At 45.2% G+C, this 72089-nt stretch overlaps 2 protein-coding genes and 1 pseudogene across 2 annotated transcripts; 2 read left to right on the forward strand and 1 right to left on the reverse strand.

Annotated features, from left to right (window-relative positions):
- The first annotated feature begins 13564 nt into the window (after positions 1 to 13564).
- On the forward strand, positions 13565 to 16159 carry LOC123431502 (annotated as a pseudogene).
- Positions 16160 to 20996: 4837 nt separating this feature from the next.
- LOC123431500 (cytochrome P450 85A1-like) lies at positions 20997 to 24664 on the forward strand. Its single transcript, XM_045115320.1, has 8 exons — positions 20997 to 21365; positions 22175 to 22493; positions 22860 to 23261; positions 23364 to 23450; positions 23548 to 23626; positions 23719 to 23825; positions 23940 to 24064; positions 24156 to 24664. Exons 1-8 carry the CDS (start codon positions 21154 to 21156, stop codon positions 24241 to 24243), a joined length of 1419 nt encoding a protein of 472 aa, XP_044971255.1. The 5' UTR covers positions 20997 to 21153; the 3' UTR covers positions 24244 to 24664.
- Positions 24665 to 27714: 3050 nt separating this feature from the next.
- LOC123431503 (cytochrome P450 85A1-like) lies at positions 27715 to 30866 on the reverse strand. The gene is made up of 8 exons (XM_045115321.1): positions 30370 to 30866; positions 29943 to 30267; positions 28978 to 29379; positions 28745 to 28831; positions 28593 to 28671; positions 28396 to 28502; positions 28192 to 28316; positions 27715 to 28081 (listed from the first exon to the last, which is right to left on the reverse strand). Exons 1-8 carry the CDS (start codon positions 30576 to 30578, stop codon positions 27994 to 27996), a joined length of 1422 nt encoding a protein of 473 aa, XP_044971256.1. The 5' UTR covers positions 30579 to 30866; the 3' UTR covers positions 27715 to 27993.
- Between the last annotated feature and the right edge of the window lie 41223 nt (positions 30867 to 72089).

The raw sequence follows: 72089 nt of genomic DNA on the forward strand, positions 1-72089 counted from the left end.
ACTCGAGAAGACATCTACACATGAACCTAGCTCATGATGCCACTGTTGGGGAACGTGGCATGGGAAACAAAAAATTTCCTACGCGCACGAAGACCTATCATGGTGATGTCCATCTACTAGAGGGGATTTCCGATCTACGTACCCTTGTAGATCGCACAGCAGAAGCGTTAGTGAACGCGGTTTATGTAGTGGAACGTCCTCACGTCCCTCGATCCGCCCCACGAACCGTCCCACGAACCGTCCCGCGATCCGTCCCACGATCTAGTGCCGAACGGACGGCACCTCCGCGTTCAGCACACGTACAACTCGACGATGATCTCGGCCTTCTTTATCCAGCAAGAGAGACGGAGAGGTAGATGAGTTCTCCGGCAGCGTGACAACGCTCCGGAGGTTGGTGGTGATCTGATCTCGGCAGGGCTCCGCCCGAGCTCCGCAGAAACGCGATCTAGAGGTAAAACCGTGGAGGTATCTGGTCGGGCTGCCTTTGAAAAGTTGTCTCAAATCAGCCCTAATTGCTCCATATATATAAGAGGAGGGAGGGGAGGCTTGCCTTGAGGCTCAAGGAGCCCCAAGGGCTGCGCACCAAGGGGAGGACGAGTCCTCCTCCAATCCTAGTCCAACTAGGATTGGAAAGTGGAGTCGTTCTCTCCTTTCCCACCTCTTTTTTTTTTCTTTTCTCTTTGATTTTCTATCCTTGGCACATAGGCCCCTCTTGGGCTGTCCCACCAGCCCACCAAGGGCTGGTGCGCCACCCCCAAGGCCTATGGGCTTCCCCGGGGTGGGTTGCCCCCCCCCCCCCGGTGAACACCCGAAACCCATTCGTCATTCCCCGTACATTCCGGTAACTCCGAAAACCTTCCGGTAATCAAATGAGGTCATCCTATATATCAATCTTCATTTCCGGACCATTCCGGAAACCCTCGTGACGTCCGTGATCTCATCCGGGACTCCGAACAACATTCGGTAACCAACCATATAACTCAAATGCGCATAAAACAACGTCGAACCTTAAGTGTGCAGACCCTGCGGGTTCGAGAACTATGTAGACATGACCCGAGTGAGTCCTCGGTCAATATCCAATAGCGGGACCTGGATGCCCATATTGGATCCCACATATTCTACGAAGATCTTATCGTTTGAACCTCAGTGCCAAGGATTCATATAATCCAGTATGTCATTCCCTTTGTCCTTCGGTATGTTACTTGCCCGAGATTCGATCGTCAGTATCCGCATACCTATTTCAATCTCATTTGCCGGCAAGTCTCTTTACTCGTTCCGTAATACAAGATCCCGCAACTTACACTAAGTCACATTGCTTGCAAGGCTTGTGTGTGATGTTGTATTACCGAGTGGGCCCCGAGATACCTCTCCGTCACACGGAGTGACAAATCCGAGTCTCGATCCATACTAACTCAACGAACACCTTCGGAGATACCTTTAGAGCATCTTTATAGTCACCCAGTTATGTTGCGACGTTTGATACACACAAAGCATTCCTCCCGTGTCAGTGAGTTATATGATCTCATGATCATAGAAACAAATACTTGACATGCAGAAAACAGTAGCAACAAAATGACACGATCAACATGCTACGTCTATTAGTTTGGGTCTAGTCCATCACGTGATTCTCCTAATGAGGTGATCCAGTTATCAAGCAACAACACCTTGTATATAATCAGAAGACCCTGACTATCTTTGATCAACTGGCTAGCCAACTAGAGGCTTGCTAGGGACAGTGTTTTGTCTATGTATCCACACATGTATATAAGTCTTCATTCAATATAATTATAGCATGGATAATAAACGATTATCTTGATACAGGAATTATAATAATAACTATATTTATTATTGCCTCTAGGGCATAATTCCAACAGATTGGGCCTGATCGGGATCGTGCTTGTGTTTTATAGCACAATCTTTTTTAGCCCGGCCCGAGGCCGGAGTTTCGGCCAGGAGTATATACTACCCCATCTTACAAAGCTCCCGTACCTGCTTAGTGCTAATTCTCTTGATTCAATGATGACGACCACATTATGTTCACATATCATCATTTGATTTTGAAATTTTGTTCACAAATGCAAGAAAATGTTTCTTCTTTTAAATATATTCACAAGTTGAAGCAATTTTTACATTTTCAAAAAATATATATCATGGTTGTCAAAAATCTTGGTAACTCAAAGATTTATTATGAATTACAATTTTTTTTTCAAAAACATACAATAATAATCCGATCTATCCAACAGTTAATTCTTCAAAATTCATACAGGTATATTGTCACAAAGACTCAGAAGCATTAATGTCTAACTACATATATTAGATCTTTCATTAACAATCTTACAAATATGCGAACATTTTTAAAATCGAGAACATTCTTTACAATTTACAAACATTTACTAAAAATTGGGAATATTTTTTATATTTCGAACGGGTTTAAATATTTTCTTTTGAATTGGCAACCAATTCAAGAAAAGACGAACATAATTTTTTATGTTGGAGGATTTTATTTTAAATTCACAAACATTTTTTGAAACACATGAAGTTTTTCTGAATAAACAAACATTTTTATAAATCAGTAATATATTTATTAAATTCATGGACATTGTTTTGGAATTTGCAAAAAAAATATAAAAATCCGTCGTTTTTTTTGAATCCACAAACATTTTATGTTTTCGTCAGCATTTTAATTCAAAATTCCTATTTTTTCATATGCAAGAGTTTTTGTCACTCTAAATTATTTAAATTAGAAATAAAAAAAATGGAACGGAAAATTTTAAATAAAAAAAGAAACTATCAAAACAGGCATTAGCTATTTTTAAAATTTTAGGACATTTTTTAAATGCATTAACATATCTTGAAATAGAAAGCCTTTTCTTAAATGCCTTTAATAATTTTTAATACATGGAATTTTATTTGAAATTATGGACTTTTTTTATTGTATAAATATTTTTCTAAAATTGCAAACATTTTATTGTATATGCGAGCATTTTTTTACCAAACTCCGAGCAGTTTTTAAAGTCACAAGCATTTTATTTTTTAAAATATGTTGATTTATAATTTTCGGTTTATTAAAATTTTAAAGATTATTTGAAGTTCTAAATTATTTAAAATAAAAAAATAGAACGGAACAATAAATAAATAAACAGAACTAAAAGCAAGCGCATGTGCATGGGCCGGCCCATACGGTGTGCTGCATATTCTCCAAGCATGCGGAGCGTAATATAGGAGGTTTTTACATGGGCCGGTCCAGTCAAAGGTTTTTCGCTCTGTGAAACGTTTTCTATTACTTACCAATGGCATGGTGGGTAATTTATGCAAACTTTAGGGGTAATTTCCATGACGGAGGACCAGAAACCGTATTTGCTTTATTATTAGGAATAGATTACCAGCCACCTATCCATCCATGCTTGATGTACAGTATATATTTACCTAATAATAAAGAGGCTATCGCTTCCGTCGGAAAACCCACCGAAATGATTTTACAAAAAAGCCCTTACTGTTTATGACATTAAACTCGTAGTATATATTAAATGTTTTTTTAAAATACTCATATCTTTTAAACCGTAACTCCAAATTTAACATATTATATATGGAATTTGATTAGAAAAATATGTAGAATTTAAATATGATATTATTTTATCTGTTAAACGTCTAATAAAAATACTATCTAGGGTGCAATCTTATAAATAAGTCATTATTCGTCTTTCTTTTATATCGGTACTCATCCGGTTTGGGGATGAACACGTCAACAAAATCATGATTAGAGATGAAACTGAAGGTCACTTGACTAATTATTTGTACGTATTAAATCTAGATGCAAGCCGTGTTAAAATAGAAGACCTGTGAAATTTTAAACTGCATTTTTGTAGGATAAGACCATCTTTATTTGTGTCGTAACTACAAATTCTCAGATTATAGACCGTTTTTTATAAATTAAGAGCGTGTGGTATTTTTTTCTCCCGTTGCAACGCATGGACCCTTTTGCTATATATATATATATATATATATATATATATATATATATATATATATATTGCGGCTATTGCTTCCGTCGGAAAACCCACCGCGGTATTTTTATAAAAAACCCTGTAATTTTTGTTATTCAACATGTGCTCCATCATTTATCTGCAACGCAAAAGGAAAAAACGATTCGTTGCAAAATTATACCGGTGCGCATCGCCTCCTCCCGTCGATCCTCGGCCACCCTGGCCTGTGCCCAGGCCGCCGCGGCCGACCTCAACCGCCACAGCTGCCGATCTCAATCCACCCGCCTCCGCGGCCGTACCAATCCCCGCTCACTGCCCCTGTTGTGGCGCTCAAGCGCATCGCGTCGACCCTGGTCCACCCTGGCCTGTGCTCAGGCCGCTGCCACACCACTCGCCGCCGCGGCCGACCTCAACAACCATTGCTGTCGATCTCAACCCACCCGCCTCCGTGACCGTACCTCTGCCCGCTTGCTGCCCCGCGGCTATTGCTTCCGTCGGAAAACCCACCGCGGCATTTTTATAAAAAAACCTGTAATTTTTGTTATTTAACCCGCGCTCCATCATTTATCTGCAACGCAAAAGAAAAAAAGGATTCGCTGCAAAAATTATACCCGTACGCATCGCCTCCTCCCGTCGACCCTCGGCCACCCTGGCCTGTGCCCAGGCCGCCGCGGCCGACCTCAACCGCCACCGCTGCCGATCTCAACCCACCCGCCTCTGCGGTCGTACCTCTCCCCGCTCACCGCCCCCGTTGCGGCGCTCGAGCGCATCGCGTCGACCCTGGTCCACCCTGGCCTGTGCCCAGGCCGCTGCCACACCACTCGCCGCCACGGCCGACCTCAACCACCACTGCTGTCGATCTCAGCCCACCCGCCTCTGCGGCCGTACCTCTGCCCGCTTGTTGCCCCCGTTTCGGCGCTCGAGCACAGCTTCTGGATCAAATCAACGCGACAACTACAGTGACTGGGGATGATGCGTCTGCTCGATGCAGAACGGCGGCGGCGTGCGGATAAGGCGCGGTGGAGCGAAGTACTTACAGGTGGAGGCGGGCCTCCATGGCTCACACGGGGAACTCCGAGGTTATGGCGCGGCAACGACGACTCCTTATGGACAGATAAAGGCGCCTAACCCTTGCTCCCCTCATCGTATCCCCTCCTCCGACAGGAACTCATCATTTGGTGAGATCCCCTCCCCATGCCTCCAACTGTGTGCCAAGCACCGGCAAGAAATTTTGTTTTGTAAGAATTTGTTTGCTGATGAATGAATGTATTGAATGTAAGATTGCATTGTTGTAGAGACAGAGAATGGAACACCACCTTCAATTTGTCATCTGATCCCACATTCTCTACCCCATGAGTGAAATAAGATAACAGTCAATTGATCAATTCACGTAGCCTCTTTGTTTTTCTTTGCTTGTTCCGCTCAATTTCTCATCATGGTGGAATTAACAATGGATGAGTTGATTTCTCAACAAAATATGATAGGACTGACTACATTAGTTAGTTAGCTTATTATTTTAATAAATCAAAATGATTATAAAAAGATTAAAAGCGTGTGGTATTTTTTTTCTCACATTGCAACGCACGGGCCCTTTTGCTAGTACTTACCTATTGACCGATTGACTAAGGCCATAATTTATTTTTCAACAAAGAAGCGGGACGAGGAAGCAACGAGATAGCAAGGTAGGTAGATAGATGCACCCAATTAATTTTCTACTGGGTGGATCAACTCAACTCTGTTCCATTGCATTCCATTGACCAAGCTAGCTAGCTGCCCTTGATTTCCTTATACTCAAGTCGTTTCTTAATATAAGACCTTTCAGCTATTCCAAAATGAAGACTGCATACGTACCAAAATAAGCGAATGTGCATACTAAAATGTGTCTAGAAAAATACCAATCAAGAAAAAACTAAAAAAAATTGTATACTCCCTTCTGTTCCCAAATACATGACATTTTGGAGAGGGAGTATTAGGGGACAGAGGGAGTAACTAGCTAGCTAGCTCGTGCCGGTGCCATGGTCAGTTGATGGATCCATGGACCGGACCCTCAACACGAACGCTCGTCTCTTGTCCTCTTTAGATAGTAGATAGATACATAGATAGATAGCTAGCTAGATAGATAGATCATGAATTAATGCATGTATTAGAGGAGCAATGATGGGTTGGAGTGGTGAGGACTACAAAGAGCCTACAAAGGAATCCGCATGAAGTTAGGCTTTTACATAAGAGCCCATTCCTCTTACTTTTTTATGTCTTTTTCTTTCACATAAGCAAAATTACCATATAGGCAGGTTTATAGCCTATTATTATACTTGCTACTAGTGTATACAATGGTCATTGTGTCTTTATCTTCACTGGAGTAACCAAGTACTCCCATGCATCTCCACTCGCTACCACGAGTAAATTGTTGGCTCTTTGTAGACCTATGTACGTACTAGTAAATTGTTTATCTCCACTCGAGTAACCAAGTACTCCCATACATCTTCACTGGCTATCACGAGTAAATTGTTGGCTCTTTGTAGACCTATGTACGTACTAGTAAATTGTTTATCTCCACTCGAGTAACCAAGTACTCCCATACATCTCCACTGACTACCACGAGTAAATTGTTGGCTCTTTGTAGACCTATGTACGTACTAGTAAATTGTTTATCTCCACTCGAGTAACCAAGTACTCCCATACATCTCCACTAGCTACCACGAGTAAATTGTTGGCTCTTTGTAGACCTATGTACATACTAGTAAATTGTTTATCTCCATTCGAGTAACCAAGTACTCCCATGCATCTCCGGATGGCGAGGAGGTGGTGGTGGGACCACTTGGCTCCGGGTTGGTGCGGCGGTTGGTGGCGCCCTCTCGGCCCAGATCTAGGCCCTTTGGCACGCCATATGGGTATGGGCAGGCTTGGCTCGACTCCACCTACAACGACTACGGCGGACGGAGGGGTGGCTCGTCTGAGGGGTTGCGGAGACGTTGACGCGCCCACTGTAACGCAGCAACAAGAGCTTCACGAGCCGTTAAGGGCTTTGTCGGGCTTACATGTCTGGTGTCCTCCCCTTGATTCGTCCACTTGGTAACCGCCGAGGTCGGTGGAGGTTGTCCCCTCTCGTGTTGTTGCTAACTCCGTCGCTCCTCTTTCCCGTCTCCTCCCTCTTGGGCCCGTCGATCCCGCTTCATTCTCAATGACAAGATGGCGGTGGTGTCTCCAAGATCGTGCTGTGCATGTTGATGGGCGGCAATTTTGGTGGAGCGTGACTGATTGGTCGGGGGCGGGGTTTGTGGTGGACGGGAGAAATCCTTGTCGGTGTGGCTGGCACTGACGCGGCGACGCCCGTGGTAATCCCACTCACCCACGCCACTCCGCGTACGGGGGAAACCCTAGGATTAATCCGGGTAGCAGCGTCGTTACCGTCACATTCCTTCCTGAAGGTGCTGCTTGTTATGCAATGGTCCGAAGTTCTAGGAGCATGGTGGATATCTTTGGAGGGTGCAACGGTTTGGGATCATCATTGTTTTCGTTGAGCCGACTCTGTTGTCGAAAAGAAAAGAATGACAAACTTGCCGCCCACCAACATGCGCTACCACGATCTTGGAGACACCATCGCCGTCTCGCCATCGAGAGCTAAGCGGGACCGACGGGCCCGAGAAGGAGAAGCTGGGAAAGAGGAGCGGCAGAGTCGGCAGCCACACGGGAGGGGACAACCTCCACCATCCTCGGCGGTCACCGACCGGAAGCAACAGAGGGAGCACAATAGGCAAGTAGGCCCGGCCGAGCCCTTAACGACTCGTGAAGCTCCCGTTGCCGAGCTGCAATGGGCGCGTCACCATCTCCGCAACCCCTCGCACCAGCCACCTCTCCGTCCGCCGGAGCCATCGCGGGTGGAGCCAAGCCAGGCCCACCTAGCCCTAGATGGGGCCCAAAAGGGCCCAGATCTGGGCCAAGAGGGCGCAGCCGCCAACCGCCGCAACCCATAGCCAAGTGGCTGTGCCACCTCCTTGTCACCATCTGGAGTTGCGCCGTGCGAGGTCGTGCCGTCGCCCGAACAACCGTAACCCGAGGAGCACAGCCACGCGCCCGCAACGGGAAGACCACGTACAACTATCGGGAGCCCCAAGCTGGACCCCAGCAGCCGCCCACAACCCGTGCTGCCTGGATCCAGATCCAGCCGTCGACCGACCGCGATCTGCGCGAGTCGCACCCCTTCGTAGTTGCCATCGCGCCGCCACAAGAGCTCACGGAATCGGCAGGCCGCCGCCACCCCGAGGGCTCGGATCTGCGGCGTCGAGCCCCGCCAAAGCCGGGCGCCTCTGGCAGCAAGCCACCTCGCATCGTCCGGGGGGTCCGCGAGGAGGGGATGGAGCGACCCTGCCGCCGCCCATGCTGGTCGGGCTCTGCCCGGCAGGGACTCGAGGCATCGGCGGGGTAGGGAGAGGCCGGAGGAGGGGGGAGTTAGGGGCCGGCGGCTAGGGTTCCTCCCCGTCGCCTCAACGTGGGAGGATGAGGTTTGAATCTATGATTCGAGCCTTCATTTCTAATTTTCTACCTTGCATGCATGTTCTATTAGGCTCTGACATGCTCGTTGTCATGGCGGCATGGGCGGCATGGGGGCGGGCCTTCGACGATCTACGGTGGTGGTGCGGCCGGCGATCTCCTGCCGTGTCGTACCACGGGCGGAGGCAGAGGGTGGTGGCCAAGGTGAAAACCTCGTCTGGTTTGGATCGGACCAAACCGATGGCGGCGGTGCCCATGCGTCGTTCCCTTCCTGAAGGCTCCGTCGCGGTAGTCCTGCGTACTTCCCCGTACTCCGGGTGAAAACCTCGATTCAGTGGATCGGGCGGTGGCGGCTCTCCGGTGTCGTTTCTTTCTTGGAAGCACCACTTTGGAGTCGTCGAGTTTTGGTGTTGCTGATCATCAACCCCTTGTATCTGTTTTGGATGTGTGTGGTGCTTGTTGTATGTGGATCGTTGCTTTATTTATAATAAAGCGGGACAAAAGACTTTTTTGGTAAAGTATGTGTCCCTATTGCACTTGCTTTCTCTATGTAAGGCTGCGGCTTGTTCGAATTCCCCCTGAATACAACATGCGCCTTTGCAGAGAGAGCAAATTAAGTTTAGGTGACCCTCGTGCCATGGAGCCATCCCTTGGGCCTTGGATGCATGCGTGCCAAGGTGACAAGGTCAGCGGGTGGTGGGCACTAGAATATATCCGATCAATATATATGATTGGCAAAATCGCTAGTCGAGCGACCATTAATTGGTGAGAAAAACCGATCAAAGATTGGAAAAAATACTCTACATGATAGACGATCAATGGGCAGATAAACCTTAGCTACGGCCTACGGGTGGGTTGCCCAGCCCTCGGCGGAGATCATTTTGTAGATTAATCTCCCTAGGGCGGGACCACGCCAAAGCTGTGATGGAGAGCTAGGTCTAGGAAATTGTGGTTGATAAGTACTCCCTCTGTCTCAAATTAGTTGTCTTAGATTTCTCTAGATAAGCATGTATTTAGATATGTTTTTTGTGTTAGATACATCCGTATCTAGACAGATCTAAAACAACTAATTTGGGACGGGGGTAGTACCATTTAAGAAGATTACGGACGGGGAATTTTTGTAATTCCGTGTGTTGTATTGAGCCTCTTAGGCATATTATATAGAGTGCAAAGCTTGAAGGGAAAGAAGTTGTGTCCTAGGGATAAGTAGGAACCATATAGAAGAGATTACTATCGAATCCTTACCTATCATTACCAATACTCTAACATGTTGGCTCGTAGTTTGATTTAATTTATTTCAATGTTTATACTTCCTTCGTCACGGTTTAGAAGGAGGAATTCTGTTTACATGCATTTTCAGAATGAAAGAGGATTAAGACGCGTGCCATTTACTACTTGATTAATTAAGAATAACTAGTAGTTCTCGTTTAATGGCTGTGTGCATTCTCTTCTTATAAATAATTAGGCGTCGTGCAGTTATTTTATGAGCACTTGTAAAATAAATAAATAAAAGTCAATCAAGATTCACCTTGGTTTCAGAGGTCGCTCAAACGCGTATTCTAAACTGTGATGAAGGGAGTATAACATATCCTAAAAGATTGTTATTAGTATTACATAAATAATGACCGGATTAATTAGGATGTTAGAGAGAGTAAGAAGCTCCTTGTTATGTTCCAAAAAAAAGAGGATTAATTAGGATGTTAGAGAGAGTAAGAAGCTCCTTGTTATGTTCCAAAAAAAAAGTTTTCCAATATGTATGTAATAACCATGCAAGTTGGACACACACACGCAAAGGTGCACTACTGAAAGCCTCCAGCTAGCCGTCGAGAAGAAGCACGTGAGGCAACAAAGTACACCCACATTCATTAACGACATCACAAGAGGTTCACAACGCAAATCCCGCGTCACGGTGGTGCCTGCCCAACCGGACAAAGGTTTTCATCCTAAGAGCATCTCCAACAGGCGCGCTTCGCGCCGCGCCTAAAAAACTAGTTTGCCGCGCGCTGGTCGCCTGGTTTGGCGCGTCGCGCAGCGCTAGCTCCAGCAGTAGCTGTAAAATGCAGCGCGCGCTTCGCTCCAGCAGCGCGCTAATGCAGCGCGCGCCGCTGTAGCAGCGCCCAAATATATGGCATTTGGACAAAAAATAGTTTGAAACATTCATCAAAATGCAATGAACATGTGAAATTTAACACAAACAAGTTGATTAATAAAAGTCATGCCCACAAGTTCATCCAACCAAGTTCAAAATACAAGTTCATCCAACAAAGTTGAAGACATATAACACATCAATCATCTTCCTCGTCGTCTTCCTCTTCTTCCGAAGACGATTCTTCCGCCTTCGAAGATGAATCTTCCTTCCTAACCTCATCACGTGTAGCTCCGACGGTCTTGGCAAGATCTTCAATGGCATTTTCATGGGTATGTGTGTGAGGCACATCGAAAGGCATTCCACCCATGGCCGGAGGTGCACCCATGCCTCCCATGAGAGAAGCAAAACTCATGCCACCCATGCCTCCCATAGCGTTGGAGGGTGCTCCAAAGCCACCCATGCCTCCCATAACGTTGGAGGGGGCTCCAAAGCCACCCATGCCTCCCATGGCGGCCGGAGGTGCACCCATGCCTCCCATGGCTCCGAAGCCACCCAAGCCTCCCATGGCGCCGAGGCCAGCGCGACCTATGCCGCCAAGGCCACCGCCACCCATTGTGCGGATCATGGCTCTTTTCTGAATCAACACTTCTTCACGGGCAAGGTTGACATATTCCTTTTGCGCATCATTAAACAAAGATGTGTCCAAGAAGAACAAGTGATTTTCCCATTCCAACAACTTAGCTCGCTCCTCCATGCCCACCTTCCTCTCCTCCAATGCCACTTTCCTCTCCTCGGCGGCCACCCTCCTCTCCTCGGCCGCCAACCTCCTCTCCTCGGCCGCGGCATCTTGGTTCCTTGCCATTTTCCTCACCTCGTTCGCTTCTTTTCTTGCCTTCACAATAGCTTCCATAGCATTTGTGAGCTCATCATCTCCTTTCCTCTTCTTCTTTTCGGTTTTGTCCTTCTTGCACCCATCCGGTCATTTTGGTTTCGAGTATGAAACCGAGTTGGGTGTGGGGCTTCTCTTGCCGTCATCACTTGATGCATCATCCTCCTCCTCATCATCATTCAACTCAATTGTGCGCTTGCGTTTGTTGCTCAAATGCAAATCATCGAAATCTTCACGCTTCTTCCATTTCTCATCATCCTTCAACACTTTGTAGCAATGAGGCAAGGTAAAGATTTTTCCTTTCTTGATCTTCCCCTTCTTGGTTGTCCTCGTCTCTTCTTTGAACAAGTTTTGTGCAATGTTGTACTACAAGAAAAACAAAACAAGTTAGCACTTCGGACACCAAAAACAAGTATGATGAACATGTATGAGATGCCACTTACTCTATCATCCTCATTTGTGCCACTTGGGTTAAGCTTGTCAACTGCCTTTTGTGCGGCCGCCCACTTTTGACAATCCGAGTTGATTGTCGACCATCGGGACCGAAGCGATCTCTCGAAGCGGTCAATTCCACTCACGTTCTGAGCATCAAAGTGTTCTTTCATTCGCCCCCAATAAGCATCTCTACTTTGATCACCTCCAACGGATGGATCCCTCGACAGTTGCAACCAAGTATTGCATAGTAATTTGTCATCGTTGGTGGTGTAATTGCCCGCTCTTCCTTTCGGCGCCTCGACAATGCCCTCACCCTCCTCGTCCACCTCAAACTCATGCTCGTCCAAATGGATGTCATTGGTTTGAGACCAATACGAATTGTTGGACCCAACACCCATAGTTGACATGTATGCATCATCGTTGAGACTACAAAGTTTTTGAACAATGCAAATATAAGCTATCTATATGATGATGCATTAAAAAAATAACAAGAAAATAAAAGTTGGAATTTTTTTCACCTTGGGGGCATTTCGTCGAACGCGTGGTGCGCGTCGGCCGCCGGCTCAACGAGTGAGCTCGCCGGCGCTTCGGTAGACGCCGCGCCGGTCCGCCGCCCTGCAAGCTTCTTCTTCGTCTTCGAGCTGCCGGAGCCGTCCGTCGTCTTCTTCTTCGCGGATGTTTTTTCCTTTCTTCCACTCCGACAGGGCGGCGGCGGCACGGGACGGCGCCGGCGCGACGCCACCCGTCGGCGTGGTCATCCACGGCGGCAAGAAGAGGCTGCGCGCGAGGCCGACGGTAGGCGGAGCTCCGGCGGCGGCGACGGCGCCAGCGCCAACGCCCGCCGCGCTAGGGTTTTCGGCGGCGGCGGCGACGGGGGGGTCGCGGCTGTACAGCGGGGTCAGCGGGGTGCCGGTGTGCGCGTCCATGGTGGCAGGGGCGCTGGCGTCGGCGCGCGCGGGAGCAAAGGAGGAAGAAAAGGGGAGAGTTCGCGCGCAGCGCTCGAGTCTGCCGCGCGCGGAAGTGGACGCCCGAAATACACAGCGCGGGATGGGGCTATGGCCAGCGCGCCCAACTCGTTTTAGCGCGCGCGGTTTTAGCGCGCCCGCTAGAGCTGTCCCTCGCGTTGCGCGCGCGCTATATTTACCTTTTTTGCGACACGACGCTAGTATAGCGCGGCTGTTGGAGATGCTCTAAATGTCGGAGGGCAGGAAGAGGGCCACAACGGCACCCGGCCCAAGAGGAAAGCGACGCCTGCAGGCATCACTTCGGGGAGGAGGGGAAAGAGGAGACTTTTGACCGGTCACTACTCCTGGATGGTCTTTAATTGGCCCATGGCTAACTAAAAAAGAAATGGGCTAAAAATGTTGTTTGAAAAACAATTAATAATTAATTAATGTATCAGGAGCATAGTGCATACGTTCCAAAAAAAATTGTATGATCTACGTACATTCCATTTGCTTGCTTGCTTGCCATAATCATGGCATAAGCTTAAAATATCGAGGAATTTTAGTCCTTGTTCGGCTACGTTCCTGGAGCGGAGCACGCAGAGCTCACTTTGACCAACTCCATTAATTGTAACTGAACGCCACTTTGCTCCGGTGCGGAGTCACGGAACGGAGGGAATCCAAACGCGGCCTTAGTCCCATCAAGAGCTTTGCTTCGGAATCGTTGCATAGACATTTTGAAAATGCTAGTACTAGGAATTAACATGTGTGTGCGCTTATTCAGGTATGGGCGGCTGTTCAGGACGCACATTCTGGGATGCCCGACGGTGGTGTGCATGAACCCGGAGGTCAACCGCCGGATGCTGCTGCAGGGCGAGGCCGGCGGCCTGGTGCCCGGCTACCCGCAGTCCATGCTCGACATCCTCGGCCGCAACAACATCGCCGCCGTCCACGGCCCGCTCCACCGCGTCATGCGCGGCGCCATGCTCGGCCTCGTCCGCCCCACCGCGCTGCGGCAAAGCCTCCTCCCCGAGATGGACGCCTTCATGCGCCACCACCTCGCCGGCTGGGCCGGCACCGTCGTCGACGTCCAGGCCAAGACCAAGGAGGTCGGTCAGTCAGTCAGTCACAACAAAAATGCTAGCTTTTCTTGCTGCTCTGCTCTGAAAATAAAATGGGTAACCAAGCTCATAACAGCATGTCACAGAATGTTGATACATCACATTTAGGAACAAATAAACAATCGGCACGCTTTGGAAAAACATACCTAAAGTGGTTGTTGCGGAGTTTTATAGTAGTATCTCCTTGAATAAACGGAGTATCATTTGCAAAAAAAATAAAATAAATCCAAAGTGGTTGTTGCAGAGTTTCATAGAAGCATCATATGTAACTGACTTACCCATTTCAGATGGCCTTGCTATCCGCACTCGGGCAAATCGCCGGCATCACCGCCGGCCTGTTGGCCCAGACCGCGTCGAATACTAGAAGATCAACCTTGTTCTAGATACCAATTGTTGGCCCAGACCGCGCCGAATACTTCCGACGACAGCTATACGACCGACGATGAACAACGACAAGAATAGAAGCTTGCTGACGAACTTGGTTTCAGCCCCAAGCCGGCAAAACGTGCACGCACCGAGCTAGCACACAAGCTGATTACTTCCAGATGTGTACTACCTGCGTTTAGCCGAAGCTAAGCTAGCAACCAGAACGATTCCTCCACTTGATCGATTCTAGCCAATGCACACGCACACACACGAAACCAATATTGATTGCCAAAAGGGGCTTGTCGCTCCTGGCCTTTTCTTTATTGCTTTCGATTACTCACAATCTGGTTACAAGGGGTGAGCTGCACGCGTATATATATTAGCTAGCCTGTTAATACTACTTCTATACGGTCATTGTTTCGAAACCTAGCCGGATACGTACATGCATGTATTGAATCCGACATGGCCACGTTCTTTCGTGTTTAATTTCAACACGGCCCACTCTCCGACGCCCTGCAGACAGAGCTGTACACCCTTGTGCTCGGCATCATCTCCTTGCCCATCAACCTCCCAGGGACCAGTTACTACCAAGGCTTCCAGGCAAGGAAGAAACTTGTGTCCATTGACTTGCTGGATCCTCTGGTGAATTGGATGATGACATGCTGGATGCTCTCTTGAGAAGCGGCGATGACGGGACCAGGGAAAAGCTAAGTGACGAGCAGATCATTGACTTGCTCATCGCCCTCATTTACTCTGGATACGAAACCATGTCGACGACTTCTATGATGGCCGTCAAGTACTTGTCAGACCACCCGCAAGCTCTCCAAGAACTCAGGGTATGTAGTACAGACATACTTTGCAAATTGATTTTGATTCCAGAGAAAAATCCGCGTGTTTCTGTCTGCGAATCAATTTTGAATCCAGAGAAAAGTCCATGTGTTTCTTTAATTTATTGATGACATTCTCACTTCTAAATGCAGAGAGAGCATCTTGATATCAGAAAGGGGAAATCGCCGGAAGAAGCCATCAGCTATGAAGATTTTAAGTCAATGGCCTTCACTCGAGCTGTAAGTAGGAGCTAAAAGTAAAACGGAGTAGGAATTCAGTATAAACAAGATCGTAATGAACTGATGGATACTTTTGTGCAGGTCATCTTTGAGACACTAAGATTAGCTACAGTCGTCAATTGGCTCCTGAGGAAAACAACTCAGGATGTAGAAATGAATGGTGAGATATGCTTGGAAATTAATCCTACCACCAATTTAGCATTTTCTAGGAAAAATGTTAAGTTAGTTCTAAAGCAGTCTTATTGATTTCTTCAAGGGTATGTCATTCCAAAAGGGTGGAGAATCTATGTTTACACGAGGGAGATAAACTACGATCCATTCATGTATCCTGACCCAATGACATTCAATCCGTGGAGGTGGCTGGTAAGTAAAAGAGCGAACAAATATGACCATCAAAACATCACACCAACTAGGGCCTAGCAGAAGAAGTTCTAACCTTTTGTTGCCTACTGAAAATGTACAGAAGAAGAACATGGAATCACACCCGCACTTCATGTTATTCGGAGGAGGTGGCCGGATGTGCCCCGGGAAGGAGGTCGGCACGGCGGAGATCGCCACTTCTCTCCACTACTTTGTGACCCGATACAGGTCTGTTCAACCTCTTCTTAGTCTATTCCATCTCTATGAACAGCTCCAGCGTTGCATTATTAACTGACAGATACATGGCATTGCCTTTGATGTTTCAGATGGGAGGAAGAAGGCAAGAACACAATCTTGAAATTCCCCCGTGTGGAAGCTCCCAACGGGCTACATATCCGAGTTCAAGATTATTGATCGTGCAACATACATTTTGCAGAGTTTAGGTAGATATACTGAGGTGACGAATGTACAATTCCGCGCCGGTGGAAAGATTAGATCAGCCTTGTAAGAATTAGTAAACAAAACATAGGTATTATAGATTTAGGAGGCAACTGACGTAGAAGGCCACTAGAGGCAACAATGTTCTTTGTGATCAATTACATATGCATGATATGCAGCAATACATATACTCCCTCCGTTCCAAAATTCTTGTCATAGATTTATCCAGATTTCATTATTGGAAACGGTGAGGGTACGAGATTCTGGGAGGATGCATGGTTGGGGGAGACGCCCCTGGCTGTTCAATATCCAGCTCTCTATAATATTGTGCAACGCAAGGAGACGTATGTAGCCACAATACTTCAGTCAAATCCTCTAAATATCCAATTCAGACGGTCATTGATAGGCCATCGCTGGGCGGATTGGCTACACCTTGTTAGGAGGCTCATGGATATCGAGTTATCAGAGGAACCTGATAGGGTGCATTGGAAGCTTACAAATAACGGAATATTTACGGTAAAATCGATGTATCTGAATCTTATTGATTCGACTAATATCCCTAAATCCATTAATATTTGGAGAGTCAAGGTACCCTTAAGGATCATGGTCTTCATGTGGTTTGTGCACAAGAAGGTGATTCTAACTAAGGATAATTTGGTTAAACGTAATTGAGGGGGAAGTACTCGAGGTAGCTTTTGTGATAACGAAGAGAACATTACACACCTCTTTCTCCAATGCCCACTTGCGAGAGTTCTTTGGCACACAGTGTTGGGGAACGTTGCATGGGAAACAAAAAATTTCCTACGCACACGCAATACCTATCATGGTGATGTTCATCTACGAGAGGAGATTTCCGATCTACGTACCCTTGTAGATCGCACAAAGGTAAGCGTTAAGAAACGCGGATGATGTAGTGGAACAACTTGCGTGATTCAAATCACCGTAGTCGTACTCTTCGTCCCTCGATCCGATCTAGCGCCGAACTGACTACACCTCCGTGTTCAGCACACGTACAGCGCGACGATGATCTCGGCCTTTTTGATCCAGCAAGAGAGACGGAGAGGTAGATGACTTCCCCGACAGCGTGACTTGATACATGGTCTCTTCCATCTCTATGAACAGATCCAGGTCTGTGACCCGATACAGGTCTGTTGGCATTGCCTTTGATGTTTGAGATGGGAGGAAGAAGGCAAGAACACAATCTTGAAATTCCCCCGTGTGGAAGCTCCCAACGGGCTACATATCCGAGTTCAAGATTATTGATCGTGCAACATACATTTTGCAGAGTTTAGGTAGATACGGACCATACTGAGATGACGAATGTACAATTCCGCTCCGATGGAAAGATTAGATCAGCCTTGTAAGAATTAGTAAACATAGGTATAGTGTAGGTACTTTAGATTTAGGAGGCAACCGACGTAGAAGGTCACTAGAGTCAACAATGTTCTTTGTGATCAATTACATATGCATGATATGCAGCAATACATCTATTTCCTCCGTTCTAAAATTCTTGTCACAGATTTATCCAGATATGAATGTATCTAGTCACGTTTTAGTATTTCGATACATCCATTTCTCGACAAACATAAGACAAGAATTTTAGAATGGAGAGAGTATGTGATATGTCCGGCGACTTGAAACCATAAGCAACACCACATATATGTAATATGTCAGCTGACTTATACCTGATAAGTTGTATTACATGTTTGCTTACTGGGCTGGATTGCAGAGAAGCGAAGGGCGACTAGCAAACATTGCTAGTTAATATAGCAAATGGATTCTTGAACAAGAAACTAGGATGTGCACCATTCCAATGATGAAAAGACTTGGAGTATGGTAATTCATGAAACAGGCTTTTGCCCTCCTTTCTAGATAAAGGCACAAACGGCTGAACCCAACACCAAACATGAAAAGCAGAGATGTCACCCCTAACACACTACCTCTAGTAGAAAAGAGCCTTTTGTCCCGATTCGTAAGGGCCTTCTGTCCCGGTTTTGGAACCGGGACTAAAAGGTCGTTACTAATGCCCTCGGCCTTTAGTCCCGGTTCTTACATCAATCGGGACAGATGGCCCTCCACGTGGTCGCTGCAGCTAGGCCAGGACCAACAGGCATCCATGCGTCAGCACCTGGCTGAAGCTGAGGTTTTTTTAAAGGGCTGGTTTAGGGGTTAATTTAGGTTGTTATATACACCAACCAAGGAGCATCCATGAGCAAGCACAAAAAGAAATAATTTTATCCTTCATCCATGAGCATCCATGAGCATGCACAAAATTTCATCAGGCACACCACCATCATACTTAAAAGTGCAGTAGCAGTTCAACACTATCGTACTTAAAAGGTGCTGACTACAAGGAGAGGATTTGGAAGAGACTACAAGGGTGGAGGGAGAAGTGTCTATCGAAGGCCGGTAAGGAGATTTTGCTTAAAGCAGTAGCACAGGCGATACCGACTTATGCTATGGCGTGCTTTGATTTAACAAAGGGCCTATGTGATAGTATTAGTCAGATGATATGCCGGTATTGGTGGTCACAGAATGATAAAGATCGTGCTATAAATTGGGTCTCTTGGGAGAAAATGATGAAACATAAGGAGGAAGGGGGGCTAGGCTTTCGCGATCTGCATATCTTCAATCTTGCTATGTTAGCGAAGCAAGTTTGGCGTCTCATTCAAGCGCCGGAATCCCTTTGTGCTACAGTTCTCCGGGCTCTGTATTTTCCAGATGGGAATGTCTTGAAGGCTTCTCGGGTGAAAGGTATGAGCTATGTGTGGCGTAGTATTTTACAGGGTCAAGGTGGTCAAACAAGGAATGGTTTAGCGGGTTGGAGATGGCACCCATATCAAAATCTGGGAGGATCCGTGGCTTCCTAGAGGCACTACAAGGCGCCCAATTTCTCATAGAGGTACTCACGATGTACAAACTGTATCAGAGTTGATCGATCATGATAGTATGTGTTGGAATGAAAACCTTGTTTGATCCACTTTTTGCGTGGAGGATGTCCACGAGATTTTTTCCATTCCTTTGTGTGCATATACAGAGGACTAGATTGCATGGCATTTTGATGCAAAAGGGGAATTCTCTGTTAAATCGGCTTACCGTGTGTATTTAGCGACCAAGCTACTCAATTCTGGTAGCAATGAAGGATGGCCTTCGGTTGGTGATTCATGGAAGAATAAAGTCTGGAGGGATTTATGGAAATTGCATTGCCCGGCAAAAATACATCATTTTCTTTGGAGGTTCGGCCATAATAGCCATCCTTTGCATATGAATATTGCCCGGAGAGGAGTGGTCCTAGACACATCTTGTGTTGTCTGTCATAGGCTCTTTGAGGATGATGGTCATTTATTTTTCCGATGCAAGGGTGTTAAACCGCTCTGGCGGGGTCTCCAGATTGAGGATATTCGTATGCAACTGATGGAATGTCAAGGCCCGATCCATGTGCTGGAATGTATTCTGAAACTCCCGTATGAGAAGAAGATGATGACCGTCGCACTTTTGTGGGCTTGGTGGTCAGAGAGGAACAAAACTAATCATAATGAGTCCAGGCTATCCACTGGTGAATTTATTTTCTTGATCAAGCGAAGCACGGATGAGTGGCTGCGTTTTTTCAAACCGTCGACTAAATCAAGTACTACTTCAACCCCAAGATGGACATGTCCACCGGCTGAGATTATTAAAATTAACACCGATGGTGCTTTTCTGGAAGAGACTAGAGATGGTGGTTGGGGAGCACTTGCACGTGATAGCAATGGATCTATTATTTTTGCAGCTGATGGAAGGATTACACATGCCTATGATGCTTTGCATGCGGAAACAATTGCGATTCAGCATGCCATCGGTTTGGCTAATCAGCTGGGCATGGGGCGCATAATCCTTGAGACTGATTCTCAGATATTGAAGCAGGCTTTGTTGTCCCCATCTTTAGATCAGTCAAGGTTGGGTCATCTGTTTCTTGATATTAAGTACCAGCTTATTACCGAGTTTATTGATTATGCTGTTGAGTTTTGCCCGAGGGCATGTAATAAGCCTGCTCATTCTTTAGCAGCGTTGGGTATGAGGAATTGACAGTCTGATCAATCTTTGTGGCTGTCGGATTTCCTGAACTTTGTAACTAGTCTTGTGACCAGCGATATTGCTGTGTCTTAATGGAATGCTCGCGTTCCCGTAAAAAAAACTACTCCCTCAGTCCCAAAATAACTGTCTCAACTTTGTACTAGAGCTATTACAAAGTTATACTAAGCTTAAGACACTTATTTTGAGACGGAGGGAGTATATGTTAGTTTAAGTAGGTCTAGCATTACTATTATTATTTTGTGTAATAGGGAGCATCATATATTAGTATCATGTATTATAGTATCATATATCATATAATAATTTTTATTATTATCATGCATGAAACATAATAACACAATATTTAATATGATAGGATCATGCATGAAACATAATAACACAATATTTAATACGATACGGAGTATCGTGATATGATGCAATCCACTTTTTCTTCATTTAATTTCTTAAAATTGTCTAGTTGGCGCGTATGATACTATCTACTCCTTGCGTTTTAAAATTATTATTTTGAATTTATCTAGATATGAATGTATCTAGTCATACCTTTAGAAAAAATTAAGGGACAGAGGGAGGGAGTATTAGACCCTCGTCTTCTCCATGGCCATGGTCAATACCTTGGAATGGGGACCCTCATCGGGAAAAGAAAATTTTCAAAAGGGGTGGATGGATAATATAATTAGGTCCTCCTCCTCTGGTGTGGAGTGTGGCCTCCCCCGTCCCTGTATAAAAAGGGGCATCCTTCTCTGCCCAACTCCTCCAGTACATACAGATACAGGGGCAAGAGCAGAGGGAGCAACACAGACGCCACCAGCTCTGCTCTTCTCTTCTCTTCTCTGCCTCTTGAAACAGAGAAGAGCATCCAAGAGGAGAGTGACAGAGAGGAGGAGGAGAGGAAGAAGAAGATGGCGTTCCTCCTTGTGCTGGTCGGCGTCGTGGTCGGCGTGGTGCTGGCTAGCAGCCTGCTGCTGCGGTGGAACGAGGTGAGGTACGGCAACGGCAGGAGGAAGCATGGCGATGGCTGCCTGCCGCCGGGGACAATGGGGTGGCCGCTCTTTGGCGAGACCACCGAGTTCCTCAAGCAAGGCCCCTCCTTCATGAAGCAGAGGAGGCTCAGGTATGCATGCATGCTTTGCTTTGCTTTGCTCAATGATGGTGATGCATTCTTGCTTGCTTGCGTCTTCTTCCTCGGATTGCTACTAGTGTGTGGACTTCACCGAGATTTTGGGTGATCTCGTTGGTTGGTTTGTGTTGTGTCGCGGAAAACTCAGCTGAAGATGGACGCAAGCTATTGGTCCAATAATGGAGAACCATTCACTCCTGTTTTTGCCTTTTGCTTGGGCAGCAGTAACAAAAGTGTATTCTTTTCTTTTCTTTTTTTGAACAAGAACAAAAGTGTATCCTAAAAGTTACTCCGGCCTACATATAATGGAGTAGTAGTAGTATTAAACAGAAGAGCTAGCCTTCCTTTTCAAGAGATTTTTTTAGTAATTATACTAGTCCTAAAAGTTACTCCGGCCTACATGTGTGTGCCTAGGTTTTTATACGGAAATGTGCCGGTTTGGCAGCTGCTTTCCGGCTGTGTCCCCCAAAAGCTCACAGACCCACTCATCACTGCTCCAGCTCCCAAAGTAGCATTTGTAAATTATGATACTCCACTACAGATCAAAAGATAACCATCCTCTCTGCTCAACATGCTTCTTTTCTAAAAAAGAAAACTGAAATATTATTGCATGTCATAATAAATGAAGAAGAAGAGCATAATCCCCATGCATAATCATCAGTGCTTGCCATCGAAAACCACATAAAATGTGCTATGTGCTTCTGCTTCCTAAATAGTTGTTGTTGGGCAGAACTAGATTAGTTTTCCCTAACAGCAAATATTATGGTAGTAGAAGGAATTCACATGTGTGTGCGCTGCTGCAGGTACGGGCGGCTGTTCAGAACCCACATCCTGGGCTGCCCCACGGTGGTGTGCATGGACCCGGAGCTCAACCGGCGCATGCTGCTGCTGCAGGGCGGTCTCGTCCCCGGCTATCCGCAGTCCATGCTCGACATCCTCGGCCGCAACAACATCGCCGCCGTCCACGGCCCGCTCCACCGCGTCATGCGCGGCGCCATGCTCGGCCTCGTCTGCCCCACCATGCTCCGGCAAAGCCTCCTCCCCAAGATCGACGCCTTCATGCGCGATCACCTCCATGGATGGGCCGGCAACATCGTCGACGTCCAGGCCAAGACCAAGGAGGTAGAGCATACTACTCCTACATCGATCTAGAGCCATTTGTTTTTTTTCTTCTTTAAAAAAAAAGAAAAAAAGAGTATAGTAATAGTTGTTACTCCAAAATACTTGTCATGGTTTTAGTTTGTGAAATACTTGTCGTGGTTTTAGTTCAAATTTAAACTTGCAACCGAGGGAGTAATTATTTTGCACAAGCCGGTTTCTTTAAGCTGGTGGACGGCCAGATGTATCAGTGATAAAATAGCACAGTGTTTGGGAACATCATCATTATATTGCAGAGTTTCATAGAAGCATCTATTCTCCTTTCATGGGCATGGCAACAACATATCACAGAATATCATGTCCTCATATCTAACTGACTTTCCCTTTCAGATGGCCTTGCTGTCTGCACTCAGGCAGATCGCCGGCATCACCGCCGGCCCGCTCTCCGACGCCCTCAAGACGGAGCTATACACCCTTGTGCTCGGCACCATCTCCTTGCCCATCAACCTTCCGGGGACCAGCTACCACCAGGGCTTCCAGGCAAGGACGAAGCTTGTGTCCATGCTAGAGCAGATGATCGCGCAGCGGCGGTCGTCTGCTCAAGCCCACGATGACATGTTGGATGCTCTCTTGAGAAGCGGCGATGACGGGACCAGGGAAAAGCTTAGCGACGAGCAGATCATTGACTTGCTCATCGCCCTCATCTACTCTGGGTACGAGACAATGTCGACGACTTCGATGATGGCCGTCAAGTACCTATCAGACCATCCGCGGGCCCTCGAGGAACTAAGGGTATGTACACATGCTCTGAAAATTAATTCTGGTTCACAGCAAGCAAATGGCCAAGTTCTTTTGCAGTTTACTCAAGACATTTTCACTTTGGAATGAATGCAGAGAGAGCATCTTGATATCAGAAAGGGGAAATCTCCAGAGGAAGCCATCAGCTACCAAGATTTTAAATCCATGTCCTTCACCCGAGCTGTAAGTAGGAGCTGGCTCAAACACACCCACAAAAATGGAGTCAGAGTAAGGATTTACTATGAGCATGATCTGACAGATACTTCTACTTACCATGCAGATCATCTTTGAAACTCTCAGGTTAGCTACAGTCGTTAATGGACTGCTCAGGAAAACTACTCGGGATGTAGAAATGAATGGTGAGATCTGCTCTGAAAATGTCCTACTAATTTAGCATTTTCTAGGCAAACTTTAAGTTAGTTCTAAAGCGGTGTTATCGATTTTGTTCCAGGGTATGTCATTCCAAAAGGCTGGAGAATCTATGTTTACACGAGGGAGATAAACTATGATCCGTTCATGTATCCTGACCCAATGACCTTCAATCCATGGAGATGGCTGGTAAGCAAAAAGAGCAAACAGTCATTATATTATACCATAAAAACACCAGTAAATAAATCATATCATCATGGCAGAGAAAGTTGTAATCTTGTGTTGCCAACTTAAAATGTACAGGAGAAGAACATGGAATCACACCCGCACTTCATGTTGTTCGGAGGAGGCAGCCGGATGTGCCCTGGAAAGGAAGTGGGCATGGCGGAGATCGCGACATTCCTCCACCGTTTCGTGACCCGATACAGGTAATGTTGAATTTCTTGTTAATCCGTTCCAGCCCAATTGCTAGAAACACCTCAGGGTTATTTACTGACAACATCTGGTCTTATGATGCAGATGGGAGGAAGAAGGCAAGAACACGATCTTGAAATTCCCCCGGGTGGAAGCTCCCAACGGGCTGCACATCCGAGTTCAGGATTACTGATTTCTTGCAGCGTACATTTTGCAGAGTTTAGATAGATAGGAACGATGAGAGCGATGAAAATTCTAGATCAGCCTTGTAAGAAATAGCAAACATAAGCACATAGGGATAGAATGCAGAGGCCGGGGGCTCGTTTCCTCCTTTTCAAAAAAAAGCACATAGGGATAGAAGTAGGTATACAGCTCTGCTAGGTAATTGACGCGGAAGAAAAGCCACGAGATGCAACTGATGTTCTTCCATGTGATGAGTGAATTCTTGAACCCAGATAGGGGCGTCATCTCGCTGCCTTGTATGCTCTCGGGCGTGATTCAGGCACCAACTGCCTGTTTTCAGATACAAGAAAATGTACAAAGAAGAATTTATGCATGACAATGAATGAAGAAGTAACAGTCTCGGATGGAATCTGAGATTGACAATGCATGTTCTTCCTCACCTGCATGTCCAGGGATGGATTTTGGACAATGTCCGGTGTCCAGAGCAGCCGCCAGTAAACTTTTTTGAAGCCAAAGATGTAAGATGAGCAGAGATCAGGGAGGAGGACGTGGTTCGGCCTGAAATCGCCCACCCATCGTCTCCGTGGCGCCCTCCCTCTGCTCTGCCCTAGTCCTCCTCCACTTCAACCATGGCTTCCTCCTCCCACTCGATTACATTCTTTGCATGTGACAATCCATATTCATCTAGTTATGCACTCTCTCTAATCACCAAAATAGGGCACATAATCCTCAGAGCGGCCATTAAGAAGAGAATAGCATGGAGATTGGTGATTATCATCCATTTAATACTTGATAATTAAGGAGTGAATCACATGAAGATTTGTACTCCCTCCGTCTCAATTTATAAAGTCATCTTAGATTGTGCACCATGACCAAGACGGATAAAAAACAAGAGAAGTTAATGTTAATTTGCTAATTAATATCATTACATGCAATGCATTGACCACTGCATATCCTGCTAGCTAGTCTCAAGTCATTAAAAACACTCACGTCTCTTATTGTTTGATTCCTTTATTAATGTCAAAAAACAAGAAACGAGGTGGAAGTTAATGCATCGTGCCTTAGTGTTTTGGGATTATTTAGTTTCTTAAGATGACATATAAACCGAGACGGAGGGAGCAATTCGCGTCCACTACGCTGGATTATCATTAACAACAATGCCATAATCCTAACTATTCATTCTCTTCATCTGATGACCTATATTCATCCAATGATGTACTTACTCTAATCACTAAAACAGGCACATAATCGTTGGAGAGGCCATTAAGAAAAAGAATCACATGAAGTTTGGTACTCCCTCCGTCATGGTTTAGAAGACGCGATTTCGTTACATGCATTTTCAGAATAGAAAGGGATTAAGGCGCGTGACATTTATTGCTTTGTTAATTAGAAGTACTAGTAGGCTGCATGCACTCTTGTTTAGAGGGTGCTTGGATCCAAGAGACTAAAACTAGTCTGACTAAAACTAGTCTCTTTAAGAGGCTAAAGTTCCAAGCACCCCTGACTAAAGAGAGGCTAAAACTAGTCTTGAGGCTAAAATCTTTTAGTCAAGGGTACCCCTACTAAAATGTGCATTAGTCCTCTCTCTCCTCATTTAACTCCTCATGCAAGTTCTGGATTGGAGGGTTTGGAGGATAATAGATGCTCATTAACTTGATTTTAGTCTCTCTAGTACTTGGATCCAAGCATGGGTGAGGCTAGCAAGTTTTAGTCTCACTACTTTTAGTCATGGGACTAAAACGTATCCAAGCACCCTCTTAGTGGTTGTGTGGGTTAATATGCATTATCTTTTCAAATAATTAGGCGTCATGCGGTTATTATGTAAGCACTGGTAAAAAATTTAGAGCCCTTGGTTCTAGAGATTGTTCATGCGTGTCTTCTAAACCGTAACGGAGGAAGTAATTATCATTCATTTAATACTCAACAATTAAGGAGTGAATCACATGCAGATTTGCAATTAGCATCTATTTAATACTGGTGATTAAGGAGAGAACCGCATGCACATTGGTTATCTCCATCTTCATCTTCACTAATATTAAATGCTTCAAATAATTTCGATGATCCAGATTTGTGTAACGTTGTATTGTCAATACCAACAATGCCTTAATCCTCACCATTAATCTGGAGCAGAGGCCTCCCAGTCAATGGCTGGCCTTTCTTATGCCATGGTAGGCGACAAGGCCACCAGCCACGTCCAACGTTTCGGATGTGGCATTTTTCTCTTTTTGATAATTGTTTTTAGGTTTTGCTTGAAATCTTATGTAAAGTATTACATTTTATTTTCAACTATTTTTGTTTAATAAAATGACAGCATGCATCATGCTGATGTTTTTTTTTTGAAAAGGAGGAAACGAGTCCCCGGCCTCTACATCAATCAATCGACGCATACAGCCATACTATTTATAATAGTTTAAAAACGTGTCTGAGGTCCACAAAGCTCTGCAGCTTGAGATAAAAATAAAACAAAGATGATATGAAAAAAGCCACATCCGACGTAACTAACAGCAGACTACGATGCCTATACATCTAGCTTATTATTAGCTCGTCATCCAAACCGGTTGAAGATAACCCGAGCGGCCGTCTTCCATCGATTGCACCCAATATCCATAAGCTCCCTGAAGTCCATATGGCTGAGTAACGACCACGTACGGATTCAGGACGTCGCTCGGAAGACATGCTGATGTAGAGTCCGGGATATCTTTTTTTGAAAAAAATATATGCACCCAACGCATTCAACACTTTGGACCTCTGGGTACAAGACTCACGGGTAAGATCTGGCTAGAAGATGGATGCCGGTATATTTGCATATAAAACATCACACTTTAGGTGATGTTTGGTTCCAAATAAGTCATCAACTTATAAGTTGAAAAGTGTAACAAGTGATTTATTTTACCAAATAGACCTAACTTATAAGTCATCCCAACTTATAAGTCATAAGTTGCTCCACCCCAACTTAAAACTTATAAGTCACCCACTTTTACATGAAAAGGTGACTTATAAGTCAGATGACAACCAAACATGCATGACTTATAAGTTATAAGTCACTGGTTTTAAGTCACGTGACTTATTGAAACCAAACAGGGCCTTACTATAACCAAACCGCACTCCACCTTTGCCTCTCAACCATTAAATGCATGTTTTTTATTTCTTTCTTCAAACATAAAATGGCACATATGTTGTGAATTATTCTTTTCTCAAAGATCTCCTTTTTTTTATTTTTGCGAGGATCTCGTCAAGGCAAAGATGTGAGTCAAAACAGATACAAGAAATCCAATCATTTGGTTGCAAATATATGCCTCTTTTTTGTTAATTACGCATTTTTATTGATGGTCTGAGATCCAACAGCCGAGCTCGCTCAGTCCCAACTCATTCAGAACTAGCATCACAGCCTTTACTTCTTCATAGTGCTGTGTATTTGCTCTCAACATAACTATAACTATTCCGTTATCTGAAAGTAGAAGCTGGCCACATGATACATCTGTTTCCGTCCAAGAATTCCTTTATCTGAAAGTAGAAGCTGGCCACATGATACATCTGTTTCGGTCCAAGAATCGTTGGAAACAAAAGAAAAGAAAAATGCAGCATCTTGTAACCTTCTATACCTCAACTCCCTAATTAGTTCATAAGATCCATACTATCCCTATGTTTCCTATTTCTTACAAGGCTGTTCTAATATGTTCATCGGCGCAGCAGAGCAGAATGACGCTCTCTATCTGGGTCCCTATCTATCTAAACCCTGCAAAATGTATCTCCCAAGAGATCAGCAATCTCGAACTCGGATAAGTAGCCCGTTGGGAGCTTCCACCCGGGGGAATTTCAAGATGGTGTTCTTCCCTTCTTCCTCCCATCTGCAAGACCATACCAAATAAAAAGCAGCTGTCGTCAGTAAATAATACTCATTGCTGAAGCTGCTCTTGGCAGTTGCCAGGCGTGGATAAACAAAAGAGGTTGAACAAACCTGTATCGGGTCACAAAATAGTGGAGGAAAGTCGCGATCTCTGCCGTGCCCACCTCCTTCCCGGGGCACATCCGGGCGCCTCCTCCGAACAACATGAAGTGTGGATGTGATTCCATGTTCTTCTCCTGTATAGTATATTCAACAAGAAATATTACAACTTCCTCTGCTTTTGCAGTATGCATTACTGGTGTCTTGGGTACTTACCAGCCATCTCCATGGATTGAAAGTCATCGGGTCAGGATACATGAACGGGTCGTAGTTTATCTCCCTCGTGTAAACATAGATTCTCCAGCCTTTTGGAATGACATACCCTGGAAGAAATTGGTAATGCAACATAAGAACAAACTTAATATTTAATAGAAAATGCTCAAGTGGTAGCCTAATTTCCAAACACAACTCACCATTCATTTCTACATCCTGAGTAGTTTTCCTCAGCAGACCATTGACGACAGTAGCTAATCTTAGCGTCTCAAAGATGACCTGCATGATACAAGTATCCATGAGTTCATACTCATACTATACCCTGACTTCATTTTATTGTTCTCTTACTTACAGCTCGAGTGAAGGACATGGACTTGAAATCGTCGTAGCCGATTGCCTCCTCCGGCAATTTCCCCTTCCTGATATCCAGATGTTCTCTCTACATTCAAAGGTGAAACCATCATCAGTAAACTCTACCTACCTTTTTCTAGTCTAGAAAAAAAAAGAAGAAATCATCAGTAAACTGTAGAAGCACATGGTCTTTGCCATGAAACCAAAATAAATTTGCAGAGTACGTGTACCTACCCTGAGTTCTTGGAGCGCCCGCGGATGTTCTGATAGGTACTTGACGGCCATCATCGAAGTCGTGGACATGGTTTCGTATCCGGAGTAGATGAGGGCGATGAGCAAGTCAATGATCTGCTCGTCGCTAATCTTTTCCCTGGTCCCGTCATCACCGCTTCTCAAGAGAGCATCCAGCATGTCATCGTGGGCTTCACCAGACGACCGCCGCTCGGCGATCATCTGCTCTAGCATGGACACAAGCTTCGTCCTCGCCTGAAAGCCCTGGTAGTAGCTGGTCCCGGGAAGGTTGATGGGCAAGGAGATGGTGCCGAGCACAAGGGTGTACAGCTCTGTCTGCAGGGCGTCGGAGAGCGGGCCGGCGGTGATGCCGGCGATCTGCCTGAGTGCAGACAGCAATGCCATCTGAAAGGGAAAGTCAGTTAGATATGCCATCTGAGGACATAAGGTTGTGTGATACAGTAATATACGTTTTTGCCATGCTCATCCAAGTAGATAAAACTCTGCATCAAGTAGAAAAGCGGCAAACGGGTGATGATGATGATGTCCCTAAATGTGATGCTGTGTTTTTGCAACAACCACTTTGGAATGTGTATGTATGATGGTGCTGTCACTGACTACAACAAGGCTAATTATTATTATTATTTTTTAATCACTGATACATCTGGCCTCCACCAGCCAGTATTGACGAAGCAAATAACAAAGGGAATGTAGTACAGTACGTATTTGAAGAAAATTTTCTCCCAAAATTCAAGCTTCCAGATACCAACGAGTAGAGAATTATTCAGAGCAGAGCAAAGCAGTGAGTGAAGTAATCTTTGGGAGACAGATAAATTATGCAGAGTAAGGAGGTGGTTGTTGGCATTAACGTACCCCCCGACCGACATTCCACCCAACTGTCCATGCTTTCTTTTTCTTTCTTTTTTTTTAAAAAAAGAAGAAGAAGAAAAATGTCGTGTGAAGTGTACCTCCTTGGTCTTGGCCTGGACGTCGACGACGGTGCCGGCCCAGCCGGCGAGGTGGTGGCGCATGAAGGCGTCCATCTTGGGGAGGAGGCTTTGCCGGAGCGCGGCGGGGCGGACGAGGCCGAGCATGGCGCCGCGCATGACGCGGTGGAGCGGGCCGTGGACGGCGGCGATGTTGTTGCGGCCGAGGATGTCGAGCATGGACTGCGGGTAGCCGGGCACCATGCCGCCGGCCTCGCCCTGCAGCAGCATCCGGCGGTTGAGCTCCGGGTCCATGCACACCACCGTCGGGCATCCCAGGATGTGCGTCCTGAACAGCCGCCCGTACCTGCGGCAGACGCACCTCCATTTCATTTCATTTCCTCGTTTAGAAAAGAAGAAGCAAGCAAAGCAAGAAGGGATGAAAATCTCATCATCGCCGGCCACGTACCTGAGCCTCCTCTGCTTCATGAAGGAGGGGCCCTGCTTGAGGAACTCGGTGGTCTCGCCGAAGAGCGGCCACCCCATTGTGCCCGGCGGCAGGCAGGCATCGCCATGCTTCCTCCTGCCGTTGCCGTACCTCACCTCGTTCCACCTCAGAAGCAGGCTGCTCGCCACCACCACGCCGACGACGACCAGCGCCAAGAGGAGGAGCGCCATCTTCTTCCTCTCCTCCTACCTTGCCTCTTGGATGCTCTCTTCTGGCTCAAGAGGCAGAGCAGAGGAGAGCAGAGCTGGTGGCAACAAGTGTGTGTACTGGATGGAGGTGGTAGGCAGGGGAGGGGAGGAGCTCCTTTTATATAGGCCAGGCCACACTCCTCCTCAGCCCTGGACCCCATTCCAAGGTGCGGTCTTGACCATGGATGGATGGAGGGAGGGAGGAGGGGATGAAGACGATGGTGAGATGGGATTGCAACTGCGACACCAGAGAAAATTGTAACTAGTACAGCGCTGGACTGGATGGCGCAGAGATAGATAGGAATAGGAATAGGATAGAGAGGGATGAGGCGCATGCTTGGCCTCGGGAGCGGCGCCGCGCCGTGCGTGTGCCTGTCGGTTTGCGGTCAAAAGGGAATCCCGACCGAGGCCATGGGATGGGATGGGATGGGATGGGATCCCATGCAATGCAATGCAATGTCTGTGCTTCTTTCGTTTTCCTTTTCGTTTTCGTTTTCGTTTTCGTTTTCGTTTTACAGCATCTCTGTCAAAGGAAATATCTTTACAAGAATATTACTCCTATCTAGTGTATTTCACTTCAAATGTGCATTTTCTACATGCTTAATGAACGAAGAATGATGAGAGGTCCACTTGTCAACCTAGAAGGGCTCCATACGAGAGATTCTACTGAAAACGACGATTCATCCAGGATACTAGCTAGTATATGTAGGTGTGATCATCCCTCCACAATCAAAATACGAGCATCGATCGTTGATCTTGATCGGAGATATGCTTGTGAATAGTGGATCCGATCAATCATGAGGGAGTTGTTGCGTTGCATGGGTGCCATGTGCGAGATACATGCTTGTGTCCGCCTACTGATTGCTCACGCACAGTGCTAGCTAGCATGATTAAAAGAGATTTATTATTTATGTTTAGTGGTTTTGTGTATGTGTGTGTGGCTGGGGCGGTGTAGGTTAAACTTAATTGCATGCATTTTTTAGGTGGCACACACATGGGGTGGGGTGGTTTGCATTGGACTTGTTTTTACTCTATTGTTCCGGCACTTGATCAGACTGTGGGCACGTAAATAAATAAAGACGATCAAAGGCCTATTTGTGGTTGTAAGAAATGTGAGAATGAAGAGGCGGATCACGGATGGTCCTGCACCTCACATGCATGGAAGTGATCGTGTGGGCTCTATTTCGATGCGAGGTTAATCATACTTGGATCTGTTATTTAACAAGCTAATAATGCAACAGAGCAGCATGCCTTTGCTTAGTGCATCTCCCGAAATCGTTCGTCCGCATTCATTTGGGTTAATAATATAAACCGCGGTCTCGATACGCCGTAACAAACCGACAGATGTATATTTTCGGTTTGTTTTTAACTCATTTCCGCCTCAAGTTTGGACCGCGTTTACGGTCAAACGCACAGTGCGCGGGTGGGCAGGATGCGCGCTCTTTTCCTCTCGTGGCCCGTTTGTCGGTGACACATCCACCCCACTTTCCCTCCCGTTCGCCCAAACGTTCCCGTGTGCCCCCTCCCCTCCCTCCTCCATGGACAGCGAGTCGACGAACCCCGACGATGTTTCCGCGGCGAAGAAGATGGGTCCCAGGAAGCCTCGATCCAAGTGTATGCCGGAGGAGATCGCCAGACTCGACATCGGAGCGGGAGCGGCAAAGAAGAGGGCTCGACGGCTAAAGGCGAAGGAGATGAAGGCGTCCGCGGTCTACGCCGTCGAGGTCGGATTTGATGTATCTACTGTAGATGTTGATAGAAGGTGAATATGATGTTGATAGAAGGTGAAGATGATGAAAGATTCCTTTGGACGGATGGATGGATGGATTATTGGTGTGGACGATGGTAGTACACGGATGGAATTGCTGGCCAAGGGGCAAGAGCCAAGAGGGTGTGTGTACACGTTGCTGCAGGGTGCATGTGGGTGTGTGCAGCAGCCCACCACACGACAGTCAATAAATCAGGTCGGGCCCTACCGCATGCGGGGCTGGTTTCAGTGGCTCTAGATCCCCCACTCGTGCGCCCTCTGTCCTCTGTCCTGTCCCTCGAATTATTGACCCCCTTGAGTACTCTACTGTACACTACGAGTGTGAAAATCCTGATTTTGCCACAAAGTTACGGTTAGTAAATCTTTATGCGATATTCATCATACAAATTGTGCATACATTCATTCATCTTTATAAAAGCATACACGCACATCTTATTCTATGCACGTCCGTTAAACTGAATGACCATATGTATATATATATTTTAAGATTTACGAAGTCGCCGCAAGCAACTCGTCGTCGACGAAAACGCCTCCTCCCATCCAATGCATATCGCAGAAAAATCTTCAAAAATAAATACGAGCACTAAGACTTGGGTCGTGATGGGATAGAAAAACCATTATCCCCCTAACCATCCAACCACATATTGATTCACGGAAATGGTCTTGTTCCAGTACTACTACCGGTACCTCCTTTCTCTCCCCTTGTCTCCGGACCCTCAAAAACCTTTTAGCGGCCATGAAATTACCACGTCTTTTTCAGCATGCATGATTAACTAGTAGCTGATTCATCTCCACTTAACCCTACCGTGACCCGACTTAAAAACCTTGTTGTAGTACGTACGTTGCGTTGTATAATTGATTGACGAATCCATGTTGGCCCGGTGGTTCAAAGAGGTTGGCGAGATCTCGGGTCGATTGCTGGATTAATTGATACGATCGATACGGCACACCGCCCTCTCAAAAAGAAGTAGAGGCTAGTTGGTTCACAGCCTAAGGTTATCACGCCTAACCTTAATCATGCCATGAAATAAATACATTAGACATGTGTTTGGTTCATTGTGATACTTGTGACTTGCTAAACTTTTCTAGTTATATGATCCATATGGCATATACTTAATTTTTTGCGAAATCTTGTCACACTTGTGGTGTTTATTTTATTAGTCACATTTTTTATGACAGACACACTTTGCCTAAGGTTAGTTGTGATAAAGTTAGTCATGAACTAAACATGCACGAACAAGAGTAGAAAAGATCGACACGGCCCCATTTTGTTGAACAGTGTTGACTTACACTATCCATTGTGTGTCCGTACGTGTATAAGTGTATTGGGTGTGGCCAGGACATCTATTATAATCTATTTGTGTCGGAGCATGTGCTCTTCTTTGGGCTTTATGGAATAGCAGAAATGATTTGGTTTTTAACAGAACTCGTGATATCCAATTCTTGCAGGTTATCTACCGAATTACCGCACTTATCCGCACATGGTCGTTACTAACTCCTGTGGCAGCCAGGGAGCTTATGGTTACTGGGTGTGCCCGCTGGGAGATGGTAGCACAGGGTATCTTCAACCGGTTTGGATGGCGACATATTAATAGGATAGGTGTTTAGTCATCTTAATCTTTTAGCCACTCCAGGCTGCGGCGCGATGTTCGCCATTATCTTTTTTTTTCCTTTTTATATACTCTGTACTTTCTGAATACTCAGTTTGATTAATATATGGCTATATGCATCACTCGATGCAGAGGCCGGTGCAAGGCCTCCTTTTCAAAAAAATCATAATCTTTTTTCGTGCAACAAACTAATGGTTGGATGGTTAGAAAAATGATGGTATTTTTTATTCATAAAGTTAATTGACGGAAAGGATGAAGATGATTTCGTCGACTACAAAGGCATAATGACATTATTTATTTCAAGATGATGGATCAGCTCGGTCCTCGAAGGTGTTTATAATGGTAGAATGTGGGTGCGTTCATATAATAAGTGTTATGTATACGATCGATTTTGATTGTATTGTGATAAAAAAAAACTCGTTTGCGTGCTTTAAACTTGTGTGAACCAAATTAGAAAAAGTGCCTTTCGTTTGGTGTTTAGCACGTAGTGTGCGTACGGTACGGAGCACAGTGTTGTAGGTCGTGAGTGCGTGCATCCCAACTCATCATCTGGCCATGCGTCCATCTGCCTGTTTGACCCGAGAGTGATGTGCCGCATAGTAGATGGGACCGGCGGATACGATAGTGATACACGGACACATTGTTGTGTCCTACGTGGGGAGGGAGGAATCTCGACTTCAACGCACGACTTTAAATCATTCCACGATAAACGGCCATAAAAATTGGTTTAATGAAGGGAAACGTCTCTCTTTAACGCGCCGGCGGAAGCAACGCGTCCGTCCTTCGCTCCCCACGCATCTCGTGCGCGATCCGCGCGTACGGATACAACATTTGTTCTTATGATGATCGTTTAAATTTGCTACGATCGATGTCTAAATCTGTTACATTTGTCCATTAAAAAAGCTGCATATATGTTTGGTTACAACCTTCTTTTGTTATACTCGGTGTTTTTTTGTTACAACCGTGTTCATTTTTGCTACAACCGGTATCATTTTTTGCTGCAAGCGTTCACTAAAAAAGTTGCATACACGTTCGTCAGAGTTGCAATTCGAGTTCACCAGATTGTTTTGCTACAACCCTTATTTTGTTTTGCTACAACGCATCATCAGCTTCGTTTTTTTTGTTACGACCACGTTGATATTTTTTTTGCTACAACTATATATTTTGTTGCAACCGTGGACGAAAATTGCTGCATCGTGAATAAAATTTGTTGCATCGAGAAATTTTGCTGCATGGAGATCTAACGGTGCGGCCCGCGTGCAGCGGGCGGAACAGGCGGCCCGCGCGCGACCGGCCGAAAGTTTGGACCGACACGCCGGCGCACATCACTGTCCTTTAATGAACGGGAGCAAACAGACATGTATCCGTTTTCTGTTTACTTTTGCCCCCATTCCGGTTTAAGTTTGAACCTTATTTGCGTCCAAACAAATACGTGTGAACGAGCAACGACGCGTGTCCTTATCCTTCCCTGACCCGCTCGTCGGGGATATAACCGCTCTTTTCTCTATCCCTGCTCCCTCCCTCCCGCCTTGTCATCGACGTCGTCGTTGCCGCAACCCGTTTTCCCCTGCTATCTTCCTCGCTAAACTAGTCAGGACGCCCACACCACAATCACCCAATGCAATAGCCGCCCCCATGCAAGCGTTTCGAAAGAAGTTTTTCGGTGTTTGTGGCTCTTTCGATGCACACAGAAGCAACGGGTGACGACGACGCCCATAGACCTCAATTACCTTTGGCAGTCGTTGCATGGCCGCAGGTATACCTGGGCATTTTTCGGGCCGGGCCGGGTCAAAAAAAGCCTGGTACTAAAAACCCAGGCCCGAGCCTGGCCCGGCCAGACCGTCGGGCCTGAATTTTGGGCCCAAGCCCGACCCAAGACGGAAAAAGCTTGACTCGGCCCAACCGATCCGGCCCGACTACGGCTTAATGTTATTTTTCAATAGGGAGCCCGGCCCGACATGACTAACGGGGTCAACTTTTCGGCCCGAACCCGGCCCGATGGGACAAATAGGCCCGGCCCGGCCCGGGATTTTCGGCCCGGATAGGGTTGGGCTGGCCGGGCCGGGCTGCCCATCCCCACGTACAGCGGTAGGGCACTGACCACCAACGCCACCCTTGTCCGACTGCTTGCGAGGGGCACGCCAACTACAACCGCATGCAATCGCAAGCCGTGCCCACTGCCACGGCTATAAGATGTTTGACACTTTGCTTGCAAGGTATCATGAACAGCAAAAATGTGTATTTTTTTTCACAGATTCATTTGTTCATCTGATGGTGTGTCCTCGGATGACAGAGACATTGTGGTGCTGCATTGGTCGTCAATGACCACATGATAGGCAGTTGCCTTGGTTTAGGGGCTCAGTCTCGGGTCATGCTCCGTTCTTGAACCGCAATAGGGAGAGCAACCACACCTTGCTCTATGTCGATTACTTTGTGAATGGCCCGCTCTACAAACCAAATCAATTTCGTCGTTGATTCCATATGACGAGGCAGGTGTTAAACCGTATTAGAGACGGAGTGGTAGTATATGACCCATACTCTCGGTGCAAACTGGATTCCCTATCTTGGGTTCACCTCTTATTAGAAATTTACTACGGTTATCCGTATGCTTGCGTACAGAATTCCAGGTTATCTTGTGGATGACTACGTGCTTATGAGTGAGTCCACATGTCTTCTATCAAATATACAATTTTTGCAAGGCTGCGGTGGTAGTGTTTAGTCTTGAATACTTGAGACAACCTAAGGTCGTTGATACAGAAAGGTTAGAAATCAATACCGAGAGGGGATGGGCGGGCATGCTTGGTAGTATAAATTGTATGTATTGGAAGTGAAAGAACCGTTCATTTGCTTGCCACCGCAGTACAATGGGCATGTGAAATGTGTCATTGTCGTACTAGAAGCGGTGATTTCTCAAGATCTTTGGATCTGACATTCTTTTTTTTTTTGCATGGCTGGTTCTAACAATGACATCACCATGTTTTAGCGTTCATTGGTGTTTGCAATGCTTATAGAAGGCGACTCTTCAGATGCCAACTTTCAGATCAATGACCACCACTACATCGAAAGTTATTACTTAGCTGATGGTATCTATCCTCATTGACAACTGTTTTGAAGAAAGTACCAAGACCATAATGAGAAAAGGAGACAGAGATTTTCCCAAATATGGTAGACTGCTAGGAAGGATGCGGAGCATGCTTTTGACGTTCTCCAATCACGATGGGGTACCGTTTGAAACCCTGCACTGACATGGAGCACCAAAAAACTTTGAGAGATGATGACCGTTTATATGATCATGCACAACATGATCGTGGAATATGAACGTGATGACAACACCTGCGACTAATGATTTGATTTTCAGGATGAAAATGTCGAGCCCATGCACCAAGAACCAACAATCATTGAACTGATTACTCGGTTTCATCGTGAAATGCGTGATTGGCACGGAGTTCCAGGATGACTTGGTTGTGCATATCTGGACTCACATTGGCAACGAGTAAATATATGGGTTCGCTTGATTTTCATATATTCAAGACAATTTTGATTCGGTTGTATTAAACTATTGCATTGTGTTTTGTATTCAAACATGAAACTAAAGTTATTTCGGTTTGGTTGTGAAAATATCTAAAAAAAACGTTTTGCAATGTTTTATTTATTGCATCGTCCTAGAGTTTCAAACCGTTCAGATGCGTCCGCGCGTTGGACGCACAACCTTACGCATTCACGACCCAGACGAGGCGTCAGTTTTGTTGCCATATCCAAACGAACAAAATACAGATGAAACGAACGTGTGCTTGCGATAGTGGCGTTGGAATGTTGGCTTGTATCAAAAGCTGCCCATTCATGTGGGTCGTGCATCATCGTCATGGCCGTAGGTGAAGCCGGAGAGCATGGAGAGTTGGAGACGACGCGCTCTACGCAAAGTAACAAGGAACTAGAACAAAGACGGTGTAATTGTAGTGGCGTGGCTGTGTAGGTGCACTAGTGCTGCTCTGCTCTGCTCTGGCTGGGCTGCTGCTGCTGCTGACCGCGCGTGCGCGTGCGGGGAGCAGAGCAGGACGTACGTGCTACTCCTAGTCTCCTCCTCCTACGGAGGCGGATCAGTAGTTGGGAGCAATGAAGGCGGCATGCAAATGCAAGCAGGAGATGGATGGATGCATCGGCCGGGCCGGGTTCGGTGCGGCAACAGTGAGTGCTCCAGGAACTCGAGCAGACGCATAGTGTGTGTGGCGTTGTACTACTGTTTGACATTTGCACCGGCTAGGGTACGTAGCTATCTGTAGCTGGGTGTGCTGTGCTGTGCTGTGCTGGGCCAAGGGCACGCATGGCATGGCATTGGCATTGGCATTGGCATGGACCTGGCTATAGGTGTAGGCGACGTGATGGGCATGGATGCATGGTCCATGCATGCACGCTCATCAATGCGTCTATTCATTTCTGCATGTGCGCGTGGCCCTTGATTTCTTTCTTCAAGGCAGAATGCCGAGCCGAGCCGAGCAGAGCAGAGGGGTCGATCGGCGCAACGCAGGAAGCTTCCTTCCTTCCTTCGTTGCCGATCATGGAGATGGAGATGGAGATGGAGATGGAGATTGAGATGGAGATGGAGATGGACGGACGGCGACGTGCGCGCGTGCGGCACATTGATTGATTGATTGATTGATGGGCATTTGTTGCGCACAGGTCAGCTAAGCAGCAACCTGTCGGCGTCGCCCGTACGTGCACACCATCCTCTTCTTGCCGCATCTACGGCCGGACCCTATATGACCTCTTCAAACCGTTTGTAACCTCTTTCCCAAACGATCAGAATTGTACCACATTTCTCATATCTATCTTCAATTTCAAAAAGTATACGAGGACGTCCATTATATGCATTTTTAGGACAAGTATTTTCGGACGGAAGGAGTATCCGCTAAGGCCAGCCTTATATATGCTCTCGCTCTCCTCTCCACGTGCTCCCTCACATGCATGCATGCGTGCACTGCCCATGTCCAACCATCTATACCTCTGGCTTCTCGAGTACTACCACTAGTTCTCGGCCGGGTGAGAGGTCATTCTTGTGTGAAAGTACTACACTAGTACTACTACTCCACACGAAGAAGGAGCGAGTGCGAGTGCGTGCGTGTGCGTTGGATCTTTGTTTTTCGTTTTGGACGTACGTAACATGAAGAAGGTAGTACTTACAAACATGTGGCTGGCTGGGCAAACAATCTGTCAAATCACGGTTGCACGAGCGCCTCTGGCTTGTCCTCTTCCCCGCCGGTGGATGGATACGTCTCCTTTTTCTCTTCCTGCGCGCACTGTCACCGATGTGCACATGTGTGCATGTGGTACTACTCCTACTAGCTTGACGATGACTCTGAGCCCGCGAGTGGTAACAATTTTCCGGTCAAAGTAATATACACTACTCCTACTAGCACTACAGCCACCCTAGTGCATCAATATCTTAACACCGTCTCTTGGTACTCGTATTGCATGTCTAATGCAAAAAGAAATTATATGAGCAGCTTGTACTATGGGTCTGATTGATACTCTGATTCGGTTAGAGGTTAGAGCATCTCCAACAGTCTATATGTTCAATCGTTGGTCTAAGTGTCCACGTCAGCTGTCAACAACATATCATACAAGCTCTTCAATGGAGTGTATGTTAACCGTATGTAAAATAACTAAGCGGGTCCACTAAATGTTGAAAAAAATGACCATGCTTGCCTCGAAGCTTGTGCCAGAACCGTTGCTTCAAGTTCATACGATTTCATTATCTCTTTTCTATTATGCGCCATGTCATCAAATTCGTCTATGTAGCAATTTTACCGACGATGATCATACGACTATTGGAGATGCCCTTAAAGTTAGATTCTAACCTTCAACTAATCTTAAACTAACTATAACCAAAGAGGTGTTTGGATGACAGGGTTAGATTGCCAATAAAAATACTTTTTCCAATCATTTGACTCCTTTAACCAGGATTTGGTGTGGTGAAGGTAGAAGGGGAAAGTAACTTTTTATGGGCCCCACCCAACTCTAACCCAAATAAGAACCTCTTGGGTGGGTTAGTTTTTTTGGATGAGTTAGATGTATCTAATCAACTCCAATCCTCTTGTTTGGATGTTTTATGTTTAGTTTGGTCTAATCTAACCAACTATAACTCTAACCCATGGATCCAAACAGGGCCTATATGTGTAGATGTAGAGTACTATCTCCAACAACGATGAGTGGATCATATGTCGTCTAGATCCACTTTCTTCGAAAAGGGAATAACTCCGGCCTCTGCATCATGTGACGCACACACATAGTTATATGTCATCTAGATTCACTTTCTTCGAAAAGGGATAACTCCAGCCTCCGCATCATGTGACGCATACGCATAGTTATATGTCATCTAGATTCACGAGAGTGCTCTTCAGAAATCCGATGGTGTTTCCGAAAACGCGTGCTCCTGTATGTGCAAATATTCTCGAGATGTCAAATTTTTTTAACAAAAATTCTATGTGTTTGTTATCGCATACAAATTTATAAGCAAAAAGGTTAAACATTTGATTTTGTACAAAAAAAACAGCAAATGTTATTTCAAAATGTCATCCTAAATTTGTTTTTTTACAAAGGTGAAACACCGCTGCTCCGTTTCCTATGAATTTTTTTAAGGATGCTTCCGACACTAACACAAACATTAACAAAGATAATTTATTTGCAAAAATTTACTATATATTTTTTGTTTATTATTCACGCCCGCGTGCACTCCCGGAAACCAAAACGCCATTCTCAAGTGCACTCTTACTTTTGCAAGGAAAGTATGATATCTAGTGCGTGCCGCTCGAGGTCTTTCTTTTGCAACGAAACCTTCCATTGTCAAAAAGCAGGAGCGTACTTTCTTGAAATGAGGAAAAGTTATTGGCCTAATGGAATTTTGTTTAACAATTCCTTTGGTGCAGATATGTACCATTAAGGCTGACCATAGTGGAAGTAACCAAGATAGTATCATGTATTATGGACTAGCAAATGACAGACAATTAGAAAAAAAGAGGGTTAAAGTAACATAGGTAGATACCGTAACATGTTAAATGATATGCTACTATGTGTCATACATGTCAATAAATAAGATCATCTATAATACTACTTTATAATACTATGTACTATGAAGGTAGTATCATATGCATGATACTACTGTATGATACTCTCACTATCTTCAGCCTTAGGATTTTTTGTTTTGTTTTGTTTTGCGGGTGATGTACCATTAGGACTTTTGAACACATGCATGCGCAAAGCACTAGTAGTAGAGCTGATTGCACGACGTTTTGAGCGAGAGGTGGCACTGATAAAGTAAAAAATGGACGTCCCACTAGCCACATAGCACCGGCAGAAACGACCAAAAAAAACAAAGGTGTTCAAAGATCCGATCGACTGGGGAGAAAGAACAAGTGCCTCCATGTTCATGAGAATGACGTGCTGATAGATGCAAATTTGTCACTAGACTCCGGTACTCCGTTTGACTATCAAGTAGAAACGCATGAAACTATGGGTGACATGTGTCGCCGTTTAACCATGCCATGAATCTTGTATACATACGCAAGGCATGCCAAGGGGCGTATTCCTATCAATCAAGGTCAAGGTTGGGGCGCCATTCCTATCAAAGTAGGAGTACCAGTAGAGGTATTTCATCCTTAAATACACGAAATAAGGTGCAAATAAATCAACATGTCAAGGAGTAACCATCGATGCATTGATTTTGAAAGGTGGGAATGATGCTCTCGATGACCAGCACACAGTTCCCGTACTAATCTCCAGATTGGCTCGTCCCTCCTGTTACAAAGACACCATGTGTGACAAAGATGTCTGTCAATGGGGGCACCTTTAACCTGTGGATGTACTCGCGGTGCATTGCATAAGTTGTACTCCCTCAATTCCTAAATATAAGTTTTTTACACGATTGAAATATGGAATACAATAGAGATGCATGTGTCTAGAGTGTAGATTCAGATGTAGTCCATATATATGGTCCTGTTTGGAACCACCCAGATTATATAATCTGGTTTTATAATCTCTTATGTTTCCAAACAGAACAGTTTATATTGTAGATTTTAAAAACTAGATGATCAGATTATTAAAAACTCATAATCTATTCTACCCAGCTAAAATCAAATTATGGATTGAAATTTGGAGATAATTACCTACCGCCACCGTCACCGTCCTATTTTTATAAACAGGACAGACATGTCATTGTACAATGTAAACATGAATTACAATTTATATAATCTGGCCTCCAAACATGTCCATCTGAATTATTTTTATAAACCAGATTATATACTCTATCTTTATAATTCAGATTATTATAATCTATTATGGTTCCAAACAGGGCCTATGATGAGATCAAAAGATCGATGCCAAACAAAATGTGTTTTACATGTATATGGATCCAGTAGTGATATTGATCTGGTACTGGTCCCTGGTATCCACCGGCAGCAGTTAATCGCTGTGGCCTGTGGCCTCCTGTTTGGTCTGCTGCTGCCCGTGGGCGTGCGGGGCTTTGGCACGGCCGCACAGCAACAGTAGGACTGCAGAAGGCGATGTGCAAGCAACAAAACAATTCGAGGCAGATTCATGAATCATTTCATTTTTCCATGTGTGCTGCCTGTGCTTGTTGGATCTTTGTTATGGTGACTTTGCGATCGATGTGCAGATGCAGGGAGGTACATGTGGCTGGCTAATCAAATCAACCAATCAATCAATCAATGAAATCAAATCAGGGTTGCACGGGCGCCTGTCGCTTGTCCTCTTCTTCTAGACCGCGGTGGGTGTGGATGGATGGATGGATGGATGGATACCTCTCCTTTTTTCCGACCTGTGCTTGGATAATGCACATCGATGTGGGCCCTGTTTGGATCCATATGCTGAAGTTAGTTTGTGCTAGTTGGGGCTCAAATGGCTCTAAAGTATTCAAACATAAAGGTTAGATTGAAGCTAGTTGCATCTAACCCATCCAAAAAAACTAGCCCATCCAAGAGGTGCTAATTGGAGCTAGTTTTCATGGCCCCTACTAAAAAGTCACTTTTCTCTCTATATCCACTAAGTAATAGTGTTAGATTGATCTCTTTCTCAATGGGCCCAACGGCCCATTGGACCTTGACTCATGCCCTGATCGGGGGCGTCCAGTCCAAGTAAGGCTGGTGGGCCCCTATCGCGCAGTGCTATATATAGAGGAGGTGAGGACCATGGCACGGGTTACGAGGTTCGCCGTCGCCACTGGTTCCCCACTCATAACCCTAATCCGATCCAGAGGGTAGCACTGAAGCGATGGGAAGTCCACCGCCGCCGCTACCGCATCTCTCTCTGCTTCCCCACCGTCGCCACTACGTCACGACGGTCACCGGAGGGAACTCATCGAGCACGGGATAAGGTAACATACAACTACTCTCACCGAACACATCTAGCCTTGTTGATCCACGGGATCTATCAAATAGGTGTTAATTGAAGCTAGTTCTCAAGGGACCCACTAAAAATCACTTTTCTCTCTCCATCAAATACAACTATTGTCAATCTAACTCTATCATCCAAACACCTTTTTGGCTAGAGTTAGTTTAGAGCTAGTCATGAGCTAGAAACTAACTCTAACCTCTAGCTAAGTTAGAGTATCCAATTAGGACCGATGCTGTGCACATGCGGCAGCTTCACGGGTGTAACAAATCACGCGGTCAATCGGATCCTCAGGTAGGAGTAGTAGGAATAGGATCATGTAGTGGTGGATTTCACTGTCCAAATCATATGTGCCCCTTTTTCAAATCGTAAGAAACGATAAGGCAAGAACAGCTCTCGTGTCGTGCATGCTCCTATTTCTTCTGCGCATGCACATATTACGGTATGATGTATGTACCACATTTGTCCTGGTTCATTACTTTGTTTTGTACTATTCTGGATCAAACTTTGCTCTTTAATTTGACTATCAGAAAATGAGTTATATTCATAAAAAATAGTATCATCGAGTACCTCTTTTAAATATGAATCCAGCAATATATATAAGTTTGTCTCGTATGACTTATATTTTGTTAATCAATTCTTTGATTAAATTTTGACGTAAAATACGAACGGGCCAATAAAGCGATACTGAGGTGGTATACTAGAATGTGGATTTGCTAGTACACTGGTCTCTCTCTCTTAGCACTAAAAAAGTTGGATGACCTGTAGTTGATTACCACACTATGTATCGGTGTTCTTAATTTCTACCAAATGGATCGTGTTTGATCTACCTTCGTATAAAATAATGCACTTCTCCTTCCACGACAAAATATGTTAATATAGTGTTGTGCCGCTCGAGGTTTTGTCTAACAACTTTTCAATTGTCAAAAGGAAGGACTGAACTTTCTTGAAATGAGGAAAAGTTGTCCTTGATAAGTGTCAAAAATAAGAAGAATCCACTCGCATATCTAGAGCACACCACACGTCAAGGATTTTGGGCACACATGCATGCTTAGACCACTACATCTATAAAGTACATATTGGATAGATATACTTCCTCCGTCCTAAAATAATTGTGTCAACTTTGTATTAGCTCTAATACAAAATTATACTAAGCTTAAGACACATATTTTCAAACAGAAAAAGTAATATATAATATATATCTGCCTACATGCATAATTGAGATGCAGAGGCAGGGAGTAATCCTTTTTTTTAATGTGGCATATAGGAAATGGAAACAGATGTCCCATTGATCAAATAATTAACTTTGCACGTAAATTAATCACCAAACACATATACTCCTAGCTGTTTGATGATCATATGGCACGAGAAGAATAACAAAACCCCGTTCTGCTCACACCAAGTGATGTGTCGATATATGCTTTGTCATTGGACTGCATATGAAATCAGTGGGCCTACCTTAGGGTGAAACGCCGGTGCGTGTACATCATCGTCAAGGTAGAGGCGCCGTTCCTATCAAACTACTCCTATAGGTATTTCAGCCTTAAATACCAAATAGGTTGCAAATGAAGCAACAGATAAATTGTCCCTGTCGCGAATTAATGGTGTGCATCAGTGCATTGATTTTGAAAGGTACGTGGCAATTGAACCTCCAAATGATCAAGTCATGATTGGGTTCTCTTCTCCCTCGTGTGACAGAGACCCATAGGTGACGAAGACGCTGGTTAATTAACAGGATTTGTAAACTTAGATGTACGACATGGGCTAAACTGAAATTATATATTGCATGTGCCGGCTAAATTGCAGACTGGCATAAAAAAGTGAAATTATTGTACATGCTAATTTCCTTTGGATGAGATCGTCCTTTGTTAAAATGACACGTACCCTTTACGAATATATGAAAGGAGAATGCTCACTTCAAAGCGATAGTAGTATGTAGAATCGCGTCTCCTTTCAACCTTGCATGGCTGCGTTTGCTTTGCAGAAATGGAGCTGAGAAAGTTGAGGATGCGAGTATCCCACGTAGACATTTCCAGGCCAGTGTCACGTCGCACTAACTCGTACTACAACGACGAGCCATGATGATCATGCAATGATGTGCTCGAGAGAGGTAGCTGCTCAGCTGGTCAACCTCAGAGGCGTGTGACTGGGAAATGAACACGACCGGGTAATTCGCGTCCACGCACGTAGACGGATGAGTAGATGCCACACCAAGCGGTCGACAGCATAAAAAGTCGGAACCCCATCGCTTGCATCATGCGGCGCCGCTATGTGTGCCGTCGTCCTCGTCTTCTTCTTATCTTCTTTCATGTTCAGAGTACCGGTGTATGTGTAACACGTCTTAAACTTACCTGGGTGCGGCTGCAGAATGAGCCACGTCGCCATACACTATATATCCATGCATCCTCCATTAATCCCTAAAGAGAAGGCCTCTGTACGCCCTAATTAATCCCTAACCTGTCATTGCTAGCCGGAGTGGGTTTAATGTATGTGCAACGCACTAGTTATCGGGCTTGCACTCGTGTGAGAGCGACCCAGGACATGAATTTGCCTTCTTTAAGCTTGGTAACACGTAGTACCTCCGTCACAGTTTATAAGACACGCACGTGTACCTAGATCGTTAATTTAACTTATATAAAATATATTATTTAATATAAAAATTAAATCATCAAAAAATAAAACATCTAAAGTTTTTAATGATATTTTTTTTATAATATATGATTATCATTAAGTGGGTCAAATTGACGACCTAGATACTCAGTAGTCGCTCCTTCCAAAAATGTAATAAGGCACGCTAGACTTGGCATGGCCTTTGATGCACAACTTTGACCATTAATACATATTAAAAATGCATGGATTGAATATGTATATCTTGTAACGTCATATTTATCTGGCAAAATAGGTTTATCTAAAGGATATTTACGTCAATTTAGTGGACATACGACAAATAAAAATCATAGTCAAAGTTTTACGATGAAGAACAAAAAAGTCAAAGTGTGCCTTAGTTTTTAGGAAGGAGGAAGTACTGTTGTAAGGACATGTACAATGGTTGATAAGACAATATTATCTTAAGGCTTGCATTTAATTTAAAGATGACGAAAAAACATGTCTATAATAAGTCCTTTTTTTGTTTTATCTTCAACAACTAGCTATTTCTAAAACATGATGAGACATATTTTGCTAAGAGGTCATCTCTTAAATAAAAGAAGACAAATATTTTTTTTATGATTTCTCTCTCATCCACATCAACGTTTATCCTATATGACACTCCTAAGATAACACAATTGTACATACCCTAAGAGCGTCTATAGCCACAACCGGCAAATCTGGCCCCTCAAACCGCGATTGTCACCGGGCGCGTCCGGAGACACTGACTGGTCATCCCTTAATTTTTTTTTGTTTTCACAACCATGTCTCTTATTTTTCCCTATACTACTGGTCACATGCACGTGATTGGTGAAGATAAAGTAAAAAAAAGAATAAACAAAGAGAAAAGGAGGGCCAAATCCTATGTGTCGGATGCAGGACGACTCACCGGACACGCCCGAGCGCAACCCATACTCATCTCCTATATGAAGGCAATATGAGGGGTGTCGGACAGCCTGGACATTTAAAGGGGCTATGAGGGGTCCGGTTGGGTCAACTTTTCTTCTTTTTCATGTCCGGTAGTAGCCCCACGCCCGACCGATGATACGAGGAGTCCGACTATAGATGCTCTAGCACCTAACGACTAGACAACAATAAGTCAAACATCCAAACGACTGGAAAACAACTACAATGCTCCTAACAAATACACATTTTCTCCTCACGAAGATCTTGCTACCCCAAGAGCTCAAGTGGTAGTACATACTCCATTGAATACCCCCTATCTGTGCGTTTCATTATCCACAATAGCTACATGTTAGCCGATTGAATTTCAAAGTTGGGCCAGTCTATTTTGGTTGAAGGGAGAAACAACTGGAGGGGAGGAAGAAGCTCGCAAAGGGAGGCTACCTTATCATCTATCTTCGGGTTGGGGCGGGGGGTGGGGGTGGGGGGGAGGCAGCACGACGATGGTCCAAGTTTGCCCGGGGATGATCTCGTCAGCATCGTGGCTAGATGGATGACCGGGGGCGAGGATAACGCGGTGATGGGAGGAGGTTCCGGGGAGGGTGGGACGGCGAGGCTGCGAGGGAGCACCGTCGGTTCGGGCGGTTGTCCGTGGCAGCGGTTGGAAGAACTTCCGCCGGGAGGTGAAAGGTAAAAGGTGATTTGGCAACCGTTGGATCACATATCGAGGGTGAAGATCATCGACTCACCCAATTTGGTATTTTAGTCGACTCACACATAGCTAGTCCATTCCTTCTTTATCTGCGAGTAGAGGATCTCAAATGGTCTGCCATTGCCCGTGAGCTCTAAATTTTCAAATGCTTGCCCTTGATTTCAGCTCAAAGTGTTTTCTATTTTTTTTTTGCTGACTTTTTTTGTTTTTGCCAACGTACGTAGTAGCACTAGTGCTAAAAAGGTGGTTTGGGTGGTCTTTGACACCTTTCATCAATTGTTTTTGAGTTTGCCAACCTTTGTTCAATATCATAAGATTTTTTCAATACACATTTTTTTCTTAAATTCTGAATAATTTTTGAATATGCGAACATGTTTTGTAAAATAATGTTTTTTAAGACGAGATTTTTTTTGAGCCGGGCTTTGCCCTTTTTCATTACAAAGGAACGGAAATACATCAACCTCAGGGACAGGGACGAAGCGAGCATGCAAGCATAGGGGGGGCAAGTTTGTTTATGGAGGAGGTAAAGTTCATATGAAGTAAAAAAATTAACCACAACAATCACTATCATAATAGAAAAATCAATTTGTTAGGGGGGGTCTAGCCCCCCCCTCGCCCCCCTAGAATCATGCCTGCTCAGGGAGCTACACTTGTGAAAAGACATCTCGGCGCTATCGCCTACTGCGATATCACTGCTCGCCGGAGAACCACATCCAAACGCCAACGCGCACCCCCATCTCACACAAAGACGACACCTTCAGGAAGGTGACGACGTAAGCCGTGTCGCTGTCGCCCAGGCCAGATGTCTAAGGTTTCACCTGGGTATGAGAGGGGAGGGAGAGGGGATCGAACCTCGACGGCGCCTCCGAGAAGGGGTACGACACCAGCAGGTGTCGCCGTCGTCGTGACCAGAACAGCCGACTAGATATTTCTCCCGGTCCGAGCTCGCAACTCCTGCATCCACACCTTCAACGGATCCGGCGACCAGCGGCCACCACGACCCAGATCTAATGGGGAAAGGCGTAGGATGGGGGAGGAAGGCCTCCATATCTGATGAGCAGCCAGGGGCATCAGGCCACCGACCGCGACTGTCGCCCAGAACCCCCACTACTCGCCGCCCGCACGGCCAAGGGGTAGGAGGAGCGTCAGCGAACGCCGCTCGCCGCCGAGCCTGCGTCGCCGCACCGCCCGAGGCCGCCGCCTCGGCTCCTGGAGCCCTTCGCGTGGAGATAAAGCAGCACGACCTCGCCGCCACCTTCCTTGGCACCCGCGCGGACTTCGCGGACGGCCCCTCTGGGGGCAGCGAGGTGGGGGAGGGAAGGGGAGGACGTTTGGTGGCTAGGGTTTCGTCGCCACCCGCGTCGCCCTGAGCGGAGCGAAGCGGGGGGCCTTGACGAAAAAGGTTTTCCAAAATCACAAATATTATTTGGATATGTGAACATTTTTTGTTAGATGACGAACATTTTTTTGAATCCGCGGACATATTCAAAAAACTCTAGTTCCCAGGTTTTATGAGAAACCAATATAGATATCCTCGAGATAGTTAGACGAAGCCAAACAAAGTTTAGTTTGTTGTGCCAATAAACATGTTAAAGGAAACTTGGTTTCCCAAATAGTCGTTAACCAAACAACCACATAGTGTTGCTGACACTACAAATCATGAGTAATTTTATTACACGTCCACAAGACCACATCAGGTGACAATGCACGATGACACGCCGGGGGGGGGGGCATTTGCCCCCCTCCCCTCCCCCCACACACACGTAAACACAACCCACTCATCTTTGCCACTGAACACTATCAATGGGCAACCATGGCGGTTGACACCCTGAAGCAGTCCTTCAATCCTGATGATAACCACGTTGATGGCAACTGAGGGTGAGATTGAGGAAGAGATTCGGGAGAGCTCGTCTGAGGAACAAAGGTTGGATCCTACTAACCTTGCTCTTCATCTTCTTCCTTTTCTTCTTCTTATTATCTGTTTACTATCTTTCCTCAGCGGCTCTTCATGGGGCATGAGAACTGCCCTAGTGCACCTCCGATCAAGCCTTTGCTGGGCGGCGGCGGTGCCGTGGTGGTTCTCACTGGATATCTGGTTTGAGTCGTCCAGATCGTCCGACAGCGACGCAGCGCGCGGAGGGCTCTTGCTACAGCTGCAATCAACATCAATCTAGAGTCCGGGGGTCGGTGGTTGTTCGAGCAGTGGTGAAGGAGGAGGAGGGAAGGAAGAGGGTGTCGCTGCAGTGGTGGTGGAGGAGGAGGAGGGCGAGATCCCCGTTGTGCGAATAAGTGCGGGAGGAGGACGAGCAGGAGGAGGTGACCCGGTGATGAGGACATCAACACCATTGTTACACCCACAGCCCCAGCTGCTATACATACTGGACCAGTTACTAGAGCTCGTGCATGCCAATTGAATTACCAGGTACTTTCGTTTCTTGAAAATATTTCTAATGTTCATGAACATATGATGCTGCCTAAGTTAGATACTTTTGTTGTGCTCATGAATGAAGGACCTGGCATGGACAAGAAGGATATCTGTTGGAGCGGGATCAACCGTGGAGAAGAAGGTGCACCCGGGGAGAGAACAATGGAGTTTCCACTGGCGATTTTTGCACTATAAAGCCACCATAAGGAGAGCATGAAGGCTTTGGACGAAATATTCAAGACGTCACTTTATAAATTTCTTCCATAGGCTATTATAGGTGTTGCACCACCTTATTTTTGAGCCAGGCCCATGTAATTTCGAAATACCATAATATAGGCTATTTTTAGAGTCTGTATGCATGGGGAAACCGAGTTTAGGGCTGTTTTCGGACCCCTCCTCCAAGGGTAACGAAATTGCCTCTGTGTTCCCTCATATATACAGCCCTTAGGGCACCGTTTAGACTTGGGTTTTGTTTAGATTACAAGTTCGCCACAGCTGCAACTTCGCATTCTTCGTTTGTGTTCTACGACCAGACAAAGGCGTCACAGAACCCCACCTTCATCAATAAAGCTTTCCTTGTCGGGACCCCGATCCTGAGTCATAAGAACCTAGCCTGTAACATATCACATCACTTTGCGGCCTCATGCACGGTAAACTCCACGGCTGCCACCTTACCTTGGCCGGGACCGTTTGCGTCTTTTGGCTCACGTATATGAATATGTTTCTAGCGTTCAAACGACAAAGAACCCGGGTCGACAGGACTAGTCATAAACCCCAGCGATACAACCATACAGGGACAGGCATACATAACCCAGCAAAGCAGGTGTCGGTCATCAGCGTGTGTAGACGAGTCGTAGCAAGCTACAAGGACTCCATTACACCGCACGACATTTCCCCGAGGGGACAGACACAACAGCAAAGAAGGATACATGCCGGTCAATCCATGTGTTCCGAGCAGTAGCAAACTACCAAGGCTCGATGGAATCACAAAGAGGCATTTCCCTGTAAAGAGTACTACTAAAGGCAAAGAACTAGGTGTCGAATCCCACACATATAATGCATTTCAAACATACACACATTATGCACGATATGTGTAGATACAACATGGCATCACAACATAACTCTATGACTCAAGCATTTATTAAAAACTCATAAGAGTCAACATAGTATGATATTACAAACAGGGGTCTCGTGACCCGACACTCAAGTCATACAAACAACAAGCGGAAGCAAATCATGTCTGGGTACATACATCTACTAAAAGTGACTGGAAGAGCTTGAAAAGCTACTACGACCCTACCAAAGGAGCCAGACCTCCGTCTGGGATTCCCAAACTATTCCGGTCAACATCGAACACATCGCGTAGAAACCTTTAATCAGACTAAATCTTCTCTGCAAAACATAAATAAAGCAACCGTGAGTACAAGGGTACTCAGCAAGTCTTACATCATAACTATCTACATATGCATCATGTTTCAATGAAAGGATTGTGGGGTTTGATTGCAGCAAGCCAGCTTTGACTCTTGGCTAACCTGTACCACGACCACAGTTCCTTTCTTTGAGGTGGGATAGCGCACACGAGTCCACATATTCACCAATTCAATACACCACTATGGATCCACTCTCGTCTCCCTACGAGAAGGCCTTCCATAGCACTCACACTTATCTTGCATGTTTTAGAGTATCCATTTAAATTGTCTATGTACCACGTGATGTTTCCAAGTAGTCCATATCCGAGGACGCGGCTATTCAAACAGATTGAATCACCCTGCAGGGGTATACTTCTTCACACATGCTCTCACCACTTAGCACCATATGCACGTCATGCATCTCGGCAACCTTCAAGCGGAAGCATTGGCGTGGTTGTCGGCCACGACCGTTAACCACACAAGACCCTAGTCCAGGTTTATCGCCTATTTGAGACTGAACCCGCAAGGAAGTCCGGCCGAGGTTTCCTCTACGGCCCCAAACGATGTGCGTAGGGTTCCCAAGCCCACCATCCGGGTGCCACTTGGTACACCGTGCCACTGTGTATCTACCGCAGAGAAGCCTACCCCGTGGGGCAGAGCTAAACACGGCTGCCAACACTTTTCCTACAAACACCAGAAACTAATTGCAACTCCTGGACAAAGATCTAGGCGATTAATAATACGAGAGGGTCAATTAAGTATCCCAATGTATGGTAGTATCTTGTCTTGGATAACACACACAGAACTCAGTTCTTAAGGACCGTCCCAATGAGACAACCCACCATGTACTCCTACATGGCCTCTCATCGCTACCTTTACCAAATCGGATTCACACTTTTACTCTCACACTGTAGGACATGATCACAACCATTCCGATTCATCATCCAGATGGATAAACCCGACACGACTCTAAGCATAGCAGGCATTGTAAGCAAGCATGGATGAGTAAGCACAACAAGGCTCAAGCAGTTGCTACTCATGCTAAGTGGTTTCAACTATTTACTGTGACAAAATCAGGTCATGCAGAGGAATGGGTTCAACTACCGATAACATGTACAGTTGAATCGTGTTTGTCCTGATGCAGTAAAAGAGAGCAGGAGCGAGAGAGTGGGTTTATATCAAAATGCTCAAGGGGGTTTGCTTGCCTGACACGTCTGAAGATAGCAATGAGTCTTCATCAATGTCAACGATCACATCGTCGGAAACATCGTTTACCGAGGGGGAACAACACCGACAAACAAGAAAGAACAACAATTACTTCACGGAAATGCAACACTATGATGCATGCTCAAGGCATGAAATGAAAGGTGGCAGGGCTAATGTGGCTATCATTTCCTAAGTTGAAGTTAGTTTGAATTAGGATCCAAACATCACTTCAAGCCGGGTATCTTTCCAAGTACCCTTATAATTGATTCGACCTGATGCTCATAACAAATTGTTCCTACATGTATGGAGTTAGTATTTTGAGGTACTGATTTGCATTGACCAATGTTTGGTCATAACAATTGAAGTGGAATTCAAATAAGTATCAAATTCCATCTCCAAACTATTTATTAAATTTACCCTATTCATCATTTTGCCTATTTGGTGTTGTTAACTTTCTCAAACCAGCATGAACATGCCATAATCATATTCTTTGGATTTTTCTGATCCTTTTTCATATATAAATTATTTTCATTGGACTTACAGATTATTTTCTATGATTTTTAGAAGTTTTAGGCATTTTCTGGAATTATTTTATAAACAGAAATACTATTATTGCATCAGCACTGACATCGGCAGGTCAACTGGCCGGCCAGGTCAAACCTGACAGCCAGGGCCCATTAGTCAGTGACACAAGTGTTAAAGAGAGTTTAATTTTAATCTTTTATTCCTAATTAGGGTGTGGGCCCACTGTCAGTGAGTCATTAGATTAGTTAACCTATTTATTTAATTTTTGTGGTTAACTAAAACTTAACAGGGGCTAGGCCCCACCTGTAGGTGACCCAGGGGGTCAACCCATGGTTAGAGGGGGTCGGCCTCAACGGCGTTGAGCCGCCGGCGCTGCCAGGCACGGCGGAGCTCGCCGGAAAACTTCTTCCGTTGACCAAACAGCGCGCGGAGAGGCTCTACGGGAAGCTGGAGGTGCGCCGCATCCGTTCCGACCAAGCCACGGGCCAGGAGGTGGCCGGAACGAGGCCGGCGACGACCTCGGGCGGTGGCCGGAGTCGACCATGGTGGAGGTTGGCGCTAGAGGGCAGGAACGGAGGGGGAGAGCATAGGAGGAGGAGCAGGAGCTCACGGCGGTTCCAAAGGGGGCAACAGCGACGGAGGAGGAGCTCGGGGCAGGGCGAATCGGCCTCGAGGTTGCCGGCGGCCGGAGTTGGGGAAGACGGCGTAGCTGCGGCGACACAGGACCTCGGCCCTTCTGGCTTCACTCTGAGGACGAAGAGGAACACGACGGAGCTTCTGAGCCTCTCAGGTAGGCCGAAGGGGGTGCGGTTGCTGGGGTAGCAGTGAGCAACGGCGTCGAGCTTGCTCGGTGGTCGCGGAGAGGGAGCTAGGGGAGAGGAGAGGCGCGTGCAAGGAGAGGAATGAGAGGAGGGCACCTCGGGGCTTCTCAGCACGAGGAGATAGGGTCGAGGGGGTGCCTCCAGCGCGAAGCAGGAGGTGACCGTGCCTCCTATGCGCTTGCCACGCCCTCGTGCCTACTGGCACGAGGTTGAAGAAGGCGGCAGGGAGGTGAGCTGGGCCACGCGAGGAGCGCAGGTTAGTTTCCTTTTTTTTCCTGTTTTGTTTTCTTTCTGACATTTGTTTTTTATTTTATTTTGGCTCCAAACTAAAACAAGAAAAAGTGAAAATATTGTTGGGGTTTTAGTTGTAATATTTTCTATCACATATAAAAGATTCAACATTTTTGAGAATCTGAATTATTTGAAATCAAATATATAGTTGATTTTAGTGACTTTTATATTTAAAATAAAATGCCCAAAAGTATTTTGAAAATATATAGCACCCTGATATTTTCTTTCCAACATTTATCAAAAATGATGGACTTTTATGAGAACCATTTTGGTTCATTAATTTGTCACCACTTTGGATTGTTTTTTAATATAGACTATGTTGGGGTTTTGCTCTTATTTCACTTATTTCTTGGGTTCAATTCATTTTCTTAGAATGCAAAGAAAGAAAAACATGAGCTCAAACTTGCTAAGCTCTACTAGGGATTTCAGGGTGTGACAACTCACCCCCACTAAACAAGAATCTCGTCCCGAGATTCAAGCGTAGTCGGGAAGAGGGAGAGGGGACACTACACTATCACAATCTTCACGATCCATTTGCTCCTCTCGGGGATATTGAGTCATCGCATCATGTTGATCTTGACATCTTTGTCTTTGAGGTCTTCATCTAGCTCGACGACAAAAGAACGGGAAGACTCTACAAGATTTGATCTCCTCAAAGATCGAGCAACTCAAGATCAACTCATAGAATGAGACATAGGAACGTCCCTTGAGCTGAAACACAACACCAAAACACGGATGAGAAAATGAGACATATGACAGAGGTTCAATTGGTAGGCAACAAATCCAGGCTTAAAACAGATGGTGGCGAGGTTTCAAAGTAGCGAGGATTAAGCTGCCCTTCATACCTCAACGGGGCACCTTAGAAGATGACTCATAGAGGTATTCCTTTAAGTGGCAAAAAGAATTACTTTTGATCCAAATATCATTGAAACTCTTCATACCAAAGTAAGGCAATTCACAAATGATTGTTTGAAGGAATTTGAAAGAATGGCATACTCAGGTTGGAAAGAAACTAGGGTTATAGAACAACTCGGCGAACGGAAGGCACATTCCATGTATTACCGAGGATATAACCTAGTGTCTGAGCATGCCCTCAAGAACTTGAGCATTTCCATATTCATCAAGGTTTACCAACATCCGTGCCAAGGATCCTGGCGACACATCTTACTACTATGATGAACAATGATGGAGGATGCAGATGCAAAGGAAGACAATACTTCCTCAGATTTCACCTTAGCTATGCCAAGGGAACGAAATCTGGTTGATCGACCGAGAGACATTTAGCGCTCCGCTTCTAATGTTCTCCTTGATGTACTAGCACAACCCAATTATAGATCATGCTTGATATCTAGCACATCAAGTATAGGTCAGAATTCGGGGCATCAAAGGGAGTCCATGAGGAACAACTTCCAAAATAAGTCATACAAAACCTCACGGGGAGATGGCTAACATTGCTGATACAAGATATAATATCAAATATTCCGGCTAGGTGTGTTAGCCACAACATCACTTTACCGGGTTACATAGAGACCAATATTATAATTCTTGGGGAAAATTCCAACCATTATAACTGCCTGAGATTCAGCTCCGGTTGGTGACATGATGCTTCAGACTCAGCATGTCTGAAAAGAAAGTTTGCAACACAAATCGACGAGATAACGTTGCATGATTCTCAGGAAATAAACTACGGAAGACAACTCCAAAACATGAGCTGGATCGCAAGACCCACGTGAACACACTGCCCAAGACAACTGTGAACACATGAAAAGTCTTACAACAAAACACTACCGAGTTCTGGATGGGAACCATTATTGCGGATAACGAAGCCATGTGCAAGTCCGTCTGGGCCCTTCGGAAATGACACCTAACTTCTTTTCCTTGAACAAATCAATCAGTGGCTTGGTGTGCTAGGAGATACATATGGAGTGAAGATGATCAGTCTATCAAACCATAGAATACTTCGCACTTGCATGGTTGACTTGGAAGGATTCCGAAGAAAACAAATTAACTTTTCTCGAATTCACGGCGACAACTTGCATCAGACGCGCATGAATTAGAGGAAGTCACTTCTTAAACCTAACATATACCTCGTGCACGAGACACGAAGACAATGTCTACAAAGTTTCCAGCACTAGCTTAATGTCCATCACAGATCATGGAACAAGTTAGAATGTTGCCGATGGGCTCAACAACAATTCATCAAGATACCCATATAAATGGATTTCCACAACTATGTAAGCAAGATAATAGCATTGGTCAGATCAAGGAATATAATGGTGTAGGCTCAAGGAAAACCCTGAGTAAGACACCGTTACGAAAATATTTGGCTCTGAGTTTGATTTGGCAATAGCCCATACTCAAATCAAAATTGGACAAGATAATATATGCAACAATTGATCGCATGAATCAACCGATGAAAATATCATTTTTCTTCAAGACTCCCACAACAGGAAAGATATCCCTTTTAAACGAGCTAAGTTTAGGCGAAGCTTTTATCTTCCAACTCTCCAAGTTGTTGTTTAGCTTAACCAACTAGCTCGGGGTATCCAATACTGATTCTTGGAGAAGGGGTTGGTTTATAGAAAACCAACTTGATCACGAGCTCTATCATAACGGTCAGGAAACAACCTGGTAATACTTACAAGAAGATATTCGGAAAATCACGAACCACCGATATATTATTAAGCTCGGGAACAATCTTGCTTTTCAGGGCAAGATGATGTGATCAATAGAGCGAGGGATTGACACAATCCTAAGCCATCAATCGAAAAGTGCACCATGGAACATGGTCTAGGTAGCACACTCAATCTTAGGATGACGATTCAATCACCATCACCATAAGAGTGAAATTATTGTCCATTAGCTACCAAGCAATAGCATTGCTAGGAGTATTGATTTCACACATCATGGTTCACTTGTCGATATTCTGGTTACAACCAACATGAAAACCGAGGAATGAACAATGATAGAGAAAAGTATCGCTACATAAAGAGCTCATAAGAGATGGTGCAATTCTCATAACACTCTTGACAAAAAGAGGGTAATACTCCAAGATAGAACAGAACAAAAGCTGGTTTAGCATTTCGATCTGCGGAATACAACTACTTTGACCCAATCCAAGAAATGGATGTGGTACTGGAGTTTGCTTCTCCCAGTCTTTCGAGAATAGAACAACTTGACAGACCACAAAATAAAAGACATCGATGACATGAATGCACAACTACTCTTGACTATCCTTTCATGGATGAAGGTCAGAATACAACTAGATAGGACCAACTCAAGAGCACATGATTTCTTGAGTTATGGATGCATGGATTAGAATGTCGAACGAATTCAGCATAATTCTTCCAGATAACCCATGCAGAAGGGCGGAGTAGGCAGAATCACAATATGGAGTGGAGAACTCATCACGAGCACTCTTATTATGATCTTTAGTTCACGAAGGACTTTTGACAAAGATGGTCCATGGTATTGGAAGAATGATATACCACGCACCTTGAGGACTACAACAAGGTTACTAATCATCCTAGAGGAACTAGCAACACTATCAACAGAGATGAGCAGAATGATCATTGGATTCAGGAACCCAGAAATAGAGTACCTACAAGCTATTTAACATCACGAGATGTTTTTTTTTCGAAGATGATGGCCAGAACTATCACACTGGAAACCAAAACACATCTAGACTATTGGGTAGTTATCGGAGTAACATGGTTTCCTAATACTTCACAAAACGTCGAGGTAATAGAATACCTCATCACGATGATTATTGTGCTTTGTCTGGCCAAAAGACATTAGCTCAGGAGGAGGGAATTTGCAATTGCATCAGACTATTTGGGAACTTTGGAAAACTCGGACAGCATAATGGCTGTACGGCCATGAATTATGAGGCAACCTGCAAGAAAACTAACAACATAACAATTGAATTCTTATGGAGACACTGATCCTTGAAGATATCAACTTTCCTATAAGTTTCCAACATAGTAATTCGTCATCCTAATGAATAGATGGGAAAGCCTAATTCTTAAACCCCGTAGAATAAAGAAGAGGGTGACTCAGAATAAGAATGACACAAGGAAAGGAGTAAAACGAGCCTTACGTTCCCTTCCACAAACAATTCCCTTATATAACTAAAGAGTTGCTAGACACAACATCGACCAGTTTGGTTGGTTATCCTACAGGCAGTCAAGCTCTGATACCAAAGCTGTCGGGACCCCGATCCTGAGTCATAAGAACCTAGCCTGTAACACATCACATCACTTTGCGGCCTCACGCACGGTAAACTCCACGGCTGCCACCTTACCTTGGCCGGGACCGTTTGCGTCTTTTGGCTCACGTATATGAATATGTTGCTAGCGTTCAAACGACAAAGAACCCGGGTCGACACGACTAGTCATAAACCCCAGCGGTACAACCGTACAGGGACAGTCATACATAACCCACCAAAGCAGGTGTCGGTCATCAGCATGTGTAGACGAGTCGTAGCAAGCTACAAGGACTCCATTACACCGCGTGACATTTCCCCGAGGGGACAGACACAGCAGCAAAGAAGGATACATGCCGGTCAATCAATGTGTTCCGAGCAGTAGCAAACTACCAAGGCTCGATGGAATCACAAAGAGGCATTTCCGTGTAAAGAGTACTACTAAAGGCAAACAACTAGGTGTCGAATCCCACACATATAATGCATTTCAAACATACACACATTATGCACGATATGTGTAGATACAACATGGCATCACAACATAACTCTATGACTCAGGCACTTATTAAAGACTCATAAGAGTCAACATAGTATGATATTACAAACAGGGGTCTCGTGACCCGACACTCAAGTCATACAAACAACAAGCGGAAGCAAATCATGTCTGGGTACATACATCTACTAAAAGTTACTGGAAGAGCCTGAAAAGCTACTACGACCCTACCAAAGGAGCCAGACCTCTGTCTGGGATTCCCAAGCTATTCCGGTCAACATCGAACACATCGCGTAGAAACCTTTAATCAGACTAAATCTTCTCTGCAAAACATAAATAAAGCAACCGTGAGTACAAGGGTACTCAGCAAGTCTTACATCATAACTATCTACATATGCATCATGTTTCAATGAAAGGATTGTGGGGTTTGATTGCAGCAAGCCAGCTTTGACTCTTGGCTAACTTGTACTACGACTACAGTTCCTTTCTTTGAGGTGGGATAGCGCACACGAGTCCACATATTCACCAATTCAATACACCACTATGGATCCACTCTCGTCTCCCTACGAGAAGGCCTTCCATAGCACTCACACTTATCTTGCATGTTTTAGAGTATCCATTTAAATTGTCTATGTACCACGTAATGTTTCCAAGTAGTCCATATCCGAGGACGCGGCTATTCGAACAGATTGAATCACCCTGCAGGGGTATACTTCTTCACACATGCTCTCACCACTTAGCACCATATGCACGTCATGCATCTCGGCAACCTTCAAGCGGAAGCACTGGCGTGGGTGTCGGCCACGACCGTTAACCACACAAAACCCTAGTCCAGGTTTATCGCCTATTTGAGACTGAACCCGCAAGGAAGTCCGGCCGAGGTTTCCTCTACAGCCCCAAACGATGTGCGCAGGGTTCCCAAGCCCACCATCCGGGTGCCACTTGGTACACCGTGCCACTGTGTATCTACCGCAGAGAAGCCTACCCCGTCGGGCAGAGCTAAACACGGCCGCCAACACTTTTCCTACAAACACCAGAAACTAATTGCAACTCCTAGACAGAGATCTAGGCGATTAATAAGACGAGAGGGTCAATTAAGTATCCCAATGTGTGGTAGTATCTTGTCTTGGATAACACACACAGATCTCAGTTCTTAAGGACGGTCCCAATGAGACAACCCGCCATGTACTCCTACATGGACTCTCATCGCTACCTTTACCAAATCGGATTCACACTTTTACTCTCACACTGTAGGACATGATCACAACCATTCCGATTCATCATCCAGATGGATCAAACCCGACACGACTCTAAGCATAGCAGGCATTGTAAGCAAGCATGGATGAGTAAGCACAACAAGGCTCAAGCAGTTGCTACTCATGCTAAGTGGTTTCAACTATTTACTGTGACAAAATCAGGTCATGCAGAGGAATGGGTTCAACTACCGATAACATGTAGAGTTGAATCGTGTTTGTCCTAATGCAGTAAAAGAGAGCAGGAGCGAGAGAGTGGGTTTATATCAATATGCTCAAGGGGGTTTGCTTGCCTGACACGTCTGAAGATAGCAATGAGTCTTCATCAATGTCAATGATCACATCGTCGGAAACATCGTTTACCGAGGGGGAACAACACTGACAAACAAGAAAGAACAACAATTACTTCACGGAAATGCAACACTATGATGCATGCTCAAGACATGAAATGAAAGGTGGCAGGGCTAATGTGGCTATCATTTCCTAAGTTGAAGTTAGTTTGAATTAGGATCCAAACATCACTTCAAGCCGGGTATCTTTCCAAGTACCCTTATAATTGATTCGACCTGATGGTCATAACAAATTGTTCCTACATGTATGGAGTTAGTATTTTGAGGTACTGATTTGCATTGACCAATGTTTGGTCATAACAATTGAAGTGGAATTCAAATAAGTATCAAATTCCATCTCCAAACTATTTATTAAATTTACCCTATTCATCATTTTGCCTATTTGGTGTTGTTAACTTTCTCAAACCAGCATGAACATGCCATAATCATATTCTTTGGATTTTTCTGATCCTTTTTCATATATAAATTATTTTCATTGGACTTACACATTATTTTCTATGATTTTTAGAAGTTTTAGGCATTTTTTGGAATTATTTTATAAACAGAAATACTACTATTGCATCAGCACTGACATCAGCAGGTCAACTGGCCGACCAGGTCAAACCTGACAGCCAGGGCCCACTAGTCAGTGACACAAGTGTTAAAAAGAGTTTAATTTTAATCTTTTATTCCTAATTAGGGTGTGGGCCCAGTGTCAGTGAGTCATTAGATTAGTTAACCTATTTATTTAATTTTTGTAGTTAACTAAAACTTAACACGGGCTAGGCCCCACCTGTAGGTGACCCAGGGGGGTCAACCCATGGTCACAGGGGGTCGGCCTCAACGGCGTTGAGCCGCCGGCGCTGCCAGGCACGGCGGAGCTCGCCGGAAAACTTCTTCCGTTGACCAAACGGCGCGCGGAGTGTTGGGGAACGTCGCATGGGAAACAAAAATTTTCCTACGCGCACGAAGACCTATCATGGTGATGTCCATCTACGAAAGGGGATGAGTGATCTACGTACACTTGTAGACCGTACAGCAGAAGCGTTAGTGAACGCGGTTGATGTAGTGGAACGTCCTCACGTCCCTCGATCCGCCCCGCGAACAATCCCGCGATCAGTCCCACGATCTAGTACAGAACGGACGGCACCTCCGCGTTCAACACACGTACAGCTCGACGATGATCTCGGCCTTCTTGACCCAGCAAGAGAGACGGAGAGGTAGAAGAGTTCTCCGGCAGCGTGACGGCGCTCCGGAGGTTGGTGATGATCTCGTCTCAGCAGGGCTCCGCCCGAGCTCCGCAGAAACGCGATCTAGAGGAAAAACCGTGGAGGTATGTGGTCGGGCTGCCGTGGAAAAGTCGTCTCAAATCAGCCCTAAAACCTCCGTATATATAGGTGGGAGAGGGGGAGCCTTGCCTTGGGGCTCAAGGGGGGTCGGCCGAGCCAAAGGGGGGAAGGACTCCCCCCCAAACCGAGTCCTACTTGGTTTGGTGGGTGGAGTCCCTCTTTCCTTTCCCACCTCCTCTTTTTTTTCTTTTCTCTTTGATTTTTCTTCCAATGCGCATAGGGCCCTTTTGGGCTGTCCCACCAGCCCACTAAGGGCTGGTGCGCCACCCTCAAGGCCTATGGGCTTCCCCGGGGTGGGTTGCCCCCCCCCCCCCGGTGAACTCCCGGAACCCATTCGTCATTCCCGGTACATTCCCGGTAACTCCGAAAACCTTCCGGTAATCAAATGAGGTCATCCTATATATCAATCTTCGTTTCCGGACCATTCCAGAAACCCTCGTGACGTCCGTGATCTCATCCGGGACTCCGAACAACATTCGGTAACCAACCATATAACTCAAATACGCATAAAACAACGTCGAACCTTAAGTGTGCAGACCCTGCGGGTTCGAGAACTATGTAGACATGACCCGAGAGACTCCTCGGTCAATATCCAATAGCGGGACCTGGATGCCCATATTGGATCCTACATATTCTACGAAGATCTTATCGTTTGAACCTCAGTGCCAAGGATTCATATAATCCCGTATGTCATTCCCTTTGTCCTTCGGTATGTTACTTGCCCGAGATTCGATCGTCAGTATCTGCATACCTATTTCAATCTCGTTTACCGGTAAGTCTCTTTACTCGTTCCGTAATACAAGATCCCGTAACTTACACTAAGTCACATTGCTTGCAAGGCTTGTGTGTGATGTTGTATTACCGAGTGGGCCCCGAGATACCTCTCCGTCACACGGAGTGAAAAATCCCAGTCTTGATCCATCCTAACTCAACGAACACCTTCGGAGATACCTGTAGAGCATCTTTATAGTCACCCAGTTACGTTGCGACATTTGATACACACAAAGTATTCCTCCGGTGTTAGTGAGTTATATGATCTCATGGTCATAGGAACAAATACTTGACACGCAGAAAACAGTAGCAACAAAATGACACGATCAACATGCTACGTCTATTAGTTTGGGTCTAGTCCATCACGTGATTCTCCTAATGACGTGATCCAGTTATCAAGCAACAACACCTTGTTCATAATCAGAAGACACTGACTATATTTGATCAACTGGCTAGCCAACTAGAGGCTTGCTAGGGACAGTGTTTTGTCTATGTATCCACACATGTAAATGAGTCTTCATTCAATACAATTATAGCATGGATAATAAACGATTATCTTGATACAGGAATTATAATAATAACTATATTTATTATTGCCTCTAGGGCATAATTCCAACAGTCTCCCACTTGCACTAGAGTCAATAATCTAGCCCTCACATCATCATGCGAATTACATTGTAATAAATCTAACACCCATAGAGTTCTGGTGTTGATCATGCTTTGCCCGTGGAAGAGGTTTAGTCAGCGGGTCTCCTACATTCAGATCCGTGTGCACTTTGCATATATTTACGTCCTCCCCTTCGACGTAGTCGCGGATGAGGTTGAAGCGTCGTTTAATGTGTCTGGACTTCTTGTGAAACCGTGGTTCCTTTGCTAAGGCAATGGCACCCGTGTTGTCACAGAACAAGGTTATTGGATTCAGTGCGCTTGGCACCACTCCAAGATCCGTCATGAATTGCTTCATCCAGACACCCTCCTTAGCCGCCTCCGAGGCAGCCATGTACTCCGCTTCACATGTAGAATCCACTACGACGCTTTGCTTGGAACTGCACCAGCTTACCGCACCCCCATTAAGAATAAATACATATCCGGTTTGCGACTTAGAGTCGTCCGGATCTGTGTCAAAACTTGCATCGACGTAACCTTTTACGGCGAGCTCTTCGTCACCTCCATACACGAGAAACATCTCCTTAGTCCTTTTCAGGTACTTCAGGATATTCTTGACCGTCGTCCAGTGATCCACTCCTAGATTACTCTGGAACCTACCTGCCATACTTATGGCTAGGCTAACGTCCGGTCTAGTGCACAGCATTGCATACATGATAGAGCCTATGGCTGAAGCATAGGGGACGGAGCGCATATGCTCTCTATCCTCATCAGTTGCTGGGCACTGAGTCTTACTCAATCTCGTACCTTGTAAAACTGGCAAGAACCCCTTCTTAGACTGTTCCATTTTAAACCTCTTCAAAACTTTATCAAGGTATGTGCTTTGTGAAAGTCCTATCAGGCGTTTTGATCTATCCCTATAGATCTTAATGCCTAGAATGTAAGCAGCTTCTCCTAGGTCCTTCATAGAGAAACTTTTATTCAAGTAATCCTTTATGCTCTTCAAAAACTCCACGTTGTTTCCAATCAACAATATGTCATCCACATATAATATTAGAAACGCCACAGAGCTCCCACTCACTTTCTTGTAAATACAAGATTCTCCAACCACTTGTATAAACCCAAATGCTTTGATCACCTCATCAAACCGTTTGTTCCAACTCCGAGATGCTTGCACCAGTCCATAAATGGATCGCTGGAGCTTGCACACCTTGTTAGCATTCTTAGGATCGACAAAACCTTCGGGTTGCATCATATACAATTCTTCCTTAAGGAAACCGTTAAGGAACGCTGTTTTGACATCCATCTGCCAGATTTCATAATCGAAAAATGCAGCTATTGCTAACATGATTCTGACGGACTTAAGCATCGCTACGGGTGAGAATGTCTCATCGTAGTCAACTCCTTGAACTTGTGAAAAACCCTTTGCCACAAGTCGAGCTTTATAAACGGTCACATTGCCATCAGCGTCTGTCTTCCTCTTAAAGATTCATTTGTACTGAATAGCCTTGCGGCCCTCAGGCAGTACCTCCAAAGTCCACACTTTGTTCTCATACATGGATCCTATCTCGGACTTCATGGCTTCTAGCCATTTGTTGGAATCTGGGCCCACCATTGCTTCTTCATAATTTGCAGGTTCATTGTTGTCCAACAACATGATTGATAAGACGGGATTACCGTACCACTCTCGAGCAACACGTGGTCTCGTCGACCTGCGTGGTTTGACAGAAACTTGAACCGGAGTTTCATGATCGTCATCATTAACTTCCTCCTCAACCGGCATTGCAACGACAGAGGTTTCCCCTTGCCCCGCGCCACCATCCAGAGGGATGAGAGGTTCGACAACCTCGTCAAGTTCTATCTTCCTCCCACTCAATTCTCTCGAGAGAAACTCCTTCTCGAGAAAAGCTCCATTTTTGGCAACAAACACTTTGCCCTCGGATTTGAGATAGAAGGTGTACCCAGTTGTCTCTTTTGGGTAACATATGAAGACGCACCTTTCCGCTTTGGGTTCCAGCTTTTCAGGCTGAAGCTTTTTGACATAAGCATCACATCCCCAAACTTTAAGAAACGACAACTTTGGCCTTTTGCCATACCACAGTTCATATGGTGTCGTCTCAACGGATTTTGATGGTGCCCTATTTAAAGTGAATGCAGCTGTTTCTAATGCATAACCCCAAAATGATAATGGCAAATCGGTAAGAGACATCATAGATCGCACCATCTCTAACAAAGTACGATTACGACGTTCGGACACACCATTACGCTGTGGTGTTCCAGGCAGTGTCAACTGTGAAACAATTCCACATTGTCTTAAGTGAGCACCAAACTCGAAACTCAGATATTCACCCCCATGATCAGACCGTAGGAACTTGATCCTCTTGTTACGATGATTTTCAACTTCACTCTGAAATTGCTTGAACTTTTCAAATGTTTCAGACTTGTGCTTCATTAAGTAGACATAACCATATCTACTCAAATCGTCAGTGAAGGTGATAAAATAACGATATTCTTCGGGCGCCTCCACGCTCATCGGACCGCACACATCGGTATGTATGATTTCCAACAAGTCACTGGCACGCTCCATTGTTCCGGAGAACGGAGTTTTAGTCATCTTGCCCATGAGGCATGGTTCGCACGTGTCAAGTGAATCAAAGTCAAGTGACTCCAAAAGTCCATCCGTATGGAGTTTCTTCATGTGCTTTACACCAATATGACCTAAGCGGTAGTGCCACAAAAACATGGCGCTATCATTGTTAACTCTAACTCTTTTGGTCTCAATGTTATGTATATGTGTATCACTATCAAGATTCAATATGAACAATCCTCTCACATTGGGTGCATGACCATAAAAGATGTTACTCATAGAAATAGAACAACCATTATTCTCTGACTTAAAAGAGTAACCGTCTCGCAATAAACAAGATCCAGATATAATGTTCATGCTCAACGCAGGCACTAAATAACAATTATTCAAGTTCATAACTAATCCCGATGGTAACTAAAGTGAAACTGTGCCGACGGCGATCGCATCAACCTTGGAACCATTTCCTACGCGCATCGTCACTTCATCTTTCGCCAGCCTTCGCCTATTCCGCAGTTCCTGTTTCGAGTTGCAAATATGAGCAACAGAACCGGTATCGAATACCCAGGCACTACTACGAGAGCCGGTTAAGTACACATCAATAACATGTATATCAAATATACCTGATTTTTCTTTGGCCGCCTTCTTATCAGCCAGATACTTGGGGCAGTTGCGCTTCCAGTGACCCATACCCTTGCAATAGAAGCACTCTGTTTCAGGCTTAGGTCCAGCTTTGGGTTTCTTCGTCGGATTGGCAACAGGCTTGCCGCTCTTCTTTGAATTACCCTTCTTGCCTTTGCCGTTTCTCGTGAAACTAGTGGTCTTATTCACTACCAACACTTGATGCTCTTTACGGAGTTCAGACTCTGCGACTTTCAGCATCGCAAACAACTCGCCGGGTGACTTGTTCATCCCGTGCATGTTGTAGTTCAACACAAAGCCCTTATAGCTTGGCGGCAGTGATTGAAGAATTCTGTCAGTGATAGCCTCTTGCGGGAGTTCAATCCCCAGCTCAGCTAGACGGTTTGAGTACCCTGACATTTTGAGCACATGTTCAGTGACAGACGAATTCTCCTCCATCTTGCAAGCATAGAATTTATCGGAGGTCTCATACCTCTCGATCCGGGCGTTCTTCTAAAAGATGAACTTCAACTCCTGGGACATCTCAAATGCTCCATGACGCTCAAAGCGACGTTGAAGTCCCGGTTCTAAGCCATACAAGACTGCACATTGAACTACTGAGTAGTCCTCCTTACGTGTTAACCAAGCGTTCTTAGCATCCCGGTCAGCCGTAGCGGGTGGTTCATCTCCTAGCGCAGCATTAAGGACATAATCCTTCTTGCCAGCTTGTAGGATCAACTTAAGATTACGAGCCCAGTCTACAAAGTTGCTTCCATCATCTTTCAACTTAGCTTTCTCTAGGAATGTATTAAAATTCAGGGTGACTGTCGCGTGAGCCATGATCTACAACACAAATATATTCAAAGTGGACTTAGACTATGTTCAAGATAATTAGAGTTTAACTTAATCAAATTACTTGCTAAACTCTCACTCAAAAAGTACATCTTGTTGGAAATATGCCCTAGAGGCAATAATAAATTAGTTATTATTATATTTCTTAGTTCATGATAATCGTTTATTATCCATGCTATAATTGTATTGATTGGAAACACAATACTTGTGTGGATACATAGACAAAACACTGTCCCTAGTAAGCCTCTAGTTGACTAGCTCGTTGTTCAAAGATGGTCAAGGTTTCCTGGCCATAGGCAAGTGTTGTCACTTGATAACTGGATCACATCATTAGGAGAATCATGTGATGGACTAGACCCAAACTAATAGACGTAGCATGTTGATCGTGTCATTTTGTTGCTACTGTTTTCTGCGTGTCAAGTATTTGTTCCTATGACCATGAGATCATATAACTCACGAACACCGAAGGAATGCTTTGTGTGTATCAAACGTCGCAACGTAACTGGGTGACTATAAATATGCTCTACAGGTATCTCCGAAGGTGTTCGTTGAGTTGGTATGGATCAAGACTGGGATTTGTCACTCCGTATGACGGGGAGGTATCTCGGGGCCCACTCGGTAATACAACATCACACACAAGCCTTGCAAGCAATGTAACTTAGTGTAAGTTGCGGGATCTTGTATTACGGAACGAGTAAAGAGACTTGCCGGTGAACGAGATTGAAATAGGTATGCGGATACTGACGATCGAATCTCGGGCAAGTAACATACCGAAGGACAAAGGGAATGACATACTACACGAATCCTTGACACTAAGGTTCAAACGATAAGATCTTCGTAGAATGTGTAGGATCCAATATGGGCATCCAGGTCCCGCTATTGGATATTGAACGAGGAGTCTCTCGGGTCATGTCTACATAGTTCTCGAACCCGCAGGGTCTGCACACTTAAGGTTCGACATTGTTTTATGCGTATTTGAGTTATATGGTTGGTTACCGAATGTTGTTCGGAGTCCCGGATGAGATCACGGACGTCACGAGGGTTTCCGGAATGGTCCGGAAACGAAGATTGATATATAGGATGACCTCATTTGGTTACCGGAAGGTTTTCGTGCATTACCGGAAAAGTTTCGGGCTCATCGGTAGTGTACCGGGAGTGCCGGGAGGGGTGCCGGGGACCATCGGGAGGGGTGTCACGCCCCAAGGGGTCTCATGGGCTATGGGAAGAGATAAACCAGCCCCTAGTGGGCTGGAATAAGTTCCCACTAAGGCCCATAAGGTTTGAGAAGGAAAAGACACAAGGTGGAAAGAGTTTCCAAGTGGGAAGGTGGAATCCTACTCCAAGTAGGATTGGAGTAGGACTCCTCCACCTCCAATTTTGGCCAAACCTTTAGGTTTTGAGGCTGCCTCCTCCCCTCCCTCCCACCTATATATACGGAGGTTTTAGGGCTGATTTGAGACGACTTTTCTCACGGCTGCCCGACCACATACCTCCATAGTTTTTCCTCTAGATCGCGTTTCTGCGGAGCTCGGGCGGAGCCCTGCTGAGACAAGATCATCACCAACCTCCGGAGCGCCGTCACGCTGCCGGAGAACTCTTCTACCTCTCCGTCTCTCTTGCTGGATCAAGAAGGCCGAGATCATCGTCGAGCTGTACGTGTGCTGAACGCGGAGGTGCCGTCCGTTCGGTACTAGATCGTGGGACTGATCGCGGGATTGTTCGCGGGGCGGATCGAGGGACGTGAGGACGTTCCACTACATCAACCGCGTTCTCTAACGCTTCTGCTGTACGATCTACAAGGGTACGTAGATCACTCATCCCCTCTCGTAGATGGACATCACCATGATAGGTCTTCGTGCGCGTAGGAAAATTTTTGTTTCCCATGCGACGTTCCCCAACAGTGGCATCATGAGCTAGGTTCATGCGTAGATGTCTTCTCGAGTAGAACACAAAAGGTTTTTTGGGCGGTGATGTGTGTTTTGCTGCCCTCCTTAGTCTTTTCTTGATTCCGCGGTATTGTTGGATTGAAGCGGCTTGGACCGACATTACTCGTACGCTTACGAGAGACTGGTTTCATCGTTACGAGTAACCCCCTTTGCTCAAAGATGACTGGCAAGTGTCGGTTTCTCCAACTTTAGTTGAATCGGATTTGACCGAGGAGGTCCTTGGATGAGGTTAAATAGCAACTCATATATCTCCGTTGTGGTGTTTGCGTAAGTAAGATGCGATCCTACTAGATACCCTTGGTCACCACGTAAAACATGCAACAACAAAATTAGAGGACGTCTAACTTGTTTTTGCAGGGTATGATTGTGATATGATGTGGCCAACGATGTGATGTGATATATTGGATGTATGAGATGATCATGTTGTAATAGAAATATCGACTTGCACGTCGATGGTACGGCAACCGGCAGGAGCCATAGGGTTGTCTTTATACTAACATATGTGCTTGGAGATGCGTTTACTATTTTGCTAGGCTGTAGCTTTAGTAGTGATAGCATAAGTAGCACGACAACCACGATGGCAACACGTTGATGGATGATCATGGTGTGGCGCCGGTGACAAGAAGATCGTGCCGGTGCTTTGGTGATGGAGATCAAGAAGCACGTGATGATGGACATATCATGTCACTTATGAATTGCATGTGATGTTAATCCTTTTATGCACCTTATTTTGCTTAGAACGACGGTAGCATTATGAGGTGATCTCTCACTAAAATTTCAAGACGAAATTGTGTTCTCCCCGACTGTGCACCGTTGCGACAGTTCTTCGTTTCGAGACACCACGTGATGATCGGGTGTGATAGACTCAACGTTCACATACAACGGGTGCAAAACAGTTGCACACGCGGAACACTCGGGTTATGCTTGACGAGCCTAGCATGTGCAGACATGGCCTCGGAACACATGAGACCGAAAGGTCGAGCATGAATCGTATAGTTGATATGATTAGCATAGGGATGCTTACCACTGAAACTATTCTCGACTCACGTGATGATCGGACTTGAGATAGCGGATTTGGATCATGTACCACTCAAATGACTAGAGAGATGTACTTTTTGAGTGGGAGTTCTTAAGTAATATGATTAATTGAACTAATTGTCATGAACATAGTCTAATGGTCTTTGCGAATTACGATGTAACTTGCGCTATAGCTCTACTGTTTTTATATGTTCCTAGAGAAAATTTAGTTGAAAATTGATAGTAGCAACCTTTGCAGACTGAGTCTGTAAAACCGAGGATTGTCCTCGTTGCTACGCAGAAGGCTTATGTCCTTAATGCACCACTCGGTGTGCTGCACCTCGAGCGTCGTCTGTGGATGCTATGAACATCCGACATACACATTACTGATGACTACACGATAGTTCAGTGCAAGATACTTGATGGCTTAGAAGCAAGGCGCCGAAAACGTTGTAAAACGTCACGGAACATAAGTGATGTTCCGAAGAGATGCAATTGTGATTTCATGCTTGTGCCCTTGTTAAGAGGTACTAGACCTCCAACAAGATTCTTTGACCACAAAGTAAAGGAGAAAAGCTCAATCGTTGAGCATGTGCTCAGATTGTCTGAGTACGACAATCACTTGAATCAAGTGGGAGCTAATCTTCCAGATGAGATAGTGATGGTTCTCCAAAAGTCACTGCCACCAATTTTTGAGAGCTTCGTGATGAACTATGACATATCAAGGATAGATACAATGATCCTTGAGCGATTCGCGACGTTTGACACTGCGAAAGTAGAAATCAAGAAGGAGCATCAATAGTTGATGGTTTGGAAAACCACTAAGTTTCAAGAAAGGCGAGGGCTAGAAGGGATACTTCGTGAAACGACAAAACAGTTGCTGCGCTAATGAAGAGACCCAAGATTAAACCCAAACCCGAGACTAAGTGCTTCTGTAATAAGGGGAACAGTCACTGAGGCGGAGCAACTCTAGATACTTGGTAGATAAGAAGGCTGGCAAAAGTCGAAAGAAGTATATTTGATATACATAATGTTGATGTGTACTTTACTAGTACTCCTAGTAGCATGAGGGTATTGGATACCGGTTCGGTTGCTAAGTGATTAGTAACGCGAAATGAAAGCTACGACATAAACGGAGACTAGCTAAAGGCAAGGTGACGATACGTGTTGGAAGTGTTTCCAAGGTTGATATGATCAAACGTCGCACGCTCCCTCTACCATCGGGATTGGTGTTGAACCTAAATAATTGTTATTTGGTGCTTGCGTTAGGCATGAACATGATTGGATCGTGTTTATTGCAATACGATTATTCATTCAAAGAGAATAATGGTTACTCTATTTGCTTGAATAATCACCTTCAATGGTTTATTGAATCTCGATTGTAGTGTTACACATTGGTGCCAAAAGATACGAGTTAAATGATGATAGTACCACTTACTTGTGGCACTGCCGCTTGAGTCATGTTAGTATGAATTGCATGAAGAGGCTCCATGCTGATGGATCTTTACTCACCTGATTTCGAATCACTAGTGACATGCAAATCATACCACATGAGCAAGGCCTTGTTTTCATTGAGATGAAACAAGATAGTAACTTGTTGGAAGTGATACATTTTGATGTATGCAGTCCAGTGAGTGCTGAGGCACGCAGTGGATATCATTATGTTCTTACTTCACTGACGACTTGAGTAGATACAGGAGTATTTACTTAATGAATCACAAGTCTGAAATATTGAAAAGTTCAATTCTGT

This window comes from Hordeum vulgare, chromosome 2H (assembly GCF_904849725.1).
Source record: "Hordeum vulgare subsp. vulgare chromosome 2H, MorexV3_pseudomolecules_assembly, whole genome shotgun sequence".
NCBI classification, from domain to species: Eukaryota; Viridiplantae; Streptophyta; class Magnoliopsida; order Poales; family Poaceae; genus Hordeum; species Hordeum vulgare.

Coding starts and splice junctions, on each gene's coding strand:
- LOC123431500 (XM_045115320.1), top strand. CDS start 21,154: ATGGCGTTCCTCCTTGTGCTGGTCGGCGTCGTGGTCGGCGTGGTGCTG. Junction 21,366..22,174: donor ATGAAGCAGAGGAGGCTCAG/GTATGCATGCAT, acceptor GCGCTGCTGCAG/GTACGGGCGGCTGTTCAGAA. Junction 23,262..23,363: donor GGGCCCTCGAGGAACTAAGG/GTATGTACACAT, acceptor GAATGAATGCAG/AGAGAGCATCTTGATATCAG.
- LOC123431503 (XM_045115321.1), bottom strand. CDS start 30,578: ATGGCGCTCCTCCTCTTGGCGCTGGTCGTCGTCGGCGTGGTGGTGGCG. Junction 28,832..28,977: donor GGGCGCTCCAAGAACTCAGG/GTAGGTACACGT, acceptor CTTTGAATGTAG/AGAGAACATCTGGATATCAG. Junction 28,672..28,744: donor CCATGTCCTTCACTCGAGCT/GTAAGTAAGAGA, acceptor TGTATCATGCAG/GTCATCTTTGAGACGCTAAG.